Genomic DNA, 71,269 nt, shown 5'->3' on the forward strand with positions numbered 1-71,269 from the left:
CTCACTTAAAGATACATTGAAAATAAAAAGAACACATTACATGACCCCAATCATATATCTTAATTTTTTCCCTGGAAATCTGTAATTTTCTTTTCTTTACAACCATAGCCAAATGTCTATTCTCTTTATATGTATGGAATTTTGTTTTAATGTGTCCCCTTCCAGATCTCAACAGGATTTTCACATTCTTGTTCTCACTGTTAGATTTTCATGCCCTTCCTCTTGTTCTCTTTTTTGACAATGTTCTCATCTCTTTCATCGAAAGTTTTTGAAAGTCCCTTTTTGTCAGTTCTGTCTTTAAGTGGTCAAGTCTCTTTGGCTCCTTTTGACTTGTTCTCTTTTTTACCATTTTTCTCAATTTTTTAGGAAAATGTTTTTGAGAAACTCTTTTTGTCAGATCTGTCTTTAAGTAATGAGATCTGTTTGGCTCCCTTTGGCTACTCATTTGCTTGTTAACATTTTCCACACTTGTTGTAAATAAAGGTTGTATGTCAAAAAGCACCTTCTCTTGATCATGGTCCCGGTCTTCTACAACATTCTGTCCAGGGCTCTTTTTGTAGAAAAAGCCCAGCAGGAACTCATTAGCATAATAGGCCACACCCAACACCAGAAACTCATTAGCATATTGGGCCACACCCCTGACAGCACAGCTCATTAGCACATTAGGCCACACCCCCATGTCACCAGAAGTGTGGTTATCCAGCCACACCCACCTTTTGCTTGTTATTCTGTTTACCTTGTTTTTTGTCAAAACCCAGGACTTTTTTTGTAGCAGGAACTCCTTTGCATGTTAGGCCACACACCCCTAATGTAGCCAATCCTAATGAGTTTCTGCTGTTGGGGGTGGCCTATTATGCTAATGAGTTCCTGCTGGGTGTGGCCAACTTGGGAGCCAGCCGGAACTCCATTCCTGCCCCAAAATAGCCCTGATTCTGTCTGATCTACAGCAACTTTTCCCCATTTTCCAAATTTAACTGCTTTTTTTCAGAAAAGTTCCCAAAAGCTTCTACAATACCTTTTTGTATATCTTCCCTCAGTAATCTCCGAAATTGTTCTATAGACAGTTCTCCAATATCTGCATTTTCATTAATCTCCTCCTCCTCCTCGGTTTCCTCCCGGAGCGTCATTTCTATTTTACTTTATCTTTCCACCTCATTTATTCAAATTAAAGTGTCCATTTCACACACATGTCTTGCTCCATTCTATCAGTCACAAATCTTTACCAACAGTGTAGTTTTACCCCAAGAAAAAAGGAACACTCAGTCAGTTACTTCTCCCCTTCTTTTTCTGACTGCTCTTCATCTCCATTTTGGATATATACAGCCTGGGGTATTTTTTACAGAGAGTTTTTTCATTTTTTTCCCCCAAGCTGCAAATAAAGATACACGTACTCACATTCTCTTCTTCTCCTTCTTTGTGCTACTGCATAGTAAATTATAAATCCAAAAGTGGTTAAAACAGATGGTCACGGCTAAATAAAGCATGGTGTCCATGCCTTACTCCACCAGTTGCTCCTGCTTCAGGACACTGACAAACACATGCCCACATTTGCCATATGTGGGAGTGGTTAAAACAAAGCCCCCTGCTACCAGCCCTCTCTCCGGGAGGACAAACGGAGCCCACCCAGTCGTCCGGGAGGCTCCAAAAAGAACAAAAAGGGATCGGGCGATTCGGGAGTGTCCCGAAAAACGCCCGCTCGCCGCGTCATACCGGAACTGGATGTTCTATCCAGGTAAGTATTGACTACTCAGGCTGGCAGTGTCTCTCCAGGGACTCAGACTGAGGTCTTCCACATCACTAACTGCCCAGTCTTTTTAACTAGAGATGCCGGGGATTGAACCTGGAACCTTCCTGCATGCCAAGCAGATGCTCTACCACTGCACCACAGTCCTGCCCCTCTGTACAGTTGGGGGAGGGACAGTGTATAGTTGGACTTTTGTTTAATTTTTACACTGAAAGTCCTCCTCAGGAGGGGAGAAGAAGGAAGTGTTCTCCTGTGTCAAAAGACAGTCTGAATGGTAACACAGAGGAGAAGCATGCTGTTCTTAAGAACGGAAGGAGCATTTGACTGGTAGTCCATGGGAATGTGGTGGCATACATGTTCCACTGGATTCCTTAGCAGCATGGCAGAGTTCTCTGTGTGGAAGTTCCTCAGTCTCAACAAGCTGGTGACGCGATTCCCTACTGGAAGAATATCTGGATATATGATAGCCCATTGCACTGTATGTAAGTGTGAAACGCTGTCATGAAAGAGCCTTAAATTTGTCTCCTTCTGTTTATTAGGCCTTGATTCCGGATCATCTCGCATCTGATTTTGGCAATGGTTTTTCATCAATGTGACCTCAGTGCCACTAGCGAAAGTAGGTGTAACAAGCCAATATTTCAGTTCGTTGTGTGAAGCATTAACATCTAGATTAGACTGCTGATATGTGCTGTATGTGGGAGCTGCCCTTGAACAGTGTTCAGAAGGGACAATCGGTATAGAAATGCAGCAGTCAGAACTCTGGCTGGTGACCAGATCACTCCAGTACCGTTGCACCTCTACTGGCTTCCAGTTTGGTTTCAGGCCCAATTCATGTAGCTCGTATTGACCTTTTAAGTTTTTACATGGCTTTGGGGTGACATACCTTAAGGACTGCCTGTTCCCATATGAACCTACCCAATCACTAGGGTCATCCCTGGGAGCCCTGCTAGGTTTACCAGCTCTGGGCTAGAAAATTACTGGAGATTTGGGGGTGGAGCCTGGGGAGGGCAACGTTTGGGGAGCTTAACAGGTATGTGATGCCATAGAGTCCACTCTCTGAAGCTGCCATTTTCTTCAGGGGAAGTGATCTCTGTCACCTGGAGATCAGTTGTAATGCTCGGGGGCAGGGCCAGTTAAAGTAGCATCACGCCTTTGCTTGCAACATCACTTCCTGGGAGAACAGGAAGTGATGTCACCATGTCAGTTCATCTCTCTAGAATTCTCCCCAAACTCTATGGATCTGTGATGCTGCAGTGTCAGTGCAACACTGGTTCCCTCTCCCCTGCCAATTTCCCATGGGAGCAGCAGAGCTTGAGGTGGAAGGTCTTGCTGTAGTGATGCCAGCACGTCACTTCTGGTGAGAACCCAAAAGTGGTGTCATCAAGTCATGGGCAAGTCTCTAGGATGCACCCGAGACTATCTATGGTTTTAACATAGAGTTCTGGGTAAATGCTAGAGTGTCACCTTGATGTGGTGATGTCATTTCCGCATTCTCACTGGAAGTGGCATCATGGCATCAGTGTGACACCGGTTTCCTCCCAATTTTGTTTCCTCTGCACATCTGGTCTCCTTCTCCTAGCCATGCTAACGGCAGCATTTAGGAAACTAGTTACCAGCCACTGCCAAGGAGAATTTTAATTTTTATTTCTTTATTTTTTTAGTCACCACTTACCCAAAGGGTCTCGTGGTGACTTACAACATTAAAACCAATAAGGTAAAAATAACATAGAACAGATAACAAATGTAAAATATTAGCATTAAAATATTATAACTCTAAAAACATTAAAACTTTGAAATAAAATATTAAAATAAAGAAATTAATGTCTCAGTGACTAAAAATGTCTAGTTTGGCTCTAAGAAGTAGATATGTTTATTTTATTTATTTAATCTGAGTTGGAAGTAACTTCCAGTGCAGGGACCATAATATCCATTTATTTAAAGCATTTGTATGCCATCTTTCCACACAGTCAGGGTCCACAAGGCAACCAACATAAAACATTTAAACAATTAATAATACAGTTAAAATTATAAAATTCAGTTAGAAACCCATAAACAACAACACGAGAAGGAATGCTGGTAATGGTCATTGGGGTATGCTAGATGAAACCAAAAAGTCTTCACCTGCTGGGGAAAGACACCAATAGAGGAGTCCCAGAGTTAATATCCCTGTCAAGTAGGTATCCAAGCAATACTTAAAGACCTCCAGTGGCGAAGCATCCACCACCTCACGAGGGAGACCATTTCAACTCAGCTCATCATCACAAAATTCTTCCTCAAATTTAGACAAAACCTCCTTTGTTGCAGTTTATATTCTTTCATCCGAGTCCTGTCACCCAACACGGACTGGAGTTAGTTGAGGCTGTAAACTGTGGGTGTTTTTGTGTGGGGTGTCATGAGGAATATGGCAATGGGGAAATGGTGGACCTGGCGTGTACAGCCCAGCAGGGGTCATTTCATAGAAAAAGAGGTGCAGGAGCTCATTAGCATAACTTATTTGCATATGCCACACCCCCTGACATTACCAGAAGTGTGTCAGAAGGCAACACCCACTGCTCAGGCTCCACCCCCCAAATCTCCAGCGTTTATAGAGCTGATAGGCCACTTTCTACAACAGAAGGAAATCTTGGGGGAGTGGGAGAAATGAGGGAGTGCGCACCTGCTTCTTCCATTCCCTCCATTCTCGGCAAGTTCTTCGTGCTCGCATGGTAGCCATCGAGGAATGCTACACGTGCTGCTTCGCGCTCCTGCTGGGAACTGGGGGTGGGGCTTGCCACCGCCTGTGCTTCTAACTGCCGGAGCTCCGCTCCTGCGCGCTCCTGCTCGGAATGACCCCTGCAGCCCAGGCCTGATGCTGATGTGTCTCATTGCAGATGACAATCACAAATCTGGCTATTGCATCGCAATCTGGCAAGTGGGCGCCGCAGCAGCGTTGGGTTTCGTACTGCTGGTGACAATACTTATACTCAGCATCTGTCTTTGCCGGGTCTGCAAAAGAGGTGAGTAGTATCATATCATGGATGGCCCAGGCTAGCCTGGTCTCATGAGTGCTCTGAAGCGAAGCAGGGAATATTGTGTGTGCTGTTCTGGAAGGCCTCACTTCAAAAAGGATGTGGACAGAATGCAGTGGGTGCAGAGGAGAACGATGAGGATGATCAGGGGCCTGGAGTCCAAGCCCTATGAGGAAAGGCTGAGGGACTTGGAGAATGTTTAGTCTGGAGAAGAGGAGGTTGAGGGGGATTGTTCTTTTTAAGTATTTGAAGGACTGTCATTTAGAGGGGGGCAGGAAGCTGTTCCTCTTGGCAGCAGAGGATAATAGGACTCGAATTTATGGGTTTAAATTAAGGGCAGGAAGGTACTGGCTGGATATTAGGAAACTTTGTTACAGTCAGAGTTGTGCAGCAGTGGAATCCGCTGCCTGGGGAGGTGGTGAGCTCCCCTTCACTGGCAGTCTTTAAGCAACGGCTGGACAAACACTTGTCAGGGATGCGCTAGGCTGATCCTGCAGTGAGCAGAGGGTTGGACTACGTGGCCTGTAGGGCCCCTTCCAACTCTGTGATTCTATGATCAGCCTTGGCTAGTATTTGGGTGGGAGACCTCCAAGGAATACCACATGATGCGGAGGCAGGCCATGGCCAACCACCTCAGAACCTCTCTTGCCTTGAAAACCCTACAGGGTCACCATACGTCAGCTGTGACTTGATGGAACTTGCCACTGCCAGGACCATACTGTAGATCAAGAGTGGATGGGGTGCGTGTGTGTGTATTATAACAAAAGGCAGAATGTGAACCCCTTTCAGCAAGGGACAATTGGTGGGGCGAAACATCTTGAAATTAGGGACTTGCACCTTTCTGTATTGAAAAAGGAATTAATTTTGAATGGAAAGTTATGAATTGCTGTTGGAAGAACTACACGGTCTTGAACAAGAGAAAATTCAAATATGAGAAATGTTAAGAAGTCAGTCATATTCCGAAAAATTGTGTCATCCATCCACCAGGGGTCATTTTGTAGAAAAAGAGGTGCAGGAGCTCATTAGCATAACCTATTTGCATATGCCACACCCCCTTACATTTCTGGAAGTGTGTCAGAAGGCAACACCCACCGCTCAGGCTCCACTGGACTGTTTTGGATTGCTAGCTATTGGGCGGGGGGGGGGATGTACAGATCTGTCCTCACAGAGGAGGGAGAGCTTGTACCTGAATAAAACTTGGTCTTAAAGATGCCACTGGAGAGTTTTGGACCGGGGGGCCGGGGGGGGGCTCTGCAACTTACCTGGCTGCTTCTTGCTCTGAGGGCTGCTGGGAGCAGGGGGTGGGGCTTGTTGCATATGCCCACCCCCTGGGTTCTTTACTGCCGGAGCTCTGCTCCTGTGCACTCCTGCGGGAAATGACCCCTGTATCTAATCTTATCTATCTATCTATCTATCTATCTATCTATCTATCTATCTATCTATCTATCCATCCATCCATCCATCCTATCATCATTGTTGTCATTGTTGTCATCAATGTTCCCTCTCAGCTGTGGAGTCTTGTGAGCAAAAATTCAACTTTGTGAGCTACTGGCATTAAGGATGTGAGTGAGCGATTTGGCTACTGCATAAATTAGTTTGCTCTGGAGCCATCCTTCCTGAGCTGAGACAAAAATGGGTGAGCCGGAGGCTAAAAAACTGTGAGCTGGCTCACATTAACCCAGCTTAGAGGGAACACTGGTTGTCGTCGTCGTCGTCGTCGTCGTCATCATCATCATCATCATCATCATCACTGTCATCTAATTAGATCTTTATCCTGCTCCTCCCCCAGAATGGGGCTCGGGGTGGCTAACAGCATAACCATACAAATATCTAAGTTTGCCAAACTCCAGGTGGGGCCTGGCATTCTGCTAGAATGATAGTGGATCTCCAGATAACAAAAATAAGTTCCCCCTGGGAGAAAGTGGTGGCTTTGGAGGGTGGCCTTTATAGCATCCTATCCCCTCTGGGCTCCCTCCCCTCCCCAGGCCCCACCCCCCAAAATCCCCTGGTGTTTCCCAACCCAGAGCTGGCAACCTTAGACTGTCTCCCTCCCAACTTCCCAGAGCTTCATTTGTTAAGATGAAACAAATGAAGGGGGAGATGGGGGGGGGGAGAGAATAGGCAGGTGATTCGGTACTTGTCACATGATCCAGCTCTCCTCTACAAATCTCCTCCCTAATCTCCCCACCACCACCACCACCACAGTGGATCTTACTTCCAATCTCTGGGCCAACTGGGGAAAGATGAGGCCATGGGACCTTCATAGAAGAAGGACCTCAGCAGGATATAGTGCTATAGCATCCATCCTCCAAAGCAGCCATTTTCTCCAGGGGAACTGATCTTGGCTGTCTGGGGATTGATAGTGATAGTGGGAGATCTCCAGGGGCTACCTGGAAGTTGGCAAGCCTTCATGTTAGCATTTTGCATAATTTCTTCCATCCAGGTGAACGGATAGCACAGCACCCTGTGCCTGCCCCAGTAGGGAGGTTCCCGCACATTGCTCTTGTGCCAGGTTTATTAACCATAATCCCCTCCCTAACCGGAGCAGCCACTGCCCGGAGAGATATCTGCTTACCCACCCATGCAGTGACTCTTGCCCACCACCACAGTGTTCCTTCTAAGCTGAGTTTCTCCTAAGATCCAGCCGGTACCTTCCTGCCCTTAATGTAAACCCATTGTTGCGAGTCCTGTCCTCTGCTGCCAACAGGAACAGCTCCCTGCCCTCCAAGTGACAGCCCTTCAGATACTTCAAGACAGCAATCGTGTCCCCCCTCAATCTCCTCTTCTCCAGACTGTTCAAGTCAGTAGAGGTCCATCAGTGGCTATTAGCCACAAGGTATAGATAGGAGCTGTGGTGGCTCGAGTGGTTAAGACGCTGAACTGCAGGCTGTGGAAGGTCGGTAGTTCAGCAGTTCAAGACCCGGGTGCCGCATGACGGAGTGAGCTCCCGTCTCTAGTTCCAGCTCCTGCCAACCTAGCAGTTCGAAAGCAAGAAATTGCAAGTAGATAAATAGGTACCACTTCGGTGGGAAGGTAACAGTGTTCCGTGCGCCTTGGTGTTTAGTCATGCCGGCCACATGACCACGGAAACGTCTTTGGACAGCGCTGGCTCTTCGCCTTTGAAACGGAGATGAGCACCGCAACCCTAGAGTCGGACTCGACTGGATTTTGAGCAAGGGAACCTTTACCTTTTTGTAGATAGGAAGTCTCAGTGTGGGGCAAGTGATGCTCTGTATTCTTGGTGGTTGGGGGCACAACAGTGGGAGGGCTTCTAATGTCCTGGCCCCACTGCTTGACCTCCTGATGGCACCTGGTATTTTTGGCCACTGTGTGACAGAGTGCTGGACTGGATGGGCCATCGGCTTGATCCAACATTGGCTTATCTTATGTTCTTATTAGTGCCATAGGAAACATGCTTTGATATCTGGCACATCTTTAGAGATACCTAGCGAGACCTGTTGGAGAAAACCAGTTAACCGATTTTGAGTTCTGTATACACCACCGCTCTGTACCTACCAGTGACTTGAAATCACCTGTCATGTCGCCAGGATTCATGAGGCCAGTCCTTATGAAGGCAGTGCCTGGAGAATGCATCACGACAGTGTACTTTGGCTTTTAGGGAATGTGATTTTCCTGTACCCCAGTGCAGCCTAAGCAGAAGAAGTGCTGATGCACACAAAAGCTCATACGCAGAATAAAACTTTGTTGGTCTTAGAGGTGCCACTGGACTCAGACTCTGTTCATATGGAAAGATGGTATGCTTATGAAAGGAAAACAAAGGCATGTTTAATTCACCAACAAGAAACCATCGTAGAAAGAGCACCTGGGTTCTAAGCTAAATTGTACATTCCCCCATGGCCTTTACTCCTGTAATACGATTCCTTTTGTTTCCCTTACAGTAAAGAAGCGGAAACTGTCAGCGGTAAGTAGGACATGATTTTAAGGATATAGATCAAACTGGCAGAAGCTGGGGTGGGGGAAGGACTCAGTATCTGCAGCCCACCCTGGCTACCAGGTTGTTTCCAAATTCATAAGTGTTGAAAATATGCCATTAAACCGTGTGTGTGGGTTGAGTGCTGGTTATCTGTAGAATGCCTGGATTCTATTAGAACTTCACAAATAGGGTTGCCAATGCGATTTGGGGGGTGGAGCCTGGAGAAAGGCCTCAGTGGGCTAGAATGCCATGAGTCCCCCATCCAAAGCAGCCATTTTCTCCATGGGGCCTGATCTCTGTAACCTGTGGACAAGCTGTAATTCTGGGAGATCTCCAAACACTAGCTGGAGACTTGGAACCCTATTCAAAGAACAGAAAAATTTAGTCTGGATCCAACCCATTGTGGTGGTAGGACCTAAAAATAAACTGGTTGCCAGGTTGTGCCTGGCGACCGGTGGGAGCTTGGGGGCAGGGATATGAGGGTGGCGCGTCATCATGTGTGCCATGATTTCACTTCTGGGGAAAACTGGAAGTGATGTCATGATGCTCTAGGAATTGCTGGAAAGTGTATGGTAAAACCATAGAGTTTCCAGCTATTCTTAGAACTGCGTGACATCACTTCTGGGTTTTCCCTGGAAGTGATGTCATGGCGCACACAGTGCCAGTGTTTAATTTTTTCCCCTTTGCTGACATTTTGGGACAACAAAGGGTACTGGCAGGAGGCCTCCCACCATAGCAGGAGCCCTGGCAACCCTAATACTAGTCAGAGGGTGGGGCACGGGGAGGATTACAAATCGAGTGCATAACAGCACAACCCTGGACTCAAGCCATTTTGACGTGCTTGCATTATTGACCTAAATAATTTTAATTAACATTAACCTTAATAATGTTTAAATAGCAAGCACCAGGGAGAAAAATAAATACCCAGATGACCACAGGAAGTTGCTCAGGAAAATAGACGTCTGTTCTCAAGCTAGCTTTAAAGACCTGGAAAATAAAGTATGATAGAGCCACTATGCTAGAGCATCTCAGAAACATGGCTTGAAAGCTGGCCTCAGATGTGGATTCACTGGGCGGTTTTAGGAAAGTTCTTGTGGATAAAATTGAAATATGTAGGTTTCTGTGAGAGTAACACCCACCCAAAATGTGAAGCCACTTTGCACATAAATAATTAACATAATACTGTATTATGCTTGTTGCGGTGAATGCCTCTGACTATGATTGGCTGAGCTAGCATTGTGTCATGGAACGTTCAGTTGCTTAGGGAGCTCAGCAGTCCAGCTTCCAGGAGGGATGGGAAAGTCATCAGTTCTGCTGGGATTTAAGCCATAAAAGGTCCAGGTGAGGAATGTGAAGAGGTCCATGGAGGTAGAGAAGCTAATGGACAGGGAGTTAAGAGTCAAGGCTAAAGGAAGAGTGCAGGATGGGCATATGACTGAGAAAGAGCACCTGGGATGACGCTTCAGAAAAAGGACAAAGTAGACAGGAAACTGAGGCAAAAGGGAGGGGGCCGGATGTAGTTTATTGAGCTGAACTAACCATCCATTTCTTGGGCTTCAGCCTTCTAGTACTTAATAACCTATTGCTCAATCCTTTCCCATTACCAGGTTATCGCTGATAATCCCGAGGAAGCTGAATTGCATTATGCTGAACTTCAGAACCTCCCAGATTCCAGTAGGGGGCAGTGTGATGGAGGGGTCTGCCCAGCAGTTCCCGCAATCCAGAGCAGTGATTACGCGACTGTGGCTGAGTTAAAGGGAAGCAACAGGGAAGAAGGTTTCAACGAGGAGGAAAAAGAGGACAGTGGACTGGATGAGGAGCAAAGGGAGACCGAGTCACTTCGGGAACAGGAGTGATCTTCTATTGGATTGGGGGTGGGGGAATCAGCCAGTGGGAAGGCTTCAATACGTGGGGATTCTGTGGTAAGATTCTGTAAATAGGGAAGCAAAATTCTGCAACCGGACAACTATGTTCCAACTGAGTATCTCTCTCTATATATATATCTTAATTTTTTTGCAGGCCTGTAGCCGCAGTGGGGCATTTTGGGGCCTTGTCCCCCTTAATTAAAAGCCCTACCCCGCAAACAGCCATGCAAGAAACCTTCTTTTTGAGGAGAGACCCCCTAGAAACTGCCCTGTCGCTCGAAAGGAAGGGCTAGAAACAGGCTTGGAGCCTCCCATTTGAAGACAGGCATTAATTTAATTAACTTAAATTTAACTGCCCCCTTAAAAATGTGAATGGCCCCCGAACAAAAAAATCCTGGCTACGGGTCTGTTTTTTGTGCAATTTATTCTGTGTCCCGTCCTTTACGTTTTTGCACAAGGTGTATTTCTTTTCGAAAGGGAAGACAGTGCAGCACAGAGAGAGCAGAGAGCTGCTCTTCCCAGGCAGTGAATGGTGCGGTGAGCTTCTCTCTGCTGGACATGGAGAGCCGGGTTCAAATCCCCACTCAGTTTATGGGCAAGCTTCTGTTGAATGTACCTCACAGGGCTGTTGTGAGGGTAAAAGGAGACAACTCCGCCTATGCCATCCTGTCTCCTCAGAGGGAGTCTGAGAAATGAAGGTCATAGAATGTGGATATGGATCATGAGGACTACATGATTGTTCTTTGGGGGGGAAATTAAATTCTTTGTTAGAATGTAGAATCTGTATATATGCTGAAAATGCATCGTGTCTGCCATCATTTTCGAAATGTTCTTGTGTGTTAGTGACTGTCTACTCATACATATGTACACTGGCTGAGCGCACCCTTTCCCCAGGAAGCCGAAAGCCTTTCTTCATCTGCACATGCTGTATTTTCGACTGCAATACTCTGCCTTGCACTAGCTTCACAACCCAAGTGAAACTGACTGTTAACATTTTTCTTAAAAAAAATAAAAATGTTTGACCTCACAAAGGACCTGGTTGTATTTTTTGTTGTGGAAACCCAGCAACCCACATTTCTTCAGCAATATCCTGAATGATGCTCAGTGGGGGTGGAATGTATGTGTGTAGGAGCAAGCATGTCCCTATAAGTCAAGGTGTATCTGGCCCCTTACCTTGGAGATTTTTCTAGAGACCCCATGCAAGGAGCAGAAGCGCTAGTAGCATGTCCAAGATCATTGCCAGTGGTGAGAACTGGAGCAGCAGCCAGATGCCAGAAAATAGTGAATGATCCAGTCAGGGGCGAAGCCAGAAAAAGTTTGGTTGGTGGACCATGGGGAAATCTGGGGGGTGCCCCGCCCATGCCTGCTGCTCCTGTTGCAGCAGCAGAAGCAGCAGCTCCGGCTCCGCTGCGACCTCTAGTCCTCCTCTAGTCCTCTCGATTGGAGAGACTCGATTCCAGACTGCTTTTCTGTGTAAGTCAGGGAGGGTGTGTGTGTCTCGGACACTTTTTTTTTTTTTTTTTGCATTTTGCAATTTTAGTTTTTGCGCTCTGCAATTTTAAAAACTTCATTTTTTCAACCTGGAAAAAAGAAAATGAGACTGAAACTCCCCTGACTGTGCCTGGGGTCATTTTGGAACCCCCACACACACCTCACATTTTAAAAATTTTTTTGAATTCTTTTGAATTTTTAAAATCTTTTTGGATTTTTGTCCAAGGGGGCGGCACTCATCGGTGGGAGGGCTTTGCCCCCAAATGCCCCCCATGGCTACAAGCCTGGATCAGCTGATGTTTAGCGTGGGGTTCCATCCCAGGTTCAGAACTTCCTGTGGGACTGGGCACTAATACTGATCTTTTGTCTGTTCTTCTGCTCCCCTCTCCCGCCATTTAGCCATATTGCCACACCCTTGCCACTGACTCCTGGATTTAAGGTTGGGTTGGGAAATTCCTGGAGATTTTGGGGTTCAGAGCATGGAGAGGCTGGGGTAGGGGAGAGTCTCAGCAGTGTATAATGCCACAGAGTCCACCCACCAGAGCAGCCTTTGTCTCCAGGGGAACTGATCTCTGTAGTCTGGAGATCAGTTGTAATTCTAAGAGATCTCCAGGCCCCACCTGGGGGCTGGCAACCCTACAAAGTCCCTGCATCGACTTCCTCTTGACAAAAGAGTGCAGTTCCCCTGCAGGAAATGGCTGCTTTGGAGGGCAGGCTCTATGACATCATACCCCACAGAAATCCAGTCCTTTCAGCATTTAAGCTTGCCAAGTCCTCCCGGGGGGCAGGGAAACCCCCGCCCCAGAGGCCCATTCCCCGCCGCTGGTGGATTGGGCCCCGGGGGGAACCCCACCCCGGCGTGCGCGTCACCAGGAAGTGATGTTATGATGCCAGGCACGCTGGGGGCGGGGCCAGGGTCATCCGAGGGAAAACGCTATGGTTTTCCCTCGGATGGTCGTGGCCCCACCCCCAGCGTGCCCGGCATCATAATGTCACTTCCTGGTGACGTGCATGCGGTGCGCTCCAGCCACGGACCAGGAATCCCCCGGTAAGAAAGTTTTTCCACTTGGCAACCCTATCAGCATTTGCCTGCCACTCCGGATTTTCTCAGTGTGAGTAGAGGCAATTTAAGCCCAGGGCAAAGCAGCATCCAAATAACCTAGGGCAACAGCAGGCTGGAACTGGGCTGACCACTGAAGTAATGTAATGCAAAATGGGGGGAAACCCCAGAATCAAAAGAAGGCTGAACAAGATTTTAGTGCAGAATGGGGGAAAAAACCCTGGATTAGAAAGAAGGTTAAATTCAATTTTAGTGCAAAATTGCTTGGAGGACACCGGAGTGAATATGGATTAAATTAAGAGTGCAGAAAGGGTCTCCCAAACTAACACTCCCAAACCCTGCTCTTCCAAGGCTCCACCCTCAAATCTGCAGGAATTTCCCAACCTCAATTGGCAACCCTACCAGTAAATTGTGATTCAGATCAATTATCTGCCTTGGGCCTACATCCAGTGTTCCCTCTAAGGTGAGTTAGTGTGAGCTAGCTCACAGTTTTTTAGCCTCCGGCTCACAAATTTTTGTCTTAGCTCAGGAAGGACGGCTCCAGAGCAAACTAATTTATGCAGTAGCCAAATCGTTCACTCTTCACTCACAACTTTAATGCCAGTCGCTCACAAAGTTGAATTTTTGCGCAACAGACTCTGCAGCTTAGAGGGAGCATTGCCTACATCTCTATGGGTTCCTGCATGTTGGACAGGCTCCTGATGCAAACATACTGTGCGTAACTTCTAACTACCATCCTTACCTACACTTTCTTAAAACCGTTCAAAGGCTCAAATTAGATCTTCTACTAGTTTCTAAAATGTTGTGACTTTAAGAGGTCAAGATTTGGGGAAGGAAGATGGGCGGTTGGCTCTTCTCAGGCACTGTGTGGCTTAAATCAGGAACTAATTTCCTTATTTAGGGTAGTATTTCTCAGCTGTGTTGCCACCTCCTGTGGTCAGCCCACAAGGAACTTCGGAGTCTAAGGCTGACACAAAACTGAAGAGACTAACTGGGGAGCCAAGACCTTTTTTGTTTTGTTTTTTGGCGAATGGTGTCTGGCTCCCCCTGAATCACCTTCTGTTCCCTGTAGTCACGCAGCGGCTGCAGGAAATATCCTTTTAAAAATCAGAGGGAGCTTTCCTTGTCTTGGAAGTGGGGTGTGGGTGGGAGGGAGGTGCTCCTCCCCCCCATTCTAAGAATCTGAAATGGGCCCTGCCCTAGCAGGGAATCATTTACATAACTCTGGAGTAGCCCAGGGGGCACTGTATGTGATGCTACAAATTTATGTAAATGACTCCCAGTGAGGGGGGGGGGCACATTTCATCTTCTGGAAAATGGTGGAGGAGGAGGCAAGAGGTCCTCTGCTCCCCAGCCCCCAGTTCCAAGGCAAAAAGCCCCCCAAAACTTCTATTTTGGCCCTGGGACTAGTGTTCCCTCTAAGTTGAGTTAGTGTGAGCTAGCTCACAGGTTTTTTAGCCTCCAGCTCACAGATTTTTGTCGGGGCTCAGGAAGGAGGGCTCCAGGGCAAACCAATTTATGCAGTAGCCAAATCACTCGCTCACAACTTTAATGTCATAGCTCACAAAGCAGAATTTTTGCTCACAGGACTCCGCAGCTTAGAGGGAGCATTGCCTGTGACGGGGTGAGCATTGGGGCCTTGGAACCTTCTTCAAGTGTCGAGAACACAAGTGTGAAGCAACAGGTCCTGTGATTGGCAGAGAGTGTGAAGCCTCTGGATTGGCCCAGTCTGGTATACTAGGCTGCTAGCAAGTCTGCCTGTGTTGAACTCATTTTTACCACTGTTCTACAGCGAGGGAAGAAATGCAAGATGAAAACAGAGACACTGTAGTGGGACTGGCTTCACTTTCAACTCCAGGAATTCCACATTTCGGAGGGAGGACGCTTTAAATTAAGACCAGAGGCCAGATAATGACAAAGCAGGCGAGAGAGCAGAATTATGTCAGGGTGTTAACATGACACGAGGGTGTCAGCCATGTTTTTTAAACCACACGTGGGCCATTCACATTATCACGTGTTGTGTGTGGGGTCTGTTTTGCCACCACCAAAAGAGTATCTAGGTGAAGGGAAATGGCTCTGCCGTCTCCTACCCCTCTCCTCGTCCTCTGCAACCACTTCACTTCCCGGATTGGAGCCAGGTTGGGAGAAAAAGAGGTGGGTGATAGAGGAAGTTCGGTGCTGGAGAGTTGAGCTCCCCTCGTCCACACACCTTTTGAAGTTTAAATGAGAACACACAGCCCTTTCTGTTTCATACATGGACAAGACACAAAAGAACAAACAAGGACCTGGCATGGTGAAACAAAATGGCTGACGTCGTCACATCTAGTTTGGCACTTAGGTCACACCTGGACGGTTTGTGCTGTGATAACAATGGAAGCCCCACACATTGCTGCAAATCAGCCAGTCCTTTGGCAGTGTTTGGAAGGAACTAGCAGGCGGTCAATCTTCTTTGAATGGGTCTGATTCAGCTGCAGTGTGTGTGCGTGCCACATAGCAGAAAATGGGGAGGGGCTGTGGCTCAGTGGAAGAGCCTCTGCTTTGCATGCAGACGGGTCCCAGGTTCAATTCTGAGCATCTCCAGTTAAAAGGAACAGGTGGGAAGGTGACGTGAAAGACCTTTCTCTGCCTGAGACCCTGGAGAGCCGCTGTCGGTCTGAGTAGACGGTACTGACTGACGGTCTGATTCGGTATGAGGCAGCTTCATGTCTGTGAAGACTTGAGTTCAGTGGTTTGAAAAATACAACGGACTGGATTCTTAAGAACAAATGAGCATATAAATGGAGTCGATTCAGGAGGGGAGAAAAGGCTGCTGTGGAAATGCTCAAGATAATCTATTACAGAGAAGGAACTTCTGTCATTTTCTTGGTTTCTTGTCACCTCACCCATGCGAAGAAAGAGTCTTCACTTTTAAAAGGAAACGTCTGCATTTCCCTTCTCTTCCTCAATTGAAGCAATTTTTAAAAAGAAGGAACCTTTCTGTATCTCATTGTTCACTCTTCCCCCATGCATTGTTCACTCTTCCCCCATGTCCGCAAAAAGAACACTTGATGAATCAATTGTTGATGGTGTAGTGATGATACAACTGTTGATTCCTCTCCTCTATTCATCAGTAGCTAGTAGCCCCGATGGCTGAATGGAACCTCAATGTTCAGAGGCAGCAGATCTCTGAACACCAGTTGCTGGGGGGGCAGCAAGAGGGAGAGGCTTTGTGGCCTGCTGATAGGTCCTTCCTCAGGCATCTAGTGAGTAAATGTGGGAAATACAGTGCAGGACTACATGGACCATTGGTCTGATCAGTCAAAGCACTTCCCATGTTCTTAACCACACAATGGAGCAAATAGGGCCATGAGAGGGAGGGCAGGAAGGGTTGCATCAGTGCTTGGTTCTTGTGGCCCTTTCTTACATTCCCAGGGAAATGCTGATCAGCACGTTGAATCATAGACTCATAGAGTTGGAAGGGACCTCCAGGGTCATCTAGTCCAACCCCCTGCACAATGCAAGAAATTCACAAATACCTCCCCCTCCACACCCCCAGTTGACTGGTATTCCACACCCAGAAGATGACAAAAAAGCCTCCAGGATCCCCAGCCAAACTAGCCTGGAGAACAATTGCTTCCTGACCCCAAAGTGGCGATCATCAGCATTTCCCTGGGCGTGTAAGAAAGGGCCACAAGAACTAAGCACTAAGGCAACCCTTCCTGCCCTCCCTCTCATGAGCTGCCTAAGTTCACAGAATCCGCATTGCTGTCAGATGGCCATCTAGCCTCTGTTTGAAAACCTCCAAAGGAGAGCCCACCACCTCCTGAGGAAGCGTGTTCTACTGAGGAACTGCTCTGTCAGGAAGTTCTTCCTAACGTTTAGCCGAAAACTCTTCTGATTTAATTTCAACCCGTTGGTTCTGGTCTGACCTTCCGGGGCAACAGAAAACAACTCCGCACCATCCTCTGTATGATAGCCCTTCAAGTACTTGAAGATGGTTATTGTATCATCTCTCAGTAGTCTCCTCTCCAGGCTAAACATACCCAGCTCCTTCAATCTTTCCTCATAGGACTTGGTCTCCAGACCCCTCACCATCTTCGGTGCCCTCCTCTGGATGAGTTCCAGCTTGTCTACCGTGTTTCCCCGAAAATAAGACACTGTCTTATATTTATTTTTTCTCAAGAAGACACATTAGGGCTTATACCACAAATGCATAGAAATCCTGCTAGGGCTTATTTTTGGGGTAGGTCTTATTTTCGGGGAAACAGGGTATATCCTTCTTAAATTGTGGTGCCCAAAACTGAACACAATACACTAGGTGAGGTCTAACCAGAGCAGAGTAAAGCGATACCATCACTTCACGTGATCTGGACACTATACTTCTTCTGATACAGCCCAAAATCGCATTTGCCTTTTTAGCTACCACATCAAACTGCTGACTCATGTTCAGTATATGGTCTACTAAGACCCCGAGATCCTTTTCACACATACTACTGTCAAGACAAGTCTCCCCCATCCTATAATGATGCATTTGATTTCTCCTACCTAAATGCAGAACTTTACATTTATCTTCATTGAAATTCATTTTGTTTTAACCCAATTTTCCAGCCTGTCAAGATCATCCTGTATCCTGACTCTGTCTTCTACCGTATTTGCTACCCCTCCTAATTTAGTATCATCTGCAAATTTAATAAACATTCCCTTAATTCCTTCATCCAAATCATTTATAAAGATGTTGAACAAAACAGGTCCCAGGACAGCTCCGTGAGGCACCCCACTTGTCACTCCTCTTCAAGAGGATGAGGAACCATTCACAAACACTCTTTGGGGTCAGGAAGCAATTTTTCTTCAGGCCAGTTTGGCTGGAGATTCTGGAGGGTTTTTTTTGCCATCTTCTGGGCGTGTGTAGGGGGAAGTATTTGTGAATTTCCTGTATTGTGCAGGAGGTTGGACTAGATGACCCTGGAGGTCCCTTCCAACTCTATGAGTCTATGATTCTAGGGTGGTGCCAACCTCAATCCCACCCCAAGGAATCTCGTGGTTACCAAAATCTCTGAGTTTTCTTGAAATCCCCTTGAATCATCATCACCCTCCAAGTTTCCCTGCCCTGCTTTGTGGGGAGGCACAGAATGCAAAGATACATCATGGGTTATGTTTCTCCTCACGCAACTGGGAAGAGAGGAGCAGAAGAAGACATGGTCTGTCTGTTTTCAATACCGGCCCATTGTCAGTTGTCTTAAACTAGCAGATTCCATGTCAAGCAATCAACTGCTGGATTCTTTTATTCCCAGTTGGAGGAGGAAGAGGAGACAATGGCAACAAGGGAGCAGATGAGTGAGTGGGAAAAAACACCCATCTTGAGCAACTCGCTGGGCACATCTTTTTCTTAACAGAAGTGGGAAGTAACAGTGGCTGTTGCACATACCAGCATTCATTCTCCTGATACACTGTAATGTACTTTAAAAAGAGAAGTTAAAGCACAGCTGCAGTTCTGTGAGTGTCCTTGCAATGTGACTTAGTGGCAACCGCCAACGGTGGTGACCCACCGACTGTTCACAATTTCTTGTTTCGCAGCAGACTTACACCTTGGGTGGCAGGTGATATGCCAGGAAGACTCTTAAGCCTCACTAATGTACATGGTTTTAACCCTTGAGACTGTAGCCAAAAATGAAATACAAGATAGCCTTCAAGGACCACTGCAGGATTTAATGAACTCTAGGTAGCCAATGCTGGAGTAATGTCTGTATGGCCCGGTTGCTGTCCTTGGTCCTGAAGAACCTGCAGTTGTTGTCTCTTTGCTCTAGTACCAAGATGCCTTGGAATTACCGTGCAGCAATATCAGGGTTAATTCCTTTTCACTCAAACGAAGAAACTCTGCAGGCCTAACCTCTGAGCAAGATGTTGGGAGTTTTGACAACTTATGCAAATGTGGTAAAGCTAGGTTTAGCGTTTTTAAATTTAATTGGGGTATTTTTAAGGGTTCTGACACTACTGAACATTTAAGAAACACTGACATGTATGGGCACAGATTTCAGAATGACTAGGTTTGAGCAGAAAATCCTGGTGCTGTCCCTTATCCACAACCAGAGAGGGGTATTTCCCAAGCTACAGCAAAACAGAAGCAGCATTAACATTTTCTGGAATTTTTCAAGGGGAGTGCCTCTGAACATGTTCAGAGTGCATCTCCCTTCTCAATTCAGACAAAATTGAGGGACAATAATACAGGTAGCCATGGAGGGAGGAGGCAGCCTGTTCTGGATGGGGGCCCAACGGCAGCCTGAGAAAGGATGAGCTTATAGATCTCTGTCTGCAGGCGGCTGCTCAAGCACGAAGCACCTTTAACCAACTGCAGTGGGTTTGAAAAACTATGATCTGTTCACTAATAATTATCCATGCTGTGATCACATGCAGATTAGATTACTACAATGTACTCTTTGTGGGGCTGCCTTTGAAGACTGTTCGGCAGCTTCAGTGGGTTCGAAATTCAAAACCAAGGTCCAGATTATAGGGAACATATCTTATCAGCGATGCAAGGATGACACTGGCTGCTAATTCATTCCCAGGCACAATTCCAAGTGTTGGTTCGTACCTTTAAAGCAGTCTGGGAACTGGGAACCTTGAGCACAGCCTGCTCCCTTAGGAATAACTGCCATACAGATTCTACTCCATGAGCCTCCACTTTGAGAGGAAGGCATGTGTGCATGTATGTGGGTTTACCAGAGACAGAGCCTTTTTAGTGGTGGCCCTTTGGCTCTGGAACTCCCTTCCTGCAGCAGTTTGCTTGGTGCCATACTGAAGTGCCAGGTCAAAGCATCTTTCCTTTTGCCAATCTTTTAGGTTGCCTGCCCTGGCTGTTTTTATGCTTGCTCTGCTTTGATATTGATTTCAAATGATCCACCCTGGATTGCTTTCCAAGTACAAGGTTATGGTTTTGATTCCTTCTGTTTTTGCTACAGTATTTTTAGTGTCGCTCTTGATTTTGTGACCCTGCCTTCCATTGCTCTTATTGTTTGCACCATCCTTCATTCTTTTGAAATGACGTAAGCAGCTCTCCAAGGTTTACAGGGTACAGATGTTCCAAATTAATAAATAAACACATGAGCAATTAAGGGATTCTTTGTATACACATGAATGTCATCCACAGGAAACATCAGTACATGCTCCAGTGCCCATGCAGAATTCATGTTTGCTGTGCACCTTGTGTAGTTGTCCACAGAGATAGACAAGGAGAGACAGACAGCAAGAGAGAGATAGACCTCTTGGTGACTGCTATTGCTTTCAAAGCCCAGGATGAGCTTAAGCAGTAGGCACACAGCGCCTCCTGGTGGCTTACTGAATAATGTTTCCAAACTAGCACATGCTATAAACATTTCCGGAGAGGGAAGATCACCAGGGGAGATTATTCTATGAGCTACTACATTTTGCAAAAATAATCCCTAGCAGAATTTAATCATTAGCCGGGTTCATCTTAGGGCAAAGCTGAATCTTTGGGTAGCTATGCCCAAACGTAAAGCTGTTGTGGGTGCATTTGTCCAGTTCAGGGCGAGTTGCTGCAACCTGGAGGGCTTGGAGCCCGACGTGCAGCAAGCTGAAGGCATTGCTTTGTTGACCAGAAGAAGGCAGAAGACCCGGCTCCTGGCATTCACACCAGGCCCGGTCAATCCAGAACCTTCATGCTGCCTGCCAATCGGGAGGTCTGATGTTACAGGTGCCCTTTCACCCCTCAAGAGGGTGCCACGGCCTGAGCACAAACACTCCCAGGTGGTTCCTTAAGGTGAGTTCCACGCCATTTACGGTTCCAGCTGCACAGTCCCCGATACTGCAGTGCCAAGGGCTCAGGGAGGACGAGGGGCTGAGCTCCTTCCCTGTTGGGAGACTCGACAAGATTTCACTTCTTTTCTTCTGCAGCGCCTTTCTTCTCTCAGCAGGGAAGCATCCCGGAATGCTAAACTATGTGCATGACACTGTATTCCATGTTTGTAATGTGTGATCACGGATGCCCCAAATGTCCACTGCACTCTCTGTGATTCTATCATTCTGGTTTTTTAACATCAATGCACAAGACTTGTCTGCCCCCTCCAAACTTTCCTCATGCGACATTCACTTTTGAGATATTTCGGTCGCTCATCGGCCCAGTGTTGGGCATGAGCCTCAGAGAACCGGGTCACAGTCTGTCTCTCTTGCACATAATCCAAAGGGCCCAACGGCAGCCTGAGAAAGGGACCCTTCGCAGCTGTCTTCTTTCCAAGGCTGGTGGGGTTTTTACATGGCTCCGTTTGGCTGAACTAGCGCTTGATAAAGTGGGGAACGGAGGAATCTGGGGTACGAGTCCTTCTCCATCAGGCCAAAGATACGCCTCTGCGCCTGTTCAAAGCAACTGCGGGTGGGGAGCAAAATGTTCCGGTTGGTGACATCTCTGGTCTGGGAATCCAGGTTGATCTGCAAGAAGGAAGGTAGGGGATCAGATCCACAGGCAGGAGATTGGTCACTGCAGGGAATTTCGGTACTGCACCTAGCGTGGGGGCCAGCGACCTTGTCTAATGAAAGAGCCAAACTACATCAGAAGTCAGAACAGGAAATCAACAAAGAGCTGGCCTAAGTCAGGTCATTTGCACAACTGAAAATACACGGCATAACATTACGTATAATGTTTCTGTAACCCAAACACTGGTTTTTGCAAGTCCCTTATTAGGAAATGGTATGCATCAGGTCCCATAGCTAGTCATAGGGTTTTTCCACATTCCCATTTTCTTTGCTTTTGTGTTCCTGTTGCTTCGGGTGTGTGTGTGTGTGTTCCTGTTCCACATGTGTTTTGCTCCCTCTAGTAGTCAATTCAATATTACATCGCTTTATGCCTGGCATAAAATGCTGGACATAACATGGTGTAATATTGAATTGACCACTAGAGGGAGCAAACAAAATGTGGAACGGGGGGGGGAACTCTGAAACAACAGGAACACACAAGTGAGGAAAATGAAAATGTGGAATATCCCATCATTACACACAGGACTACCTGGCACAATTGTTTTCGTCCACTGGCATAAATCCGGTCATGGTTCAAACCTGGAGTCTGATTATTCCCCCCCCCAAAAAACCCCCCCCAAAAAACTGGAAGTAAGAGCCAGTTCTGTGTAGCAGACAGAGCACTGCAAAAGGACCCGCCTGGGTTCAAACCCCTGCCCATTTATAAAGCTTGCTTGGGCCAGTTGGCATCGCTCAGCCTACCTCACCAGATTGCTGGGAGGGTAAAACAGAGTTCCCAGGAGGGAGAGCGGGATAAAAAACATGATGGAATGAAACAGATGTTGTGTGCGGTTGTATATGCTCCGTGTTCTAATCTCTCCACTTAAACAGGTTAAGCAAGTTTTCTAGTACTTCAGAAACTTCCAATGCCTGCTTGACTACAGACATCAGTGGGATCAAAAGAGTGGACACATAGAATGCAAGAAACAACACTTCTGTCCTGCTGCCTTCAACTCTCTCAAAGTGACTTTCTCTTTCCAGCCACAGCTGCTTCAAGAAGGGAAGGGAACCCACGAGTTTCCTGCAATCCCTTCCCCAAGAGAGACAGCAACCTGGTCCGGGGCCTCCGTTCTCAAGTCAGGCAGAGAGCAAGAGAAGCCCTGTGCCTCTTCACTCTTTTTCTGCGTATTGTGGATGGCCCCTCCGTAAGTCCAGCACGCGGCTGAGGCCAAAAGGTTTCCCTACCTCTTTGGGGGCCTGGATGGTGACGTATTGGTCGTAGATTTTCCTGGCGTTGTCCTGAAGCTTGTCGCAGCTTCGGAGCTTCCGGTAGTCTTCGCACGCCATCCAGAAGTCCAGGTTCTCTTCACTGAATTCTGATTCCAGGAAAGCACGAAAAGCACGCTGACCATCTGAAGATGAGGTGGGTTATGCAAAAAAATTAAATCAGACCGATGACAAATGCTTGCGGCATCACAGATCGGGGTGTGTGTGTGTGTGTGATGCATATATGTGTGTGGCACTTCCGGGCTCCTTTCCTTTGCCCATATACAAATCCAAATTATTTTTATGGAATAAATTATATACAGTAACACACACAGGGCTGCACCTTTCCCCTTACAGCTTTGCAACAAAAAGGGCCAGTAACAGACTTTTAAAAAATGAAAGCTAAGAATTAGTACATTGTTGCAATAGATCCTGATAATGCTGCACTACAGCAATATCAATTACTGTGTTTTTTTTAAAAAAGCCCCCCAAATAAGCCCTCTAGTGGTAGGGGAGTGGCAGCCGTGGAGGGCAGAGGCAATGGAAGCGCTGGGTAAACTGCTGTGCAGGATCTGCTGTTGCCACTGCATTTGCAACAGCAAGAAGAAGAAGGAGGAGGAGGAGGAGATTGGATTTATACGCCACCTTTGCTACCCTTGGGAGTCTCTGAGTGGCTTAAAAACTCCTTTCCCTTCCCCTCCCCACAACAGAGGTAGGTGGGGCTGAGAGAGCTCTGACAAAGACTGCTCTTTTTCAAGAACAGCTGTGCCAGAACTATGGCTTGCCCAAGGTCATCCTGCAGGTGCAAGTGGAGGAGTGGGGAATCAAACCCGGTTCTCCCAGATTAGAGTCTGTGCATTTAACCACTACACCAAACTGGCTCTACAGGGAGAGTCATCTCCACATTTATGCAGCCCATCTAAGGATCCCAACATGATCATCTAATCTGATTGTTATTTTGACTGCAGGTGAAACACAGACAGTGGCTCAGTTCTGGCACAATGTCTCCACACTGCCATGAGGTGTGACCTTAGGCTGCCCCTTCGCTCTCTACCACTCCCTGAAAAATGGCCGTGAAGACTAAACGAAGAAGGGAAGGCAATGCAATCGGAGTGCCTTGGAGAAAGGTAGAAATGAACGAAGGCGGATCACACTGGCTCTCTGTACACAGAAGAGCCCCTTTTGACCACCGACCGGCCGGCACACTTACACGGATGGAGCAACAGTTTTTCCAGAGATTCAGCCCATTCCTGGGCCTCCCCCGGAGTTGGCCTGAAAGAGGAAAAACAGAAATAGCTGAGGGATCTCCACACAGCGGGAGAGCAGGGCCTGACCCTGGGACCGGGGCTCTGTTTCCTTCGAGAGAAGTGCCTGGGAAACATGGGGGCAGTGGCCTTTTCTTTTTTCCTTAAAGGGGGGGGGGTTAGTAAACAGTGCTGATTTGCCATGCCATTAGCAAGGGCGCCTGGCTCTCTTCCAAAGTCACCGCAGCCTCTATGGGTCACGGCCAGGGCTGTGTTTGTAAAAAAAAAGTGTAGGGCTACCCATTCCCGGCTTCTCCCTGAGCAACGACAAGCTCCCGGAGTAGTGCGAATGGGTTCTGTTTCCTTCAGGCGACTCTCGCAGAGCTCTTTTTGTAGCAGGAGCTCCTTTGCATATTAAGCGACACACCCCCTAATGTAGCCAGTCCTCCGAGAGCTTGCAGAGCTCTTCCTTACAGGGGCTACTGTAAGCTCTCGGAGGATTGGCTACATTAGGGGGGGTGTCGCCTAATATGCAAAGGAGCTCCTGCTACAAAAAGAGCCCTGCGGGGTGGCGGGGAGGCGAGAGTGTCGGGAGGGCAGCCGTGTCGGTTTGCAGTAGAAGAGCTACGTTGGAGGCCAGTAGCACGAGACTTCCAGGGTATGTGGCTTTCGAGAGTCAACGCTGACAAAAGGAACCTGGGCTCTTGAAAGCTCATACTCGGGAAATCTTGTTGGTCTCCGAGGTGCTACTGGAGTTGAATGTAGCTCTTCGGATGGGGGAGACGCGCACTGTTCTTTGCGACTCTGGCTTTGTTTAAAAAGATGTAAGTCGGGGTCCCCAGCCTTTTTGAGCCTGTGGGCACCTTTGGAAGTCTGACACAGTGTGGTGGATGCAGCCACAAAATGGCTGCCGTAAAATGGCTGCCACAAGAGGGGGAATTGGCAAAAAAAAAAAAAAAGGCTGCTGTAGGTTACTTTCACGCACGCAGTGAAGGTCCTTGGTCTGCGGTGGCAGCTGCTGCCAAAGCGACATTTTAAAAAATCCGCATCCGATGAAAGTGATGGGCAGTAGGCTCCAGATGGGCAGAAGGATATACTACTTTACATAGGGAGTAATTAAAATGTGGAACTCGCTGCCAAGAAGACGTAGTGATGGCCACAGGAATAAACAGCTTTAAAAGGGGGTTGCAGAGACTCACGGAAGATAAGCCTATCAATGGCTAGGAGCCATGGTGACTGAGGGGAACCTCAACAGTTAAAGGCACTAAGCCTCTGAACCCCAGAGCCAGGAGGCGACATCAGGGGAAGGTCTTGGTCTCCATGCCCTGCTGTTAGACCTCCAGAGGAACTGGTTGGCCACTGCATGAGACAGGAGGCTGGACTAGATGGACCACAGGTCTGATCCAGCAGGGCTCTTCTGATGTTCAATCAGATCTCCAATGGCCAATCAGAAGCCATTGTGGGCAAAAGCCCCACCTGGCCACACCCATTTTCTAAACGCACCTGGCAGGCATCAGGAAAAGGGCTGGTGGGTGCTCAGGTGCCCATGGGCCCCATGTTGGGGACCCCCCTGATTTAAGTGCAGCCCCAGAGGTGCTGCTTCGCCTCCAGCCGGCTTGCAACTGTGCCTTGCTCTCTGCCCATTCCCAGTTGCCAGCGGCCCCACTCTCTGCCAAACACTCAGAACCCAAGCCCCTGCAGGCGGACGACCCATGCCAGAGATCATCCACGGACGATACATTAACATTCTTCTCTCGGCTCTTGGATTCTAACCAGGAGACACTTTCAGGCTCCTCTCCCAGCTCTGCAGTGACCACTCTGCAAAATCGCAACACCTCCGCCCCTCTCCAAGAAGGTCTGGCCCCAGACCAGCTCTAAATGGCCTGCGTCTCTTCCAGGAAAAAAGAAACTCTACGGACAGCTTAATGAGAACGATGAAAGATTTAAAAAGCACGTAAGGTGGTTGAGTCGCTAGCTGTTCGCATATTAGAGAGGTATTCCCCTTCACCGACACATGTTTTTGTTTCCCTCTTAAGACTAAAAAAAGGGGGGGGGAGCACGTCCACAATTCCCATCCGGACCATCTCCATTAGCATCCTGAAAAGATGACGCTTATGTCTTTACTTAGAGTCATTAGTCCTCTGCAGATGTTCTCAGTCAGGGAACAATCAGCGCAAAGGTCCACTCAGTGAGTAAACATGAGGAGCGGAGCCGGAGCACCGAGACCAGAATCTGTGCCGGCGCCTTTGTCAGCAGCCTTGGACCCACCGTCTCCTAGAGTGTTCAGATATACATGCAACATAAATTAAAATAACAAACAAGGGCCCATTCAAACCTCATACACAAATACAAAAACATAAACATACAAGGGCTAATAAGACAGACCTTCCTCAGGGGTCTAATACAGACAGAACATATTGGCTGATATGCGAAAATACATACAATCCTACATATACAAGATATGGAATAAAGACCAGAAACCAATTGCTCTGGTCAACTGTATATTCTTCTGAGATTGTACAGCCAAATGTTCCCAATCAAATGTTCCTTAGGTTAAAAGCAGTGTTGATCAAAAAGCTGTTGGGCCTATATAGCAGATTCAGGATTATACAATCCTTAAAGGCCGAAACGCCTTAGCCCTTGTATGTTTATGTTTTTGTATTTGTATATGAGGTTTGAATGGGCCCTTGTTTGTTATTTTAATTTATGGTGAATAAATACATATATATTTTTGTATGTTTTATAATTAGAGTTTTAGAGTTGGCCCTTTTCTACTCTTGACGAACAGATATACATGCATACACTATTGACACAAGGCCCTATCAATGTGTACCCGTTGAGGGGCCCAATCCACAGGTATGAATTATGGTGCTGGGACAGACCCTTAACCACGGCCGCCAAGTAGGCTTGCCAACCTCCAGGGGGCACCTGGAGACCTCCTGCTATTACGACCGACCACCAGGTGACAGAGATCAGTCCCCCTGGAGAAAAGGGCTGATCTGGAGGGTGGGCTCTATGGCCTTGTCCCACGCTGAGGTCCCTCCTCTACACACACCCGGCCTCCCCACGCTCCACCTCCCAAATCCCCAGTTGTTTCCCAAGCCAGAGCTGGCAACCACACTGCCAAGGGAGGGGGAAAGGTTCTGGGGATACTAGGGTTGCCAACTCTAGGTGGAGGAATTCCTGGAGGTGTGAGGTAGAGCCTGGGGAGGGCGGGGTTTGGGAAGGGAGGGACCTCAGCAGGGTGACATCTACCCTTCAGAGCAGCCATTCTCTCCCGGGGGGACTGGTTTTGGTTGTCTGGAGATCCATTGTAATTCTGGGCATCTCCAGGCCTCACCTGGATGCTAGCAACCCTAGGAGACACAGGTCACTGGCGGGGGGCTGTGGACCCAGGCAAATCATGGTTTAAATCTAAAGTAAAGGTTTCCCTTGGAGCTGCGGTGGCTCAAGTGGTTAAGACGCTGAACTGCAGGCTGTGGAAGGTCAGTAGTTCAGCAGTTCGAGACCCGGGTGCCGCATGATGGAATGAGCTCCCGTCTCTAGTTCCAGCTCCTGCCAGCCTAGCAGTTCGAAAGCAAGAAATTGCAAGTAGATAAATAGGGACCATTTCGGTGGGAAGGTAACAGCGTTCCGTGCGCCTTGGTGTTTAGTAATGCCGGCCACATGACCACGGAAACGTCTTCGGACAGCGCTGACTCTTCGGCTTTGAAACAGAGATGAGCACCGCAACCCTAGAGTCGGATTCGACTGGCTTTTGAGCAAGGGAACCTTTACCTTTAAAGGTTTCCCTTGCTTGAAAGCCAGTCGAATCCGACTCTAGGGGGCAGTGCTCATCTCCGCTTCCAAGCCAAAGTGGCCGGCATGACTAGACGCCGAGGCGCACGGAACGCTGTTACCTTCCCACCGAAGCGGTACCCATTTATCTACTTGCAGTTTCTTGCTTTCAAACTGCTAGGTCGGCAGGAGCTGGGCCACTAGGGTCTTGAACTGCTGAGCTGCCGACCCTCGGCGTCTTAACCTCTGAGCCACCGCGGCCCTTGGGTTGGATCGAGCCAACATCAATTTAACCTTAACCCAGTTCTCCCCACCTTATTACAGCCCACATCACACATGGCTGTGGACCACGGAGGTCCTACGATCCCCATCACAAGCTTTTCCAAGGTCAAAGGGGACCCCCCCCCCATCCCACTGGAGAATTCAGTTGGATCCAGTTCTACATGAATGGTATCCATGCGATTTGGGTCAGGTCTGCATAGTGTGAGGGGAGGGGAGGAAGAGGGAATCTTACAGAGTGATTAAAATATGGAATTTGGTGCCAGAGGATGTAGTGATGGCCACAGGAATAAACAGCTTCAAAAGGGGATGCATGGAGGATAGGTCTAGCAGTGACTACTAGCCATGGTGACTGAGGGGAACCTCCACATTCCAAGGCACTAATCCTGTTGCCAGGAGGCAACATCAGGGAAAGCCCTCAGCCTCTAGGCCCCATTGTTGGTCATCCAGAGGAACCGGTCGGCCACTGTGTGGGACAGGATGCTGAACTAGATGGACCATTGGTCTGATCCAGCAGGGCTCTTCTTATGTTCTTAATCTTTCTACAGGGAACTCTATTGGCTCCCAACAGCTTTATTCTCAGCCTTCTTTGCCTCCTCCCAGCTGCTTAGAAACACGAGTGAGACTGTCCATAAATCCCTCCACTCTTCATAAATTCCTCTCCTGCTTCTACGCAGGCACGCGCCCAGCTCTTGAGCAGCTACAACCCTTTGGCAAAGTCACTTCTTTCTAGTCAACCCACACATCCCCAAGTTTCCCATAGTCGGGGAGTTATCAAAACTATCCTGTAAACAACCACACGCATTCCCCTTCATGAGCCGTGTGCCTCTGAAGTCCCAGAGCTGAGGAGAATTTCATGTTTATAGAAATTTCTGCTGCTTGGCATAAAATCAATCCGGGCACGTTTCCAGGAAGACCGAATGAAAGCTCAAGTCGGAACCATCTTCCAGTGGCAAGCTGTGGGAAGAGTTCCCTTTTGCTGCTCCTGAACTGATTCCCGGGCCAAGGTAACACATTCCTTCATCCCAATTACGGACCTAAGGCCCGCCACAAGATTCTATCTGGGGATCTTCTGCTGGTTCAGCAGCCGACCAACTCAAATGAGTTGCCATTAATTCACCTATTCTGTCCATCATCCCAGTCAGGGGGCAAAGAGGCACAATGATATATTTGTATTCGAATAAACATTAGAATGCCACCATACCTTAGTGATTGGGTTTCTGGACACCCTGAGCTCCACAACCGTAAGAAGTTTCTTTTATTTCGCCTGCTTTGAGGGGAAAAAATTGGCAGTAAGTAGAATGGCCGAGGCCAAACTGAACATACACGCATAAATCACAGACTTGGAACCCTGTAGAGGAATGAAGGGCAATTGGAGCAGGAAAACAGCAGGGATGAGCACCCCTTTGTGCGTTTCTCTGATCTCAGTTGCCCCCCCTCCAAGAGGTTCTTAAGAAAAAGGGTTTTTTTGGGGGGGGGGAGCTAGAGTTACACAGATTTTTGTGTACCAATTAGTTTGACTTCAGGGTTGCCAACTCTGGATTGGGAAATGGCTTGAGTTTTGGGGGTACAGCCTGGGGGGAGGGGGGAGTTTGAGGTAGCGTTGCCAACCTCCAGGTGCCAAGTTATACAAACGATACAAAAGATCAAATCGTGCATAAATGACGAAAAATATTCAACATTCAAATGAGATAACATCACGGTAGTTGGTCTGATGTGCATTAGGAATGTCAAAGATGCTGTGTATGATTCAACAATACAGTAGCTGGGCGGTTTTTGTGTTCCACTTTTGAGGACACAAGACGATACGGCAACTGGAAGCTGGAGGGGCCGTGAAGTGGATACACAAGCAGCGAGATGAAGTTTTTCGAAGAGGAATGATAAACATTGGTATTTGGACTTTTCACTGTTTGAGGAATTTGACCTGAACTACTTCCAAAGGTGGTTTGTGTATTTGGACCATGTATTTTTGAGTTTCTGACTATCATATTGTATTTCTGATAAACTACACTATTTATCTAGGTTCAGATTATCATACTCATTGACCGTTGAATATTTTTCATTATTTATACACAGTTTGATCTTTTGCATAACTTACTCCCTTCCGTGCTTCTCTGCTGTTTGGGAACCTCCAGGTGCTGGCTTTTAGGATTAGGATCCTAAAAGAAATCCTAAACGAAATCAACCCTGACTGTTCCCTGGAAGGCCAGGTACTGAAGCTGAAGCTCAAATACTTTGGCCACCAAATGAGAAGGGAGCACTCACTGGAGAAGACCCTGATGCTGGGAAAGATTGAAGGTCAAAGAAGACGGGGACGGCAAAGGATGAGATGGTTAGACAGTGTCATAGATGCAAGGAACATGAAACTGAGCCAACTTCAGAGCACAACAAAAGACAGGAGGGCCTGGCGGGATGCGGTCCATGGGGTCGCGAAGAGTTGGACTCGACTGTGCGACTGAACAACAACAACAACAACAAAGGTGCTGGCTGGAAATATCCTGCTATGACAACCAGCCTGGAGCTGGCAATGCTAGTTTGAGGAGAGGAGGGCCCTCCACAAGGTATAATGTAGAGTTGCCAATTTACAAGTGGCTGCTGGAGACCTCCTGGGATTACAACTGGTCTCCGGGGGACAGAGATCAGTTCACCTAGCAAAAATGGCCACGTTGGAAGGTGGACTCCATGGCATCATACCCCACTGAAGCCCCTCCCCTCCCCAAATCCGGCCCTCCTCAGACCCCACCCCCAAAATCTCCAGGTATTTCCCAACCCAGAGCTGGCAACTCTAATGCCATAGCGTCCACCCTCCAAAGGAGCCATTTTCTCTGGGGGCACCAATTTCAGTAGTCTGGAGATCACTTGTAATTCCAGGAGGTTGGCAAAGAAGAAGAAGAGAAGGAAGAGGAGGAGATTGGATTTATACCCCGCCCTTCCCTCGGAGTCTCAGAGCAGCTTACAAACTCCTTTCCCTTCCTCCCCCCACAACAGACACCCTGTGAGGTAGGTGGGGCTGAGAGAGCTCTAAGAGGACTGCCCTTGAGAGAACAGCTCTGACAGAACTATGGCTTGCCCAAGGTCATTCAGCCAGGTGCGAGCGGAGGAGAGGGGGATCAAACCCGGTTCTCCCAGATTAGAGTCTGCGCACTTAACCACTACACCAAACTGGAGCCTGGCAAATCTATGCGGCAAGTAGAGAATTATGAGGCCTAATGGAAATGGGGTGCATCTCCCCATCTTCTACCATCAATGCTGCTATTCTTTATACGTTCCTCCAGCTCCACCACCTTCAGCCATCTGAAGAACTCTAGCTCCCTCAAGCCTTTCTCGCTTAACTGCCCCTTATGCCTGGATAGGATTGCCAGGTCTTAGAAGAAGAAAAGGAAGAGGATGAGATTGGATTTATACTCCGCCCTTCACTTGGAGTCTCAGAGCGGTTTACAAACTCCTTTCCCTTCCCCTCCCCACAACAGACACCCTGTGAGGTAGGTGGGGCTGAGAGAGCTCTGAGAGAAACTGCTCTTTCAGGAACAGCTGTGCCAGAGCTTGTGACTGACCCAAGGTCACATCAGCAGGTGCGAGTGGAGGAGTGGGGAATCAAACCTGGTTCTCCCAGATTAGAGTCTGCGCACTTAACCACTACACCAAACTGTCTTACCTCCTCACTGGGGGTGAGGGTGGGAGGGAGCTTTCCGGGAGTGTGGTGGTGGGGTGATGTTGCCGTGTGCGACGTCACCGTGATGATGTCACGTGGAAGTGATATCATCATGCCAGGGACATTGCACGGCAACACTCTGGTATTTTGGGCAAAAACTCTATGAGCCTGTGAAATCGGGGGATCCCCCACTCCCACCTGGGGGCTGGCGACCCTGTGCCTGGAACTGCCTCCCCGAATCCCTGTGGGACACCACCCTTCTCCCTTCCTTCAAATCCCCCCTCAAAACCCGCCTCTCCCTGGAAGCCCCTGACACACTTCTATACCTCACTCCCCTACAGACACTAACAGAGCAATCCTAAGGACACTTTCCTGGGAGTACACCCCATTCAGTAGACTTCAGTAGGTTCTTGAGTAGACCTGCTTAGGATTGTGCTGTAAGGACCTAAGTATACATTAGGTTTTCCTACAGGGGCACCCCCTGGTGGGGTGGAGGTGGATGTTCTGAGTTCTACACTTCCCATGAACATGAGATTGGGTGTGTGTGTGGATTGGACTGACAGGGCTATTTTTGGGCAGGAACGCCCTGGGTTTGGACAACAAACAAGGTAAACAGAATAAGAAGCAAAAGGTGGGTGTGGCTGGATGAGCACACTTCTGGTAACATGGGGTGTGTGGCTTATATGCCAATGAGCTGTGCTGTCAGGGGTGTGGCCTAATATGCCAATGAGTTTCTGCTGTTGGGTGTGGCCTATTATGCTAATGAGTTCTTGCTGGGCTTTTTTGTAAAAAATGTACACTATGGTACTTGGAAACAGGTGCTTAGACCTTCCCTCCCGCACCATTTCCCCTGACCTGAAATGGCTCTGGGGAATATTATTTGCCCTGTTGATGGACTGCACGTGTACTAATGAGCTACATGTTACGTTTCCATGAGGAGCCAATGAGGCCCCCTCCACACCCAGCCCTTTACAGTTGAGCTACCCAGTGAGCCCAAGTTCGTGTTGAGATCTGAACCAGGGATCTGGTGGTTTCTAGCAGCAAACCCTACACAGCATAGTATCAGCCAGTGTTGGCATGTATGACCCAGTGGGACCCAGGTTCAAATCCTCCCTAGGCCACAAAACTCACTAGGTCATCTTGGGTCTCTCTCTCTCTCTCAGTTAAAACTGCCTCACAGGGTTGTTGTAAGGAATGAAAGTGGGAAGGAGAGCACCCCTGAGTGGCCCTGAGCTCCTTAGAGGAAGGGTGGGATAAAAATGGGTTAGGCTGTTCACGGGCGGGGGGGAGTTTCCATTCTGCAGTGTTGCTGCAAATGCAAAGGCCTGTGTGCTGGCCCTGGAGCCAATCCACATGGGAATGTTCTGCATACTTTCCTCTGTCAGTCGCCGTTTCCCCTGCATTTTGTTCCTTGCTACATTACTGGGAGACTTTTTGAGGACTTTTTTTTTTTTTAAAAAAATCAGTAATAACTAGAGGTGGGTTTTTTTAAGCCTTCGAAAAACTCTCTGGTGGCGATGCAAGGAAAAAGGTACCCATCAAGGCCCACAGGACCTTCGAAAACACTAGGGTTGCCAAACTCCAGGTGGGGCCTGGGGATTTTCTGAAATTACAGCTGATCCCCAGACAAGAGAGATCAGTTTCCCCGGACAAAATGGCTGCCTTGGAGGGTGGACTGTGTGGTATTAAAGCCCACTGAAGTCCCTCCCCTCCCCAAACACCACCCTCTCCAGGCTCGATCCCCCAAATCGCCAGGTATTCTCCAACTCAGGGTTGGCAACTCTTAAAAACATTCACTGTTCCCAGGGCTCTTTTTGTAGAAAAAGCCCAGCAGGAACTCATTAGCATAATAGGCCACACCCAACAGCATGAACTCATTAGCATATTAGGCCACACCCTGACAGCACCACTCATTAGCACATTAGGCCACACCCCCATGTTACCAGAAGTGTGGTCATCCAGCCACACCCACCTTTCCCTTCTTATTCTGTTTACCTTGTTTGTTGTCAAAACCCAGAGCCTTTTTTTGTAGCAGGAACTCCTTTGCATGTTAGGCCACACACCCCTAATGTAGCCAATCCTAATGAATTTCTGCTATTGGGTGTGGCCTATTATGCTAATGAGTTCCTGCTGGGCATGGCCAACTCAGGAGCCAGCCGGAACTCCGTTCCTGTGTGTTCCTGCCCAAAAATAGCCCTGACTGTTCCCTTCCAGATAGTGTGCCAACGTGCTCAGACTGTATTCTTTTGGAAAGGAGTGTTGTAAGCCAGGTCTGAGAGAGGGTGTGCTGAGGATGGGGGAGACCTGGAAAGAGGTCATGCGGATGCCGCTCAAAACGGCGGTCTGGTTTGGATGCTCTTAAGAACAAATTCTACCCACCCACTCACCGGTAGTGTTTTTGCGTTGACCGTGCGTGGTGGCTGCTGTCGCAATCCGATCCCAAGCTAGATTCCACACTGGATCCCAGAGACTGAAAGAGAGAAACAAGCGTCCACGCTGGATGAGACTACCGGCCCCCAAGGAATCTGACAACCCACTTTGGTTGCTCTCAGAAGTCCTTCTAGGAGCCCTGGCACTCCTTGCGCCCCACTAGAAACAATGCTGGAGTTACCAACAGGCAGAGTAAGGGCATGCCCAGGGCCTCAAATCTTTGAAGGGGAAAAAAGGGGGGAACTCAGAAGAGGCAATCGCCATGAGAACCATGAGAACCAGATTCAAATTCTGGTGGTCCCTCGGGCAAGGTGCCCTCAGTGGGGAGCCTTCACAGAGTAGGCCTGCATATTCCTCCGTGCTGACGTAACTGGACATCTACTTCTGGGCCCAGTACAAAGCTCTGCTGAAGGAAGGTGAGCAAAGGCCCTTCTCCTTCGTTCTTGCCACTTCTTTCTTCCTCCGTGGCCTGCTGAGCAGGAAGGGGAGCAACAGCCAAGCCAGGAGGCTCCGTGGGTGGGCGACAGCAGTGCCTCCTTTTGGGAAACAGGTCTCAGCAGATGCATAGTGATAATGACCCCTGTTGCCAGTAAAAACAACAACAACAACAACAATAATAATAATGCAGAAGAGAATCTCTTGGCAGTGGATGAGGGGTTTTTCCCATTCATGCTGCACCTCAGTGTCCAAGCAAGATATGGTAACTGAAGGCCTCCCTTTGAAAATGTCATTGTTCCTCCACACATTTAATAATAATAATAATAATAATAATAATAATAATATACTTTATTGTCATTGTACATAGTACAACGAAATTAAGGTGCAATCATTCGGTGATCTACAAGCATACTCATATACACTCACACAACCATTAGGGTTCACATTGCAACTTAACCACCAATGTCAACAAAACCACCAAATTCCAATTCATACAGCATTTAAAGCAATAATAGCTCTCGAATAAAAACTGTTTTTTAATCTGTTTGTCCTTGTTTTGATTGTCCTATATCTTCTACCCGAAGGCAGCAGTTCAAACAGGGAGTGTTCAGGGTGTGACAAATCCTGCAAAATGTTCTTTGCTTTTTTCAAGCATCGAGAACTATACAATTCCTCCATGAGTGGGAGAGGACAGCCAATAATCTTCTGGGCTGTGATGATAACTCTCTGGAGTGCTTTCCTCTCCACAGCCGTACAACTGGCAAACCAGACACAGACACAGTATGTTAAAATGCTCTCTATTGAGCAGCGATAGAAAGACATCAGTATTTTCTCACTCAAGTTATTTTTCTTTAAAAGTCTGAGGAAAAAAAGCCTCTGCTGGGCCTTCTTCACCAGAGCAGTGGTGTTAGTGCTCCAAGTCAAGTTCTGCTCAATAATCACTCCCAAAAACTTAAAAGTAGCCACCCTCTCCACACGTTCTCCACCAATAAACAGTGGCTGAATGTCCGTTTTGTTCCTCCTATAGTCCACTACCAATTCCTTAGTTTTGGTGGTGTTGAGGATCAAATTATTTTCCCTGCACCAAACACAAAGCCGTTCCACCTCATCCCGATAAGCAGACTCATCATTCCCAGAGATGAGCCCCACCACAGTGGTGTCATCAGCAAACTTAGAAGAAGACATGACTGAGATTTGGGGTTCTTCACATCTTTGTATTCAAGGCTTCCAGCAGACAGCATTCCTGAGTCCAGAAAACCTGGACTACATTTGAAAGTGCCGTCTCAGGCAAATTATGGTGACCCCAGCAAGGGGCTTTCAAGGTACATGAGAAGCAAAGGTGGTTTGCCACCACTGCCTTCCTCTGCAGCGTATTCCTTGGTGGAAATTCAGAAGTACAGGTTCTCCAATCCCTCTTCTAAGGAACCCATGAATCTGAACTTTGACTAGACCCCACTCCATTCCCAAAGAACTCTTCAAGCTAGGGTTTCAATCTTTCTCTTCCAAGGAAGAACCCAAGTGTCCAAGCTTATGACAGACTCAAGTGAGCCCCACATCCAGGGCTGTAGCCAGCGGTGGGGCACGTGGGGCAATGCCCCCTATCAAATTTGATGCGCCCCACCTGCACGCCCCCTTTAACTTTGAATTTCAGCTTTATCCAGCTGTGCCACCGCCACGCCGGCCTGAAGCTCCTGCGACTAACAGCCATGACTAACAGCCGCCCCAACAGGAACTGGTAGCCTGGGAAGGAAGGTCAAGGACTGCCCCGTGGCGAGGCGAGCCCTCCTCAATTAAGCAACAATCCATCCCATGCCCTGGAAAGCCAAGCTGCACCTCCCGCTCCAGTGCTCCACCCACCGTTGAGGAAAAGAAACTGAAACTCGAACCCTCCTGTTTTGTTCTGGTTGACACTCTTGAAAGCGGTGAAAGGACATTGTTCCATCTGGCGCTAAGTCAAGAGTCAACAGTGCCTTCTGGATGTGATTCAACGCACGGCCAGAGTAAAGTAGAATTACAATCGAGGCTGAATAACTGGTGAAGTTCACATCCTTGTAATCTAATTCAGTTCACTGGCTCATGGTGAAAAAGATTGCATGCTCCCACAAAGAAACGGGAAGAAAGCTGTAAACTCAAATCCTTGCGCCTCTGGGTGCAGGAAATGACTGTTAATCAGCCAGTCACAGGGATGCTTTGGGATGTCTAACTAAAGACTTCAATTCCCAGGGGCAACTGCTCTTAAAGATATATGGCAGTTCTACTTAACTGCAGTTAAACGCTGGCTGGGGGCAGCACAGACATGCAATGGGGCTGGGAGTACCTCGGTTAGTTGGTTAGCGGAATGTTTGTAGGAGATGGCAGTTAAGGTTGCTGCAGCAGCCCAATGACAAAGGGTCCCTTCCTACCAAGAAGGAGGGTGGGGGGAGGAGGAGGTCTCTTGGAGACAGGCTCACAGAGATGGATGGGAGGAAGGAGAAGGAAATGGGGGGTGGGGTGGCGAGAGGAGGCAGCTGCTAGGGTTTCACAGCATTCAAAGAGAACTGTGAATGGATTCGCCCTTTGCTCCTTTAGGATGGCTTTTAAAACTTTGATTTAATTTAATTGGAACCCCCCTTGGTGCCCCAGCATCCCCCCCAAAAAAATCCTGGCTACGGGGCTGCTTGTGTCTGACGCCCAAACAATGCAGTCCTAAGCAGAAGTGTGCCCTTCTCCATCCACTGAAGTCAATGGGGCTTAGAAGGGTGTAACTTTGCAGGATTGCACCGGAAGCCACCTTCCTGCTGTCACTTCTCAAAACAACACAGAGGTGGTAAAAGATTCCAAAGACTACCCAACCTTTAGGCAAGCGAGGCAGGTTGCCTCAAGCAGCACATTTCGGGACAGCAACTTATGAGCAACGGCCATCAATTATATTTTCACAGCCAGAAGAGGTGCATGGCGTACACCCTTGCTGGTTTCAGGCACCAAGAGAGGGGGCAGCCACAAATCAATGCGGGCGTTGACTTGTCCCCACACCATCATGCATCAACAGGACTCAAGACGCTGTACGCTGGTTTACTAACTGAACAGAATATGAGGTCACCATGGCAGCCAAACAGAGCAAAGCACCATAGAGTAATGGGCTAGAGTGGCTCCCCCAACCAGACTGTACTCCAGCTCTTCAAATGGGCACTTTCCATTGGGAACCACAATTCCAGGGCTGTGCCTCACTCTAGTTTTTCCTTTGTTCTGTCCCAAAGAGACTCAGTTGCCCCAGACAATGTCGGGGATCGAATCCTCAACATATACTTGCGCCTTAAAATCTATAGCAGGAGACCCTATCTGAATCAGGGGATTCTGGGGAAGAGGCTGGTTTTTTTTTATTTTTAACTCTCCCTCTGCACAGTTTTCTCTCGTCAAAACCACCCCAATCCCTTCAACTACTTTGGTCAGGGGAGAAAAAGACAGACCATCCCCCTCCCCCCACTATCAGGGCTAATAACAGCCAAGGGAGAACAGTTTTTATTAGGGACCTGGTGCAGGGAAGTGGAGAACAATGTTTTTAAAAAAGCTCTTCGCTACTTCCATGGCCTCGATCCAAACTATGGGGTTTACAGCTGTTGTTTAAGACTAAACTATGCACTGATTTCAGGGGAGGGGGATTAAACCGTAGTCCTAAGTAGCTGCCGCTTTCTAAGTCCATTGACTTCAACTGACTTGCAGCTCTGTTTAGGATTGCTCTGCTGGACTTACATTACAGCCGGTCCGGCCCTAAACCGAATGGGCTGCTTCCCTGTCCTTCCTCCGCAGTCTGAGCCAGGGATAGCGAGCCACGTACACTGCCCTGCCATTGCTCTAGAACTTGGCCTACCAGCTTCCTCCCGGTACCGTCTATTCGGCTCCGCTTTTGCCCCAAGGAACCCAGGTGTCCGGGATCCCAGGCCCTCTGCCGTCACCACTTCCGTGACAATTAATTATTGGTTTTCCATTTAGCCTCAAGATACATTTTTTGCTGCAGGAAATTCCAGAGATTAAAGCCATCGGGAACAAAGACACTAAAATATTTATACAAGCACGAGTTAAAAACAGAACAAAATTCTGGGCTTGTGTTTCTCATGGAAAGGAAGAGAGAGAGAGAAAGAAAGAAAGAAAGAAAAGTAATCAGACAATTGGTAGCAAAGGATGCAATGCAGGAAGTAGGCTAGGAGAAGGCGACACATTCACTGACTTTGTTTGAGCGTCCGAAAAGGTCCAGCAGGTGCTCCTTCGCTGCCGCGACTCTCCCCCTCGGGTGTCGTTCCTTCCTCAGGGATTTGGGAGAGGGCAAACTCCACCCACTTCCCGATTTGTCCCCCAATTCCGTTTCCCCTGGAGCGGGTGGCTCGTTCTGGTCCAGACGTCCCTCGCTGCGGCTCCGCCACACCCCTCCGGGGTCCTGAAGCGGGATCTGGATGCAGTTGTCCGAGTCTGGAGCCTCTAAGCGGATGCTTGGGGGGCACGGTTTCTCCTCGCTCCGGTCCTCATGCTCCTCCCCTGGCTCGGGCTCCTCACAACTCGAGCGCCGCTTGCGGAGGGCACTCCGGTGCCAGGGAAGAAAGTCACAGTCTAAGAGGCAGCCTTCAGAACCACATTTCTGGAGAGGGCTCAGCATCTGTGTGAGGGGGCAAAGGGTAATTTTGATCAAACACGTTTGTGTTGAACAGAGGGCAGCGACACAAGGTTCTGGAAAGCAGTCGGGGGATAATTGAGGTTACAGAGGAACCCTGGCATATCTGGACCTTCAAAGCCCTTCACGACCTAGAACCCACATATCTGAAGGACCATCACCTTCTATATGTCCCTGTGTGCCAAATATAGTTGTCAAACGGAAGAAGAAGAAGAGATTGGATTTATACCCTGCCCTTCACGTGGCATCTCAGAGAAGCTTACAAACTCCTTTCCCTTTCCTTCCCCACAACAGACACCCTGTGAGGTAGGTGTGGCTGAGAGAGCTCTTTCAAGAACTGTTAGGGCTGCCAAGTGGGGCGGGGGGCGGGGAAACCCCCGCTTTGGAGGCCCGATTTCCGCCGTGGCGGAATCAGGCCCCGGGGGGAACTCCGCCCCCCGAAGCTGCGTCACCATATGGGTTCCCCCCCCGACGATCTGGGCCATGCCCCCAACGTGCTGTATGTCGTGCATCACTTCCTGTGATTTTCTGGCGGCGCGCACGCGCGCGACCAGACCGAGGCAACGCTCCCCCACCGGTGAGTAAAAAGGACTTGGCAACCCTAAGAACTGTCCTTGAGAGAACAGCTCTGACAGAACTATGGCTTGCCCAAGGTCATCCAGCAGCTGTAAGTGGAGGAGTGGGGAATCAAACCCGGTTCTCCCAGATTAGAGTCCATGCACTTAACCACTACAACAAACAGGCAGCCGCCTGTTGGCAACCCCACCACTTAAGGGTGGCCTGTCTGACACTGATCAGAGCTCGGGCCTTTTCCACTGTGGCGCTTGCTCTCTTGGAGTGGGCTCCTGGAAGAGGTGGGGGGGGACCCTCCTTGGAGACCTTCAGGTGGTGCTTGTTTGCCAGGGCTTTCAAAGGGTTTGGATGGCAAACATCTTTTAAGGAGAGACGGAGATTTGCGGGTTGCTATTTCGCTTTTGATTTTGAACTATTATCGCAAGCCACCTTGAACGACGAGGAATGACAGGCTATAAATGTTTAAATAAATAAATTAATATCCTGTGGGGTAGGAGGAAGAGCTCTGCCACTGACATTCTCAGTACACCAAGACTGTTTTGTGGTGTTTTGTGGTGCTGAAGCCTCTGATTGGCTGAGGTTCCCTCATGTCACAGAGAGACAGAAGCAGACACAGAAGTTGCCATCCAATGAGGTGCTGGGGGGGGGGCAACCGTGGGAGGGCTTCTGGAGTTCTGGCCCCGCTGGTGGATCTCCTGATGTCACCTGGGCTTTGGCCACTGTGTGACACAGAGCACTGGATTGGATGGACTATTCGCCTGATCCAACATGGTCTCTCTTATGTTCTTATGATCCTGAACTATCTCTGGCTGCTACCTAGGCTTACCAGGCTCCCACTGGGGGAGGGGGTTCACCCGCTACCAGCGGGGGCTCATCCACAACTGCTCAGCCACTCAATAGGGGGAGAAATGGTGGGAAACTGGGGGGGAACGGGACATTGGGAGTGGCCTAACATATTCAGTCCCTGTGCGCCCAAAGTGTTATCAGGGGATGCCACGGATTCTGTGGCATGTGGGCAAAACTCTAAGGTAAAACTGTAGGGCCTCTGCCACTGGTAAGTCCCCCTGCCAGTTGGCAGGCCCTACAGGGCCACCCAGTATTACCTGAAGGCCCAGCAACATGATAGATTGGCATCTTGCACATGGAGATCCCATCATTTTTGGGGGGCACACAGGGGCCCAGTTCAGGTTGGGACTGTAGCATGACAGAAGGAGGGGTGATTCCCCCCCACTGGGCTGTTTTCCTGGTAGGGTTACACCAACCTCCAGGTGAGGCTGGGTGTTCGCCCAGAACTACAACTAACCTACAGAGATCAGTTCTCCTAGAGAAAATGGCTGCTTTGGAGGGTGGACCCTATGGCATTATGCCCCGCTGAGGTCCCTCCCTTCACTGGTGGCTTTCAAGAAGAGGCTGGACGAATATCTGCCAGAGATCTGCTGGTCCTGCGTTGGGCAGGGGGTTGGACTAGAAGGTCCATATGGCCTCTTCCAACTCTATGATTCCCCAAACTCTGACCTCCCCTGGCGCCAGCCCCAAATCTCCAGGAATTTCCTAATCCAGAGTTGGCAACTTTACAACAGCAGGGCCCTTGATTTGTTTGATTTGTTAATTGGTTTGTTAACGTCACTTATAGTCTGCTTTTCATACTGAGATGGGCAGCAGATTCATTTCTACCTGATTCTCCAGTGCAGGTTCTAAACCACGGACAGAACGAGGGAGGCGTCGAATAGATTGCACCGTGTCAGGCATTAGTGGAAGAATACCATTTTTGATCGCTTCCCCACTTTTAGAACGCTACACAAACAGAAAATCAGCACGTTGGAGTCCATATGGCTCATTCAGTCCGTTGCATGCTTTGTGCCTTTGTATTTGTAGGGAATTTTTTTCATGTTGGGGCACATTAAAAAAAAATGTGATTCCCCCCCCGCCCCCGCAGTCCAAAGTGGTTCGGTCTGTCCCACCATCTTACAGAGCCGCGTGCCGCCTGAGCTTCCGAGGGGAAAGAATAGAGGCTGAAATGGTAGACAAGGCTCAAGGTCACATATTGATTCTGTATGCCTGGCTGCAGTTCTGTGGCCTCTAATCTTCCTACCCTCACAGAATCTTCTTCCACCTCAGGATTTTCTTCCAGGAAATCCCACTCAGGGCTCCCAACCTCTAGGCGGGCCCTGGAGATCTCCCAGAAGTGCAACAGATCTTGAGGCTACAGAGATCAGTTCCCTTGGAGAAAACAGATGCTTTGGAGGGTGGACCCTGGGGTTGCCAGCTCTGGGTTGGGAAATACCTGGAGACTTGAGGGAGAAGCCTGAGGAGGGCAGGTTTGGGGAGAGGAGGGACTTCAGTACAGCCATTTTCTCCAGGTAAACTGATATCTGTCGCCTGGAGAACAGTTCTAATCCCAGGAGATCTCCAGCCACCACCTAGAGGTTGACATCCCTAGTAGACCCTATGGCATTGTGCCTCACTGAGGTCCCTGTCCTCCCCAGGCTCCATTCCCCAAACCTCCAGGAATTTCCCAACCTGGATCTGGCCGGGGGTGGGGGGACCAGGCAACCCTAGAGAGGTCCCTCCCCTCCCCAGGCTGTACCCCCAAATCTCCAGCAACTTTCCAACCCCGATATGGGAACCCTACCCTTCATGGTTGCCACGGTACCAGTGTCTTCTTAGAGCAAACTGCTATCCCTGTAGAGCTCTAACCAGGCCATTTGGGTCACACTCCCTTCTCTTTGAGATCTGACAAGTCCTTACAAGCTGTGGAAGAGAAGGGGAAAGGGGAAGTAAAGGCTGAAGGACTCTGAATTGTGCCTTTGAGACTTTTGTTATGGGAAGATTGGGGGTACTGTTTCTAGACAGTTAAATCTAAGTTTTAAAGAAAAGGTGTTATAAATGTTTGACTCAGTTTATAAAGGGATCAACGATGGGAAGACTTGATGTACCTAAGCTAGTTGGAGGATCTCCTCTCTTGGGCTTTTAGTTAGTAGTGGGTTCTTTGCTTTATCCCGTATATGTAGTTTCCCCTCCCTTTTCTTCTGTTGTAGTTTTTGTAGTGAAAAAATAATAAAAAATCCCCTCCGGGGGCTTAAAAAAAAAAAAGAGAGAGAGAGAGATATCTGACGGAGCCCCCCAGGACTGTGTGTTTTAAGGGGAGGAGCGGTCGCCATCTTCTAGGGAAACAAAAGTCTGCTCTTCAGAACCTCTGAGGGGCCTTCTGAACTTGAGCAACCTTTGAGATGTTTCAGGGGAGGTTGCGTTGCGCTCTGCCAAGGCCTCTGCTGTAGGGCAGAGTTCTTTCTAGGGCACATTTTTGTGTGTGGGGGATAAAAATAAATGTTGCAGCAACATGTAGCATTTAACGAGGCGCTGGGCTGCTACTTAAATAGACAAGGCAAAGGAAGATAAACAGAAAACCAAGACGGGTCTGGGTCCTCCTCTGTCAGTTTTCTGTCTTTCCCCCCTTTCTTCTTTCCTCCACCAGTTTGAGATATTTTGCCATTCCAAAGACCCTTCTGCTCGTGCTGCCCTCGTTCCCTGGCCAAGTGCCAGGCAGCCCGTCTTAACCCCAGGCGGCAGCAACATGAGACTGGGAGGTGGCGACAGAAGAAGAGTTGGTTTTTATACCCTGCCGTTCACTACCCGAAGGAGTCTCAGAGCGGCTTACAGTCTCCTTTCCATTCCCCTCCCCACAACAGACACCCTGTGAGGTAGGTGGGGCCGAGAGAGCTCTTTTAAGAACTGCCCTTGAGAGAACAGCTCTGAGATAACCTGTGACTGACCCAAGGTCAGACCAGCAGCTGCATGTGGAGGAGTGGGGAATCAAACCCGGTTCTCCCACATTAGAGTCCGCACTCTCCCGCATTGCCCCTCCCACACTGCTGTCACCCACCAATGTGGTCCCCATAAGGCCACAAGGGTTGCTTGGGCAGTGAACCAGCTCAGCTTCCTTCCTTCTTTCAGCTTTGAAAAAAAAAGTTCAAGCGTCTGCAGGCCAGAACACCATTCTCTAAAAAAATCTGTTAAAAATTTGCATGTGTCCGCCATTGAATGAACCCTTCAAGCGATGTTCAGTTTTGCTTAACCAAAACTGGGCTTCCATGCTATTAGCATTTTAAGAAGAAGAAGAAGAGGAGATTGGATTTATACCCCACCTTTCACTTGGAGTCTCAGAGCGGCTTACAAACTCCTTCCCCTCCCCACAACAGACACCCTGTGAGGTGGGTGGGGCTGAGAGAACTCTGACAGAAACTGCTCTTTCAGGAACAGCTGTGCCAGAGCTTGTGACTGACCCAAGGTCACATCAGCAGGTGCAAGTGGAGGAGTGGGGAATCAAACCCGGTTCTCCCAGATTAGAGTCTGCACACTTAACCACTACACCAAACTGGCTCTTTTAAAAGGGAGGGGAAAAGACAGGTTTTTAAAGGACACATCTTTTCCCCACTTAGAAAAGTGCAGAGGACCCAGCTTTGACTGCAAAACCGAACAAGACTCAAAAGGTTAAATCTCTCTGCCTTTTCCACACAGTCCCAATCCAAATCACGGCTATCAATGCACGTCAGTTACTTTTTACAGCCTTAAGAGAGATCTGTGAGGAATTTCTAAAATGAGGGATGTCACAGAGAGAGAGAGAGAGAGAGAGAGAGAGAGAGAGAGAGAGAGAGAGAGAGAGGACTTAAATGCACTCTTTACATGTTCAGAAGCCTTTGTGCCTTTTGCTGCCAGCGCCAGACTCCAGGATAAGGCCTGGATCCAATTAAGATGGAACTACCGGAGCCATGCAAGCTTCCCAGGCTCTGGATCCCTGCCTTCCATTGACTCAGACAACGGCCCTTGGCCCTGGCCTGCAAACCGATCCATTTATGTTCCTGCTGGGAATCCATCCAACTTAGAAAATATTTGAGTGAAACTCATTAAAAAATTATTTGGTCAATTCCTGGCACGGAAGACAGAAAAGAATGCAGAGAGGAATCGTCTTCATGTGTCCATCCATTCACCCCCTCATCCATTACTGCGATTGCCTGCGGGGCTGTGAGGACTTTATTCTTATTTCTGTAGGCAACCACCAATCCACGGTATCAGTGAGATACTGGCTGAGGACAGACTGGCAGTATGAAGCGTGAGGGAGGCAGGGCAAAAAGACCCGGACCAAGTTGTGCTGGGGATTCCCAGTCACACTGCACCCACTGATGCGGGAGCATACCAGGGAGGAGGCGCAAGGGAGCGTTTGCACTGCTGGCCCGCCCCTGGCAGAGGCTCGGCTGTAAGCGGCTTTCCCCCCACTCCGGCTACATGCACCTATGCGCATAGGCATAGTTTCGCAGCTTGTTTGCGGCTTTTAGTGTGCACACTTCCGGGAAGCGGGATCAACGCGCCCTCCAGGATTTGCTACGGCTTTCACCTGGTACTTTTTTGATGCGGTAGGGAACCGTCATAGGACGGGTTGAGTACGGCTGGGGAACGCCTGACAGCTGTGGCTGTGTGAACTGGCTCCTGTAATCCGTTTGTGAAACGTGCCTGTATCAGGCCAAACTGCCAGTCTGAACTCAGCCACTGTGTACCACCAGTGGGACGCAGGGTTTTCATAACACTGACTAAGAACTCACGCTCCCTCGATCCCCAGGCCCACCTCGGAAGTGTGATCTGCCAGCTCCTGCTGACCCTCCTTGCTACAGATCATCCACTTGATGTTTCTCCTAATCCCCCAATCCCCCTGCCCACCAGCAAGTGTCTGATGTACCACCTGCCAGCCAGGGATTGTCCACTTCTGCAGTTTCCCATGTCTTCAAAACATACTGTAAATGATAAATCAAACTATGGAATGCCTGCGAACGTGTAGATAAGGTTGCCAGTTCCGTCTGGGAAATATCTGGAGATTTTTTGGGGGGGTGGAGCCTGAGGAGGCCGGGATTTGGGGAGGGGAGGGACTTCAGTGGGGCATCATGCCATAGAGTCCACCTTCCAAGGCGGTCATTTTCTCCAGGTGAACTGATCTCTGTCAGCCTGGAGACCAGTTGTGATCCCTGGAGATCTACAGCCACCCCCTGGAGGTTGTATAAATATAAAGACACTCCGTGAATGAATTACGAACAAAAGCAGAAAAATTTTATTGCATGAAACAATTCAAACAATCTGAAATCTTTGTTAAAGAACCCTTATATATATATATTTAAAGAGCTAGGATCAAAAAGTACTTGATATAAAGTAGGAATACAATTAAAGTCCACTGTGACGACCCCTTAACTGGGGAGGTCTGGTTTTACTTTAAAATGTTCTTTATGTTTGGTTCTACTGGGTATATCTGGCTGCCACCAGGAAATTTAAGGCTTTCCAAACCTTTATACTATAATATTTCTATCACTGGGTAGGTAGGTCGAGGTTTTAGGCTTTCATGAGGGTCTATGTGTTTCCTGAGAAATTATTTCTTTCAGAGCTGGCAGACTTAAATAAAAGAAGATTTATTGATATAATTCGTAAATAACAGGATAGAACTCTGTATCTAGGAATGGGTAAATACTGAACAATTCCAACTGGGTTTTCACACACTTTTCTCTCTCACTGTCAGGGATTTTGGCATGTAACTTTGTAACACTTTTTCCTTCAGGCCATATATGGTCCCGTTCACACGAGGCGATTTGGCCCGAGAGCGGGACAGTTCGGGGGCGGATCAAACTGGCGCGATCATACCAGAACATCTGGGAAGCGTCGTGATACCGTCCCCGAACTGGCCCTTTCCCGGCAAAATGCGCCTCAACTTGCAACCACCTACCTCGGTGGTTCAAGTGGAAGCGGCGCGTCAAGCCGGGCGTTTGATCGCCGGCGCGTCTTTGTGCTGGCACAACCCCGGGCCGGAGCCGAACTGCGCATGCTCCGACATGCGCAGTTCGACCGGCTAGGCGTCCGGCCTGTGTTTTCTCCCTGGCGTTTGATCGCGCCGGGGAGAAAAGGCTCCGCGGCCAGGGGATCCGTGGGATCCCGCCGCGGCGTCTCAACGTTGGCGCGGCTTTTAAAAGCCACACCTTAAGAGGCTTTCCCCCTGCCGTGTGGCAGGGGCCAAAGTTTACTTTACTTTTTCCTAGACGCTCAGCTTCAGCTTATAACTGTTTCAACACCAAACTGCTTGTCTCTCCTCTCATACACAGAACTGAACTCTCTTATATCACACACAAGTCTGCTTCTCTCTCAGACCTCAGAACGAACTAACTGCCTGTTTAACTGTCCTCATCAACTGTCACCCTACAGCTGTCAAAACCTCAAACTGTCACTTCTGATAGACATACTTTTTCATCCACACAGCATCACTTCCAAAACCCTTCCCCCTCTCTGTCACTCACCAATCACACCACACTTTCCTCTTCAAGCACTCTAGACTATCACATCCAACCAAACTTTTAAAGAGACACACACCCATAAACAAGGAATCGTTACATCCACAATTCCTTTGTATAAAAACTTCAGGAGTACAATAGTTCCACGTCTTTTGTGAGTACAGCTATATAATTTATATTTATACAATCTCCTCCCGTGAGCTCTCATTTTTGATATACCACCTGGAGGTTGGCAACCCTACATGTAAATGTCCTTCTAGGAAGGAAGGAAGTGTGTGTTTTGTTTCTATCGGGGGGGGGGGCCGCAGGTAAGATACAAAAGGTTGAGAACCACTAGATTTGGCCAGTGAATCTTAATAGAAGCATTTTGCTCCCCGCACCCCACCTCCATGGAGGTGGCTTACAAATGGAGGGGGAGCTTGCAGAACTCTTGGGAGACAAACTGGAATTGGGGTTTTAGGCCTGCCCTTCTCCTAGGGTTGCCAGCCTCCAGGTGGGGCCTGGAGATCTCCCACTTTCACAACTGATCTCCAGGTTACAGAGATCAGCTCCCCTGGAGAAAATGGCTGCTTTGGAGAGTGGACTGCAGGGCGCTGCACCATGCGGAGGAACATAAGAACATGAGAGACGCCAATGTTGGATCAGGCCAAAGGCCCATCCAGTCCAACACTCTGTGTCACACAGTGGCCAGAAATACCAGGTGCCATCAGGAGGTCCACCAGTGGGGTCAGGACATTAGAAGCCCTCCCACTGTTGACCCCCCCAAGCACCAAGATGACAGAGCATCACTTGCCCCAGAGTCCCTATCTATACCTTGTGGCTAATAGCCAATGATGGACCTCTGCTCCATATGCTTATCTAATTCCCTTTTGAAGCCATCCATGCTTGTAGCCGCCACCACTTCCTGTGGCAGTGTAGCCGCCACTTCCTCCCCTCCCCAAACCCCACCCTCTCCAGGCTCCACCCCCCAAAATCTCCAGGTATTTGCCCACACAGGTCTGGCAACCCTATCTTCTCCCCACTTTGCATGGCGTCTGAGAGCCAGGTGAGCGGCATAGTTTTAGACTACTTTAGACCCACCCGGCGCATACCACCTCTGATGTTGTTTCTCTCCTCCCAGCACTTAGAAACGTGGGACGCAGCAAACAGGAATCAAACCTAATATTAAAGCGTTGGCTGGCAGCCATCGGGCACAAGCGTCTGATTGAAGGCATGCCAGAGATCAGTAGGCTTCTATTACAAACATACCTATATAAATAAAGTCACCTTATCTGGAGTGCTGTTTGGAATCTCCTGATTTTTTTAGTTGTGGCTCGGCCAGCGTTTGATGATAACGTTGTGTACTTAGAGGGCGGCTGTGGATTTAAAAGCCAAGAGCCACTGGGTTAGACTAAGAGATTATGATTGGACCTGGAATCCCCCAGTATCTGAAGTGGGATTTGAACTTGGGACTTTAGGGTCCAAGTCTTTAATAGCTATGCCACACTGACTCTTCACATGCAATAGCCAAACCATTAGGGAGGTTAGACGAAGAGAGAGAGAGAAGTGACCACTCTCCAAAGCTGCCATTTCTTCCAGGGGAACTGATCTCTGCAGTCTGGAGATGGGTTAGTGAACTCTAGGCCCTGCCTGGAGGTTGGCGACCTGATTTTAAAACTTCTACCTGACCAGTTTGGTGTAGCGGTTAAGTGCGTGGACTCTAATCTGGGAGAACCGGGTTTGATTCCCCACTCCTCCACTTGCACCTGCTGGATGACCTTGGGCAAGCCATAGTTCTGAGAAGAGCTGTCCTTGAAAAAGAGCAGTTTCTCTCAGAGCTCTCTCAGCCTAAACCACCTCACAGGGTGTCTATTGTGGGGAGGGGAAGGGAAAGGTGTTTGTAAGCTGCTCTGAGACTCCTTTGGGTAGTGAAGGGCGGGGTATAAATCCAATCTCTTCTTCTTCTTAAAGTGAATTAGCTACCCCATTATACCTTTTCAATGGCTCTAGAAAAGTGGCTCTAGAATCGTGTCCTTTTAGGACATTGGCACCTGCATAAGAGCGGACAATGTCATCTCAGTATAGCGGCTTACCACTTGATGCTGCAGAACAAAAAGAACTAAAGTTCAGAGAAAGAGACATTTTACTCTCACAGTGTCTACTTTAGAATGGGCTATAGCAGAACTACGGGTGAATGCTGGTGGGGGACACTTTTCCCCTTGTTTTTTTCCTAGGTCTTTTTTTCAGTTTTTCCAACAGTAAAATAAGAAATTTGGGGGAATAGTGGGGGGGGGGGGACTCCCATTAAGCATTTTCTGTTTTAGAATGAGTTAAATACTTTTAAAGTCATAAAGCTGTAGCCATACACTCCTCTTAAATCCAAGATGCGTCTCTGCACCTAGAAGGATATCTGATCTTCATGAGGGGGAGCATGCAGGGCTCTGGCTGCTTCTCAGCTGTTGCATGCCTGATTTGTGGTTGACCTGTTCACTTCTCCCTCAAACCACTGTGACACACATACCTACAGATTGGGGGAGGGGGGGAGTAGCTTATTTCCCTACCTTGCTAGAGGTGGGGGGAGATCAGAAAGATCTGTGGCAGAAATTGCACCAAATCCTCAGAGGAAAACTCTCAAAGTTGCATTGAGACCTGAGCTCCCTCTAACCAGTAGCCACAGAAGGAAGATGACAGCATCGAGTGGAAAAAATAAGGTGCATGTGCTAAGGTAGCATAGGGTGTATCAGCTTCCAGTTTTCTCTCAAGTACTGGGTATATTTATTTGCAATTTGGCTTATAGAAAACTAAGGCATTAGAATGTTTAAATTCCATAGATATGTCAAATACTGCAATTTTATATGCTAAGCGAGTTATAAAGGATTCATTTTATGTTATTAAAGCAGTAGGTTGCCGGGTCAGTTAAGCATTTCATATATCTCAATTTTTCCTAAAATTTCCTTTAAAAAAATTCAGTGGGTTTTTTTTTTTTTTGCCATGGCGTCAAAGTTTCCGAAAACTTCACATCTCTAAGCAGAACAGGGTGCTGAAATACCGTAGGTGGTAGAATGAACTGCAGGATTTTATATGCTAAATACTGTAATTTTATATGCTAAGCGAGTTAAAGGATTCATTTTATGTTGATAAAGCAGTAGGTTGCCAGGTCAGTTAAGTATTTCAAGTTCATATATTTCAATTTTTCCTAAAACTTCCTTTAAAAAAATTCAGGTTTTGGTGTTTTTTTGCCATGGCTTCAAAGTTTCCGGAAACATCTCTAAGCAGAACAGGGTGCTGGAATACGGCGTAGGCGGTAGAATGAACTGCAGCAATCCTGCATACAGGAGAAGCATGCCCTTTAGAACGCTCTCCTACCCTGACATTTTTTAAAAAAATCACTGCAGACAGAAAACGAGCAGATCAAGTAGACTGTTTCTAGCCAATTCTCTCCCTGCAGTACTGGTTTTCTAGTGGCGGGGAGCATTTAGGGTGTGGGAGCATTCCAAAATGGGATTCCTCGTAGGTAGCCTGATGTGGGTTGCCAACCTCCAGGTGGCACCTGGAGACCTCCCAGAATTACAAATGATCTCCAGACGACCGAGATGAGTTCCCCTGGAGAAAATGGCTGCTTTGGAGGGTGAACTCTATGACATTGTACCCTGCTGAGGTCCCTCCCCTCCCCTTCCCAGGCTCCACCCCCAAAATCTCCAGATATTTCCCAACCCAGACCTGGCAACCATAAGGACTAGGATCTGGGAAACCCAGGTTTGAATTTCTACTCTGCAGTGGAAGCTCACTAGGTGACCTTGGGCCACTCACACACTTGGAGCCAAACCTACCTCACAGGGTTGTTGTGAGGATAAAATGGAAGGGAGGAGAAGGATGTCAGCCGTTTTGTGTCTCCATTGCAGAGAAAAATGGGGTATAAATAAAGTAAGTAAATTACGTAGGATTCAGACCTCATGGAAAGTTCTTACCCTTCTAAGCTTTCCACGTGCACTTAGTCATGTTTAAATGTGCTCACGAAGTGTGCTGGCCCATTCAGATGTAACACAGATGCAGTGCATACAGCAAGCCATTGATAGGAGGCGTGCTACATAAAGTAAACTAATGGGCCAGTGAACAGGATAAGTGCACTTAAACATGACCAGGCATAAGTGGAAAGCTTACATTGGGTTTTTTAATGTAGCCCATATAAATCAAGTCTAAAGCCTGGTTTTACCCTCATCAAAGAATGAGCTGGCAGTGGTGGAATATTGAGGAGGTAGAATGGAATGTACCACTTCAGACTGCAGGGGACTGATTGCATCTTTCAATATTCCTTCTTATGTAAAATTCCCCACAAAAAAGAAAAGGAGCACAGCAGGAAGAAAAGTTTTAATTCCCTGCTGCCCCCCCCCCCCCTTGGCCGTGCTATTTTTCTGTTTCCATGAGTTTTTAATATTTAACATAGAGGCGCTTTCCAGAAATCCAAACCACCAGGATCCTTTGCCTGCATTCTGGAGTGGTACAGTCCTTTCGGCCACCCTCAGTGTCTTACCTAGGGTTGCCAGCCTCCAGGTGGGGCCCAAAGAACTTGTGGAATTACAACAGGGATCAGTTTCCCTGGAGAAAACAGCTTTTTGGAAGGTGGACTCTACGGCATTTATACCCTGCTGACATCCCTCCCCCTCTCCAAACCCTGCCCTACCCAACATTCAGCCCCAAACAACTCCAGAAATTTCCCAACCTGGAACCAGCAGCCCTAGTTTTCCTATGTTATTCCCTCTTCATTCTTGTGCGCGGGCCAATCAGGCAGGCCTTAGCTAGCAGGGACGACGGGCCTTCTGCCTGAGACCCCTGAATCAGCGCAGCCTGTCAGAATTCAATCAGGCAACACTGACCTAGATGGGCCAAAGTTTGTTGTGGGGCAGCTTCCGTTGTTCATCTTCTGGCCCAGCACCGCTACTCACTACACAGCTCGCAGAGAGACCCACACTGAATTACTGCTTACTTCTGCCCCTGGCTTGAGGCCTGCACCTGAGGAAGGCTCCCAGCTTGTAGCGAGCGGCAGTTTTGTGGTGGGAACCAACTGCCAACCACAAGTCCCACTGGGCAAGGGCCTTGCCCACTTCCCTGAAACATGGGGCAGGTGCCCCAGGAGGCATGTCAAAGAGCCACATGTGGCTCCGGAGCCAACGGAGTGAGTGTCACTGTTCTAGCCCTTCCAGCGTGGCTCGCTGCTGTCAGGAATGTTTACATCACTCTCTCCAGTCACGTTATTTCTGTCCTTTCTCCGAGTCACCACACTGCCTGACTAGGGAGAGAATACTCCATGCCAGGAAGTGGGGCACCCTCCTACTGCCTGCCTCCATTTCCTTTGGAAGGGTCACTGAGTGAGAAGTTGGTTTCCACTGGGGGCTGTCTGGCGGTTATGCTGGGGGCAGGGGAGGGAGCAGGCCCGTAGCCACAGTGGGGCATTTGGGGGCACAGCCCCTCCACTGATGAACCCTGCCCCACCCTGGGAGGATGCCAGACCCCCCCACCCCAGTGGGGAGTGAAACAGACCAGAAGCAGCAGTGGGCTTCCCTTGCCTTCTCCAGCCTCTCTGCCACTGTGGGGGGCTGAGGAAGGAAAGAGACAGAGAGCTAAGGTGTGCCTTCTCTCTCTTTCCTTTGCTACCCCCACTTAATCTAATTAAGTTCCCGACTCCCCAGAGGCCCGTAACCAGGATTTTTTTGTGGGGGGGGGGCATTTAAAATTTTAAGGGGGCAGTTAAATTGTAGTTAATTAAATTAATCTGTGTTAGATCGCCGCTAACAAAGATCCAGAGAGGGATTTCAACAAAAGTGATCAGCTTTATTGTAGGTACGAACAAGCGCTTGAAAGAAGTCATAACCAGAACAGATTAACATTGAGAGCTAGGCTCCTATTAAACATTCCCGGGCTAATGTACCCACGCCTATTTACACAAAGTAACCAATGAGGTTGCTCAGATAACATCCAATGAGGGTTCTTCCCTCTCAGGGAATTGGTGCAGTTCTGATTGGTCGCTGTTGTGGAGCGACCAATAGTACGTTCGGAGGAGCCTTCGTCTGGCTCGAAGCTTTAACATGTAGAGTTAATGTTAATTTTTGAATACACTACAATCTGAATGCCTGTCTTTAAAGGGGGAGGCTCCAACCCAGTTTCTAGCCCTTGCTTTCAAGGGACAGAGCGGCAAGCGAGTCGGTTCCTAGGAAAAAAACAGCCCAGAGGACATTTAATTGCCTTCAGAAGGCATTTAAATGCCTTTGAGTTCCCTTCCACAGGGCAAGAAAGCTTACAACAGCACTCAAGAGTGGCACCTTCAATACATCTCCAGCAATCCCCTTTTCTGCTAGCCCAGTCCCGCTGTACACCACCTAGGTCATGGCGAGGCTTTCAAAAGCATTCCCATGACCCTCTGGGAAACATGCAATTAAATCCCCTCTGTGCTGTCTTCTCCTGAGTTCCATGCTGCGCCCCCCCATCCCCAAATTCCCCAATGGGAGGGAGAGGGACGCCTGAGGGCAAGTGGTGGGGGGTCTCTCCTCAAAAACAAGGTTTGGGGCATGGCGATTTGTGGGGCGGGGCTTTTGATTAAGGGGGCGGGGGCCCCAAACGGCCCACTGTAGCTACGGGCTTGGCTCCCCTGCCCCAGAGCCCCTGGCTCTGCCTCACCAGCCAAATAATTTCTGGGTATGGGGCTGGGAGGGAGAGTTCCTGCCTCAGTTGGCTGGACTGATGAACCCAGCGTCTGATTCAGCGCAAGATGGCTTCGTCTCTGTCTCTTCTGACCCCAACGAGCTGTGTGAATTTCCTCCCGGAGTCTTCCCTTTTTGCGGCAGAAGGCCATTGCTCTGCAGCAAAGCACGGGCCTTGCCTGTAGAAAGATCTGCCACTCTGACTGGAGTGCCAGTCTGATGTTAGGCTCAGAGGACTGGGCACCTGGAGACCCAGGGACAGCCCCGGTGGGTACTTGGATGGGAGATCACCAAGGAAGTCCAGGGTTGGGACGCAGAAGAAGGGACAGCCCTGGTTAGTACTTGGATGGAAGTTCACCAAGGAAGTCTAGGGCTGTGAAGCAGAGGCAGGGAGAGCCCTGGTTAGTACTTGGATTTATTTTATTTTATTTATTTGTTCAAATTTATAGCACGCCCTCCCCGCAACGGGCTCAGGGCGGCTCACAAATAGGGCAACATGTGCCAATAGTTAAAACACAAATAGGGCAAAAAAAAGCCAATAGTTAATCAATAAAACAAGATAAAACCAACACTCAAAACAGCATAAAGTGCTCCAGATGTTTTTAAAGATCTTCAATCGCAAGGTGGTATCCTAGGGATGGTAGTCCCAATTCCATCCTGGGAATGTTAGACTCAATTCAATGGTATGGTTCCACGTGATATTATACTATCTTGTCACAGGGCCATCACAATCCCAATGTTATCTAATCAATTGGTGGTGGTAAAGCAACAACGATGATGCGACGATGGTAATACAGTAGTGATGGTACGGTGGTGGGGTAGTGTGGTGGTGGCGGCGGCTCCTACTCAAAAGCCTGGCGGAAGAGCCCCGTCTTACAGGCCCTGTGGAACTGCGCGAGGTCGCGCGGGGCCCGGATCTCCTCCGGGAGCTAATTCCACCAGAAAGGAGCCGCCACCGAGAAGGCCCTGGCCCTGGTTACAGCATACCTGGCCTCTTTGGGGCCTGGCATCACTAAGAGGTGTTGAGACCCTGACCGAAGTGCCCTTGGGGGAACATATGGCTACCAAGATCACCAAGGAAGTCCAGGGCTGTGATGCAGAGGAAGGGTCAGCCACGGTTAGTACTTGGATGGGAGATCACCAAGGAAGTCCAGAGTTGTGATGCAGAGGAAGGGATAGCCCTGGTTAGTACTTGGATGGGAGACCACCGAGGAAGCCCAGGGTTGTGACGGAGAGGCAGGGGCAGCCCTGGTTAGTACTTGGATGGGAGACCACCGAGGAAGCCCAGGGTTGTGACGGAGAGGCAGGGGCAGCCCTGGTTAGTACTTGGATGGGAGACCACCGAGGAAGCCCAGGGTTGTGACGGAGAGGCAGGGGCAGCCCTGGTTAGTACTTGGATGGGAGACCACCAAAGAAACCCAGGGTTGTTATGCAGAGGCAGGGGCAGCCACAGTTAGTACTTGGGTGGGAGATCACCAAGGAAGCCCAGGGTTTTGACGCAGAGGCAGGGGCAGCCCTGGTTAGTACTTGGACGGGAGACCACCAAGGAAGCCCAGGGCTGTGACGCAGAGGCAGGGTCAGACCCGGTTAGTACTTGAAAGGGACACCACCAAGGAAATCTAGGGTTGCTATGCAGAGGCAGGCAGTGGCAAACTGCCTCAGTTTGTTTCTTGCCTTGAAAACTGTGGGTTGGTTGGGGCTCGCAGGCACACTTTACCTGACTGCTTGTGGTCTGTGCATTCATTTCCCATTTGGGAAGTTTCCAAACTGGGCCTTGTGAGCCCTTACCCCTCAGAACAGACTGGTTGCCTTTGAGGCGGCAGCTACAGGGGAAAGAAGAGTTAAACCCTCTCCAAATCGTTCCTGCACCCCAAGGGAGAGCAAAAGGTCAGGGACGAAGTTTCTGGCTTATGTCTCCCGGGAGATGTAAATCATACGCCTGTAGAAAGGGGAAAGGGGTGGGAAGGAAAGGCTGACGCCCCACAAGCCTGTCCCTCCCCTCCTGCGCCCACAACACAACTGCACCCACCACCACCACCAATCTGGGTGGGCCCGTCTCTGCCACTCTGGGTGGGCACGACTCGAGTCGGGCCCAGCCTTTCTGGATCGAACCCTCTGGTCCTTCTGTCCAGCCGCCCTCGAGGCTCAAGAATGCCCGGAGCATAAACACATCCCGAAAAGGGGCCTTTCGGAGGGACCGGATTAGCCGAGCATCGGCTGGCTGGCTGGGGAGAGACGGGCCGATCTGCAGGCTGCGAGAGGGGTAGAAGGTCGCCCGCGGGAAGGGCCCGGGGAACGCAGAGCCCCTGCCCGGGGGAGGCAAAGGGAAGGCGGACTTGGGGCCCGCCGGGACTCCCGTGGCCACACAGAGAGCAGGAGAAGCAAGGCGGGCGCATTGGCCGTCGAATCTCTCTGCTGCGCGGTTCAATTTCTGATCAGGCGAGGAACGACAGACTAGCAGACCAAGCAGAGGCAGAACCGGGGATCTGTCCCCGGCCCCACCTGAAAGACTGCTCCGTTGAGGCAGCATTCCCCCCCCGGCCCCCCCCTTCCCGTGGACCAGGAGAGCCCACTTCATCAGGCGCAGAGAAGTGGGTTCCTTCCAGACGGTCCGCCCCGCCATCGACCCGCCGGTCTCCGTGATGCCGCAGCCGCGGGACTCCTTTTCTGATCATTTGGTTCCCCTCGCTCTGTAAGGCGGGCTGGGATTGCTCTCAGGAAAGCAGGTCGCGAATATGAAACTGGGATCTCGACGGGCAAAGAGACAGGAAGGGAGGACTGAACGAGGGGTAAGCATATCAGAGAGAGAGAGAGAGAGAGAGAGTTCAGTGAAGTACTCGGGAAGCGCAGAGAGGGAGAAAGAATTAGGCAGAGCAACGAGACGAACGTTCGTGGCCAGAGAAACTACGGAGTTGAGCTTTTCTACCTTGCCGCCGCCGCCGCCGGTCTCTCTCTCGCCTCGCCGGGACTTGCTGGGCGTCTCGCTCCGCGCTCCCCTCCCTTCTCACCCCTGCTGCTGCAGGAGCGGTCGGTCTCCTCTCCCTCGCTCCGCGCACACTTCGCCAGTCCCAGGCTTAGCCCGCCCTTCTCCTCCGAGGGAGTGGCAGAGAGCGCGCTCGGCGGGGTGGTTGTGTGAGGCTGCGTGTGCCTCCGCGGGAGCGAGGGGAAGGGGAGCGGGCGTGGCATGGCGTCACCCGCGGAGGGGAGGGGAGGGCGCACGGTGGGGTGTGTCGGCGCTCAGCGGAAGCCTTGCCCAGTGGGTCGTCACCCTGCCGCTCTCTGCCCCGCGGCTCTGACTGGAACTCCTCCTCGGGTTACTTCGCCGGCGCGCCCAGAAGGCGGAGCACCTGTTGGATGCCCTCCTGGCAGACGCTGTGGGACTTCGTGGGGGGATGCAGACGAGGAAGGTCAGGTGGCAACTTGGCTTGGCGACTGCCAAAAAGCCGCAGCGGGAGCCGCGAACACCCGACCTTAGGGGTGCCAGCCTCCAGGCGGGACCTGGGAATCCCCCGGAATCGCAGCTCACCTCAGGCCCTTAGCCAGGATTTTTTTTTAAAGTCAGAGGGCATTTAAATTTCTTAGGGGGCACTGGCTAATTGAATTAAAGAATACCTTCCCTGCATCTGCCATTCCTCAGGGGCCCTGGGCTCGATGGGAAGTCGTGGGCAATGTTCCCTCTAAGGTGTGAGCAAAAATCCTACTTTGTGAGCTACTGGCATTAAAGTTGTGAGCGAGCGATTTGGCAACTGCATAAATCAGTTTGCTTTGGAGCTGTCCTTCCTGAGCTAAGACAAAAATGTGTGAGCTAGAGGCTGAAAAACTGTGAGCTAGCTCACACTAACTCAGCTTAGAGGGAACCCTGGTCGTGGGGCCTTGCCCCAGATGCCCCACTGTCGCTACAGGCCTGGTTCATCTCCAGGCTACAGAGATCGGTTCCCCTGGAGAAAATGGATGCTCTGGAGGGTGGAGTCTCTGGCACTGGACCCCACTGAGGTCCCTGTCCTCCCCCACCTCCACCCCCAAATCTCCAGGAGTTTCCCAACCTGGATCTGGCAACCCTACCCCCCCTCCATTCCCCAGCCAGTAGCCAGGGGGACCTGGCAACCCTAATTTTGGAAGGTTCGTAGTGGCAAGAACAGGGTGACTGCCCTGTCCCTTTAACAAGGGCGCCATGTCACAAAGCCAGGGTGGGGGGGGGAAGGGAAGGGCATTGTCTTTGGTACGTTTATTATTTTATTATCATCTAGTTGATTTATTTAGGTCGCTTCTTGAAAAGCCAGTGTGGTGTAGAGGTTCAGAATGTGGGACTAGTCTCTTTAAGACTCAGGTTTGAATCCCCATGGAAGCTCACTGAGTGACCCTGAGCCGATCACATTCTCCCAGACTAACCTACCTCACAGGTGTCTTGTGAGGCTAGAACAGAGGAGAGGGGAACATCGTAAAGTAGCCTTGGGATCCCCATTGTGGAGGAACGTGGGATAGAAATGAATAAGTAAAAATGAAACCTTTGAACCCCACCTTTCCCATGCTTAACGTGGCTTCCATCATCATAAAAACTGCAGGAAAAGGGCTCTCTTTAAGGCCCTGAGAAAAAGAGGTGAGGGGCCCCTCTCCACTTCCAACACCCACACCGGAGGAAGCCAACCTTCTGGGGTTTTTTTTACTTATACCCACTTTTCCTCCCCAGTGGGAACCCCTCCCCACAACAGACACCCTGTGAGAGCTCTTTCAAGGACTGCTTCTGAGAGAACAGCTCTGAGAGAACTTGGGACTCACCCAAGGCCATGCCAGCAGCTGCATGTGAAGGAGTGGGGAATCAAACCCGGTTCTCCCAGGTTACAGTCTGCGCTCCTACCCACTACACCAAAGTGGCTCTACACCAAAGAGGCCTGCAGGATTGTTCTTCCCTCCTCCATTTTATCCTCGCAACAACCACCCTGTGGGGTAGGCTGGGCTGAGAGAGGGTGAATGGCCCGAGGTTACTCAGTGAGTTTCCGAGCCAGTGTGGGGATTGAAACCCCAGTCTCCCCAGAGACTCGTCTGACATGCCAACCCTGACAACCTTTCTATGCAACTCAAGCCTGCCAGCCGGTTCACACCCTCTGCCTAGGAGTCCTGACAAGCCCATTGCTGTGGGGTGTGGTTCTGGGTACCCACTTGTGAGGGGAAAGTTCTCTGCATACACTCAAAGATGCTCTTCTTGATGGTTACTTCACCTGTCCCATGGCAGGTTAAGAACAGGTCCCAGTCTTAGATTAAGTTTCACTGGTGCTCCAGTCTGAGCACAGGGATGGGAACGGACTTAAAAATTAACTGCAGTGCTGGATCAGTCCAAAGGCCCGTCTAGTCCGACTTTCTCATTGCACCCAGTTAGATGACTGTGGAAATTCAGAAAGAGAACACAACAGGCCTTTCCCCTGTTGTTCGTGTTCAAAGATATACTGCCTCTGTACAAGGAAGCTCTGTTGAGCTGCCATGCTTAATAGCCATCGATTGCTCTGTCTTCCGAAAATGGCTCCATTGCTGGTTAGCAAAATACATATCAATAATTTGACAGGAGAATCGGGTTTCTGGCAATGCTTGTTAAACATCTAGCACATGCATTTTTAGCCCTCCTTCCTTCCAAGGACCTCAGCACACCCTACATAGTTCTCCCTTCCTCATTTTATTCTCACAACAGCCCTGTGAGGTAGTTCAAGCTGAGGGAGTATGACGGGCCCAAGGTCACCCAGCAAGCATCCATGAGCAGAGTTTCCCAGAGCCTAGTCTAACCAATACACAACACTGGCTGCAGGACAGGCCGAAGTCCAACAGGTAAGCCCTTCCTCCACAAATCACTGGATTTCTGTGCCAGGGAAAAAATTTCTCTGCTGGGAAAAGGCACCAGAGTAGCTTGTTGCGAATGGGAAAAGAAACAACACACAAAACCCCAAACTGTATTGGGTAACGCATGACTCAGGGTGTGATGTGAAATGTGAATGGGGTGGGGGCAGGGCAGGCCACGCCATGCAAGATCAATGTCTCTCCCAGTCTTCTGAATGATTCAGAAAAAGACTCATGCGCTTGTCGTGTTGCGGCCCGTCTTTAAAAGCTACCTTGGCAGGCCGGAGGGGAGGGGCGGGGAAGGGAGGGGAGAATCCCACGCTCCGTGCCCGAGTGGGTGCTATGAAGGCAGAAGATCTCCGGTTCGGTCCCTGGTCTCTCCAGTTAAAAGGACCTCAGCTTACAGGGCCAAAAGAGACCCTGCCCGGCTGGAGCAGACGGTCGCAAGCCTAGCCAAGCTCCAGTTCTGTAACCGTTGGTCCCTTGCAGATCTCAGGATCAGTTTGAGATACCTTCTGGCGAAAGGGGTAAAGTACATGCTTCGCACACAGGAGGTCCCTGGTTCCGTTTGTTTATGCAAAGGTAGATAAAGCTGCAAGATGCCCTTTGTCCCCAGAAGTCATGATAGAAATTGCTACTGGATAATAACCGTGCTGTCTAGGACTGTATACAGAAGATAGTTTCTCCTTTCCGCATTTGTCTGCCACTCCGGATTTTCTCAGTGTTCAAGTCAAGGCAATTTAAGTCCACGGCGAAACAGCATCCAAATAGCCCAAGGCAACAGCAGGCTGCAACCGGGCTGACCACTGCAGAATGGGGGGAAAACCCCAGAATAAAATGTAGGTTGAACTCGATTTTCGTGCAGAATGGGGGGGAAACCTGGATTAAAAAGAAGGTTGAATTCAATTTTAGAATTGCTTGGAGGACAGCACTGTGAACTTGGATTAAAAGGACAGTACAGAAAGGGCCGGAGAACGGAGATGAAGCCGAGCAGCGAATCATTGAGATCCCGTGGGAGTCAGAAGGAACTGCAGGAGAATACGTGATCAGTAAACTCCCTCCGGGTTGTTGGCAACACTACCCACAAAATGGTATACAAAAGTTCTCCCATTCAGAGTGACGGAAGTGGTGACCCCTGCTCGGGGTTGTCTTTATGTTACCCTTATATAACTATATTGATGGCTATGTGGCACCGCGATGTCATCCTGTGGGTTATGTGATACCTGATTGGCTGAATTACATAGCAAGCATCAAGAAGAACAGTCTGTCTCTCTCTTTCTCTTTAAAGAATGGTGCTAAACCAGTTGCCAAGGCGGGTAGCAAATGGGAGTGAAACAGAGCAAAACTGTTCTTTAATAGACAAAGGTTTGGTTATTTCCGGTGGCTGGAAATCTCCCCCTCCCCGAAACGTTTCTCCATGGCAAATCAGTTCAGCCCAAATGTTTTGTGTTGATCTGCTGTCTTATGCTGGTTATGGTACGTTGCTTTTAAATAAGTCTTATTAAAATAACAGTAAACAAAGCATAGTATGCAAGAATATTTTCTGGACGTTTGGCTCTCACTTTTGTTTGTTGATTGATTCAGCCCTCTTTCGGCACTGGCAAGTATTGTAAAACTGTCATGACCTGTGGTACACTTGGTATCTTCCTCTGCAGTGAAGTGATCTCTCTGGTTTAACTAGTTTTGAAGACTTTTGTAATATTTCAGGGAGCACTTTGGCATACACAGTCCGGGCCCCAGAAGCATGATTGCTGTTGATGATGTGGGACTGATGAAAGCTCCTATTGGTTCATATCTATGTTGTGCAGCACATCTTCATTAGGCGTCATTTTGGTACTCTTTTAAAGCTTTATTTTCATTTTTTAAAAAATAGGGATGCTTATTCACGTGAACCCTCCTGTCGTTCCAAGTGCCACTTTGGAAGGTGGACTTTGTAGCATTACCCCCCAATGAAGTCCCTCCCCTCCCCAAACCCCACCCTCCTCAGGCTCCACCCCAAAAATCTGCCCGATGCTGGGGATTAACAGAAAAGAAGGGCCACTGGCCACCATGCCTTGGCTGTTGTGAGGTCCCCCAAAACATCTGGCAGATCTCTCTTGGCAGCAGAATGCCGGACTGGCAAGGGTGGCCAGCTGCCCAGAAAAAAAGTTCCCCCAAGTGGCTGCTGTGCTTTTAAGAGCAATATGCATGGGAGAAATCGGCAGGAGATGCAACTCGCGGCATGAATAGCAGTGTTGTGTTACTAACTACTGATCTGCAGATCAAGCGGCTGCTAAAGGCACAGTATGGCGTAGTGGTTAGAGCGTTGCTCTAGGATCTGGGAAACTCACGTTCGACTCCCCAGTCTGCCATGGAAACTCGCTGGGTGAACGTGGGCCAGTGAGGTGTTGCCGACCTCCAGGTGGGTGCAAACCAAAGAGAGAGATCACAGGGTGGAAGTGGAAAGGAAGCAAACAACTGTGATGTACAGTGCCCCCCCCCCAAAAAAAAGGATTCTTCACCAACTTGTAAATTCTTTTTTCAGTATTCAGTTTACTGGAAGCAATTCAAACGCCATCAACACCAACGAACCATGCATATTACATCTTGTTTTGTGTATACCTTCATCAGAGTGGGTAACATTGAAACCCCTACATCTAGTTAAAAAAATAAAATTCTGTTATTAATATTAACTCTAGAGTATTTGCCCAATGGATTAACATTGTAAGTATATTATACAATAGCCAGTTGTATGTACAGCCTTGTGTTACTCTTTTGCTAATATTAATAACAGAATCTTATTTTTGTAACTAGATGTAGGGGTGCGGTCACACGGTCCTTTTGATCGGGTTTTGCCACTGTTCCCTCCCGCATTTAAATTTGCTGATCAGATAGGCTGATCCGCCTCCCGTGGCGAAGCGGGCTCACTTGTGCAATCCTCGTGGTTCTCTCCCGCATTTTCCTTTACCAGGAAAATCAAGTATTTTCCCGGTATTTGCGCATTGAATCTGTGATTTTGGTGATTTGGACAGCCATTTCTCACAATTATTGCGCTTAGGCTTGTCTGACCATTCTTGGCGCGTGATGAGGGTATTTTTTTCCTCCAGCTTCCACCTTTGAGCGCATGAGCACTCCCCTGCTGAAATTCTACATTCGTTCAAGTGCACATCTAGCGCAGAGCTTCCTAGAACTTGGAGTGCTGCCAAGAGGGGGTAAAGGGCCACGTGGTCCCAGGCGCGCTGAGGCGGAGGGCTGGCTGGCTGAGGCGCCAGCAGAAAGAAAGCGCCGTGGCCTCAAGTTTGCGCACTGGGGGTGGGAGGATTGTGTGCCTCCCCCCAGTGCGCAAACCTGAGGCCACGGCGCTTTCTTTCTGCTGGCGCCTCAGCGGCGGGAGGAGGTAGGTGGGCGAGGGGGTAAAAGGCCGTGCGGTCCCAGGGCGGAGGGCTGGCTGGCTGAGGCGCCGGCAGCAGGGCGCGCTTACCTCCTGCCTTCCGGCGCCTGCAGCAGCTCCCTCGTCAGGCAGTGGCAAGCGTGGCCCCGGCGTGGGCTCCCCTCTTTATGCGCCCGCTCTGCTGGCGCCTTTCTCCGCTGGCCATGGGTTGCTGGAGAGGGTCTGGGCAGGTGGGAAGGACATGGAGGGATGCGGCAGAGGGGAGCCTCGGGGATCGGCGCTGGCTTTTGGTGGGGGGGGGACGCGAACTTCGGTGCCCCCATCCAGGGCCCGCCGCCCCATCCAGGGCCTCCCGCTCTAGGCGAGTGCCTAGTTGGCCTAGCGGGAGAGCCGGCCCTGGTCACCCAGCCAGGCTCCATGGCAGAGTGGGGATTTGAATCCTGGTCCTCGGATCCTAGTCCAGCCTTCTAACCACCACGCCACAATATCTCTCCAAGCTGAGCCTCTGTTTCCCCCTTTCTGTTACAGATATTTAAGCCTGGGTGCAGCCAAAAACACAAGCCTTTTGACATGACCCAAAGGGCTAAAGTCAAAGGATTCTTCGCCCCCAGCTTACCGTTTGTGGCCTATTTAATGAGCTGGCCAGGGGATCCAACACCAGCACATGATGTAGCTTATTGTACGTTTAGCTTTCTTTTCCTTGTATATTTAAATGGTACATTTGTAAGCTGCTTTGGGTTAGGGTTGGAGAGAAAAGTCAGGTCAGATAGCTAAACAAAGAAATCACGTACGCACTGCAGTGCCCTGGCCCCTTGCAGGATCTTACAGCGAGGAACCTCATGTGACAGCATAAATGTCCATCAATTTGCATTCATGACACACAACCGTCTCAGCATTGACATGGACACTCTATCAAAGATTCAGGCACGCCATCTCCACCGTGAGGTCTCAGTGTGCATGAGAGTGTGCACACGTGCACTAGGAAGAAAAATTCATTTCCCCCACTGTAGATTTGCATCCTTGCAACTGGCCAACAAGGTTACAATTCTGGTACGGCCAGTAGTCAAGTAGTAACTTGACAGCAGCCTTAAAGCTTCAAGAGCAGTTGTGCTCAAATGATGGCTAACTGAGATAGAGCACTTGGTAAGGAACTCAGTTCCTCCAAATCTCCGTCTTGGTTCCTTCCTTTCCCTGCCTCTAAAAAGCTTGTAAACAATGCTCCCTCTAAGCCGTGGAGTCTTGTGGGCAAAAATTCTACTTTGGGAGCTACTGGCATTAAAATTGTGAGCAGGTGATTTGGCATCAGTTAGTTTGCTCTGGAGCCATCCTGCCTGAGCTATGTCAAAAATGTGTGAGCTGGAGGCTAAAAAACTGTGAGCTAGCTCAGAAAAAGAAGAGTAGGAGTAGGAGTTTGGATTTATACCCCGCCCTTCACTCGGAGTCTCAGAGTGGTTTACGAACTTCTTTCCCTTCTCCTCCCCACAACAGACACCCAGTGAGGTAGGCGGGGCTGAGAGAGCTCTGGGAGAACTGCTCTTTCAAGGACAGCTCTGACAGAACTATGGCTTGCCCAAGGTCATCCAGCAGCTGTGAGTGGAGGAGTGGGGAATCAAACCTAGTTCTCCCAGATTAGAGTCCACGCACTTAACCACTAACTCAGCTTAGAGGAAACACTGCTTGTAAAAGTCTTCCTCTGTTCAGGAAAACATTGGTTTTCCAAGGATATGTTTATGCTGCATCACTTTTTAATACGGTTTTCTTTCTCCTCTGCTTTTCCTAGGAGCAAATGTGGCATAGTATTTAGCTGGGTCGCCAACCTCCAGGTGGAGGCTGGAGATCTCCCACTGTTACAACTGATCTCCAGGGGACAGAGATCGGTTCACCAGGAGAAAACGGCCACTTTAGAAGGTGACCTCTATGGCGTCATACCCCACCGAAGTCCCTCCCCTCCCCTCCCCAAACCTCACCCTCCTCAGCTCCGCCCCCCTTCCCCAACTTCAGGTACTTCCAAACCCAGAGCTGGCAACCTATATTTTTGCGCATGAGATTAGGAAGAGCTGTGTTGAAATCCCAACTCTGCCATGGAAGCTGTCTGGGTGACCTTGGGCAATGTCTCAATCTGTCATCTTAATCTACCCCACAGAGTTGTTGTGAAGATTTTAAAACAGCATAAATACAATTCCCTGCTTTTCTTTGGAAGTCACTTCATCACCTGAAACAGCAGAACAGCACCACCAAAAAAAAAGACTCTTTATCATCTTCATAATATAAATACTGATAGTATGAGGGTGAAAGAGGAGAGTGCAAAAGTTGGCTTGAAACGCAACATCAAAAAAAAAAACAAAGATCATGGCATCCGGCCCCATCACTCCTTGGCAAATAGAAGGGGAAGTCATGGAAGCAGTGACTGAACTCATGTTCCTGGGATCCAAGATCACTGCAGACGGTGACTGCAGCCACGGAATTAACAGACACCTGCTCCTTGGGAGGAAAGCGATGGCAAACCTAAACAGCATGATAGAGTCATCACCCTGCCAACAAAATTCATATGGTCAAAGTGATGGTATTCCCAGTAGTCATGTATGGCTGCAAGAGTTGGGCCATAAAGAAGGCCAAGCGTTGAAGAATAGATGCTTTCGTGATGTGGTCCATGGGGTCACGAAGAGTCGGACTCAACTGTGCGACTGAACAACAACGGAAAAGTATAATTATTCTTTATATCCTCTGGCTGTGCTGCTTTGGTTGCACACAAGCATTTATTTATTTAGATTTTTAGGCCACCGTGCCCTGAAAGACAGGGCTCAGGGTGGCATACGACACAATAAAATTCCAATACAATTCATGAACCACAGCTAACAATTTCCAGAATTAAAAATAAAAATACCTTTAAAAAAAATCCACACAGTCCAGTCCATCTGATGGCAAAATTTGATGCCTCATAGAAGGGGGGAGGCTGGAGGAGATGGAGGACTTGGTAGCCCTTATGTCTGCCAGCCTAATACATGAGCGCGATGATAGGGTTTACTTCTTCAACAAGCCAGCCACTCTAGGTCTAAAGTTTGTGTACCTATTAGAAATAGGGAAAAAATGACTAAAAACATACCAAGTGAATGAACATTTAATTTACGGTGCTGTAAACTGGCTTGGAAACAGTAGAGTTGAATCTGAGGAAATCCTCTGGCGAGGGACCAGGCCGGGTACCGTAGGAGCTTCGTAGTGTGGGAAGAACGCAATGCGGTTGGTAAACGCTAGCGGGGTGGTCACTTTCAGTCTGTTGCAACAAGACGTCACAAGACTCTTTGCTGCTCTTCAGAGGAGTCAGCTCAAACATTTCTAAGCTCCCAGCCCGCTCTTGGGTTCATGAGGAAGTCAGAGCTTGTGTAACTGGACGAGTTCAGGCTTGCAGGATAAATACTAAACCAGCATCTTTCTTGGCAAAGGGGCCTCTCTCTGCCTAATTCCCCACTGTGGGGGGTTTTACTCTTGGGAGAGTGGGCTAGGTATAAATTCAACTGGTGGAACTTCCACATCACAGCCTGCTAGGGCCTGGCTTTATCTGTTGAATGTCTGCCTTTTACAAACAGAGCAGTCCCCCCAAGGGAAAAAATTGGGGCTATTTGGCTAGGTGTAAATTCAGCAGGTGAAACTTCCACATCACAGCCTGCTAGGGCCTGGCTTTATCTGCTGAATGTCTGCCTTTTACAAACAGAGCAGCCCCTCAAGGGAAACAATTGGGGCTATTTGGCTAGGTGTAAATTCAGCAGGTGAAACTTCCACATCATAGCCTGCTAGGGCCTGGCTTTATCTGTTGAATGTCTGCCTTTTACAAACAGAGCAGCCCCTCAAGGGAAACAATTGGGGCTGTTTGGCTAGGTGTAAATTCAGCAGGTGAAACTTCCACATCACAGCCTGCTAGGGCCTGGCTTTATCTGCTGAATGTCTGCCCAAACTATAAAGGCTGACCAAGACTGGTAGTAAAGGTACACCACCAAGAGCTGGCTGATAAACTGGCAACCCTGAGAGAAAGGGACAAGCATGTTTTGTTTTTTTACTGGCTAGTTGGCAGTCTTTGCCCAGAGCCCTCCCTCCCCACAGGGTTCCCAACAGGCCTGAAGAACATGGTCCTCTCCCTTGAATAGACGCTAAATGTGTGGAAATGGGCAGCTGGAGCTTTTCATGGCATAGAATTAAATCACCTCACCTGGGCCCGTCAGACAGCCTTTGTAATCCATTTTGGTAGCTAGTTGCTAACAGAATTTTTGCGTCATTTCAGACTCGACCGTTTTAACAACCAGCTGCTAACGGGTTTTCTTTACCTTCTGATACAAAGTTGCTTGCATCCGGTCAGCAAAGCCTGGCTGAGCCATTCTTGAGGTAAACAGCTTTCTTCCATTTTCTCCTCTTCTTTGTGCTTCTGAATCGCTGCTGTGTGCTGTTTAAAATGTCTGCAGCACTTCCAATAGTGCTGTACTTTTTCCTGCCCTTTTTTGCCATGCGATTTTCCTTGAACTTTTTTTAAATGTTCTAAGTTGAGCCCCAGAGCGCTAGACCTATATAGGATTTCAGTGCTACAGCGGCACCATTGAGATGCCTTGGCACCATTGAGATACATTGAAGACGAAGAGATTGGATTTATACCTCGCCCTTCACTTGGAGTCTGAGAGTGGCTTACAATCTCCTTCCCGTCCTCTCCCCATAGCAGACACCCTGTGAGTTAGGTGGGGCCGAGAGAGCTCTGAGAGAACTGCTGTTGAGAGGACATCTCTGAGAGAACTGTGACTGGCCCAAGGTCATCCAGCTGGCTGCATGTGGAAGAATAGGGAATCAAACCTGGTTCTCCAGATTATTAGAGCCCACTGCTCTTAACTACTACACCAAACTAGCTCTACACCAAACTGAGAAGTGCTATATTGGTCTAGTGCCACGGGTCATTGTATAGAAATATTGATTTCTAAATGTCTCCTGCATTCTCCTATTCTGTCTTTTGGTAACAGGCTGTGCCTTATTTCCTGTTACAAGCCAAATGGTGGGCCCATAGCCTCAATTGCCATGCCATAAACCCACATTTTTCACACTTCCATGCTAGAAGCTAGGCCTTACATGAGTGTAGGCACGTAGCCCATGAGGTACCTGGAAAGTAGGTCAATTGCTTGCAGGCATGGCCTCCAAACTTATAACCAACCCTACGTTGCAGCTATGGCAGCCAACAATTTGGACACACCTATGTCCACTCGCAGTTGGCTGCGTGGCAACAGCTGATTGTGACTGGAATTGGCCTATAACTGGTCAATCCCCTATGGGAGAGTCGCTCTTGCTCTTATTCTGTTCTGCTCTGCTCCTGTCCTCTCTGTTGTTTTACTACATCTGGAATGCTGTCCTGCCATGCTGTCTGTTGGAGAACAAAGGATTGCTTTGTGACTTAAAGCACATGGAGTGCAAAGATAGGATTGCTATTCAAAATCCCTTGGATTATTTGGATTGATGGATTCCTGAAGTTGGTAAATATGTATATTTTACTGTGTAGTCAAGGCAAACTGCCTTAGGCTTGTTATTTTGAAATCTTTTGTAGTCTATTTGCAAGACTCTGAACTGAATAAAGCCCTGATTATTTCTAACTTGTCTTTGATGTTGTAGCTGGGATTCCAAGTCTATTTCCTGTGCCATTGAGCATTAAGTGTGCATCTCTGGGAATGAGGTGCTAATGTGTTAAGCCCTAGATGCCAGCTGAGATTTTGAACCTCTAATCTCAGGTTGGGAGGGGGATTATTGTAGAGGTTCTGGTGGCATATTGTTCTGAATCCAGAGAGAGTAGCCTACCTCTGTAGGTTGTTGTTTAATGTACTGTAAGAGTGCAGGATTACCTCTCACCCCTGGATGGGCGTGGGTGGGCTATCCTGTACAGTCATTTTGTAGAAAAAGAGGTGCAGGAGCTCATTAGCATAACTCATTAGCATACCTCATTTGTATATACCGCACCCCCTGACATCACCGGAAGTGTGTCAGAAGGCAACACCCACCGCTCAGGCTCCACTGGACTCTTTTGGATTGCTAGCTATTGGGGGGGGGGCGTGCAGATCTGCCCTCACAGAGGAGGGAGAGCTTGTACCTGAATAAAACTTGGTCTTAAAGGTGCCACTGGACTGTTTTGGATTGCTAGCTATTGGGGGGGGAATGTGCAGATGTGTCCTCACAGAGGAGGGAGAGCTTGTACCTGAATAAAACTTAGTTTTAAAGGTGCCACTGGACTGTTTTGGGCCGGGGGGGGGGGCTCTGCAACTTACCTGGCTGCTTCTTGCTCTGACTGAGGGCTGCTGGGAGCAGGGGGTGGGGCTTGTTGCATGTGCCTGCCCTCTGGGCTCTTTACTGCCGGAGCTCCGCTCCTGTGCGCTCCTGGAGGAAATTACCCGTCTAGCTCTATAGCGCTCAACTTAGAACATTTAAAAAAACTAGTTTGAGGAAGATCCTGCAGCAAAAACGGGCAGGAAGAAAGCACAGCACTGTTTGAAATGGCCAGATCACTTCAGACATGGCTCATTAACAGAATGAAATTTGCTGTATGAAATCTCCGTCTCTGTATCGCTTTACTCAGAACCAAGCCAACAATAAATAACATCCAGTTTAGTACCCTAATGTGAAAGGGGCCCTAGTAAATAACAGCCCATTGTGCTTCTATTCAAGGGACAGGACATTTTTTACTCCAGGCTGCTGGCAACCCTAAACATGATGGGAACTTTCTTCATCAAAGGCAACAGCCTAAATTTCAAGGAGGCAAGAGTTAAATTACAGGTTGTGGCCAGCAGACTGGGTCTGAAAGGTGGTGGATTTCATGTGTACACGCTGTTCTTGGTTTCTCACTGAGACAGTACCTTCCACAAAGCCACTCAGCAGGCACGGACTGCAGCAGCCTGCCATCTGACGTGGCTTGGTTTCCAGGAGCGGGGAATGCTTTTCCTTTAATCCACACGGCGGCTCCCCGTTGTGCTACCTTTAGAGCACAATTCAAAAAGGTTAGCTCTGGCTCAGGAAAGGTTCCTAGGAAACTGCTGACACCTCCTCCTCCTCCTCCTGGTTTTGGCAGTTCTTGACAAGTTTCTATCTAGCAGGTCCTCTCCCAGGTGTGAGACTACCAAAGCACATACATATGGATGCTTATAGACAAATGCCATACTATATAAAATAGCATCGGACACCAGAGAATCTTACCCCCAAAAGCTATTTTATATAGTATGGCATTTGTTTATAAGCATCAATATGTATTCACAGCTCCACCACTGAGACAGCGGCCTGAAGAAGTCAGAGGAAACGGACAGCAACCTAGGCGATCCGTAGCCGCTTCTTTTGTGACTATGTTTAGAGACAAAGAGGGGAGGGATTGATACCGTCTGTGTAAAAGGATTGTAATAGAAAATAAGAAGTCATTTTACGGTCACTATTTGTTGTCTAATACTTTTGTGCAGTTTTGTTGGGTGGCTTGCCAACCTCCAAGTGGTGGATGGAGGTCTCCTGGGATTACAACTGATCTCCAGGCAACAGAGATCAATTCTCCTGGAGAAAATGGCTGCTCTGGGAGGTGGACTCTATGACATTATACCCCCACTGAAGTCCCTCCCCTCTCCAAACCCTCCCCTCCTCAGGCTCCACCCCCAAATCTCCAAGTATTTCCCAGCCCGGAGTTGGCAACCCGACCACTGGATGACAGCTGCTGCTTCCGGCAGCCAATGATGCTCGCTCAGGACAGGTGAGCAAACAGCGAAAAGTGGCTTGCATTGGCCCAACTAGTCAAAGAAGAGGATTTGCAGCTGTCGTTATTTACATTGATTCAGATCCTGGGGATGGAATGTGTGAACTTTTGCGTGCGTGACCAAGAAAGAGATTTGCCTGGAACAAAGGGTTTGCCAAGAATCATGGGGTTTTGGTTCAGTGAAGCAGGCCAAGCCTGTTTGCTGTTTTGCTAGCAAAGACAGGGACAGATACATGGATTTTATAAACTATTTGGTTCATTTTTAAACCCAAACCTTCTATATTTCTAAAATTTCTTACCACAAAGGCCAAGGGCAGGAGGTGAAGTGGAGAGGTCCAGGTCTTTGGAGGGGTGGTGCTCCCAGAGGGCCCCGTTGCGACATGCCTCCACACTTGGAGAAAGGGCTGTAGTCAATCCCATGGCACTGACCCAGGGTCTCAGCAGCTGCCCAAGAATGCCAGTCCCTCATGCCGGCCTAGTTACCCTTTCCTAGAGGC

General features: G+C 49.0%; 1 protein-coding gene across 1 annotated transcript; it reads right to left on the reverse strand.

Moving 5' to 3' along the window:
• Window positions 1-19,378: 19,378 nt before the first annotated feature.
• LOC107119821 (regulator of G-protein signaling 5-like) lies at window positions 19,379-38,457 on the reverse strand. The gene is made up of 7 exons (XM_015422418.1): window positions 38,360-38,457; window positions 34,374-34,410; window positions 34,150-34,232; window positions 29,315-29,377; window positions 24,021-24,082; window positions 22,790-22,956; window positions 19,379-21,520 (listed from the first exon to the last, which is right to left on the reverse strand). The coding sequence occupies exons 1-7, from the start codon at window positions 38,455-38,457 to the stop codon at window positions 21,344-21,346; spliced, it is 687 nt and encodes a 228-aa protein (XP_015277904.1). The 3' UTR covers window positions 19,379-21,343.
• Window positions 38,458-71,269: the final 32,812 nt, after the last annotated feature.

The sequence above is a fragment of the Gekko japonicus genome, unplaced genomic scaffold, assembly GCF_001447785.1.
Source record: "Gekko japonicus isolate JY-2015 unplaced genomic scaffold, Gekko_japonicus_V1.1 scaffold1152, whole genome shotgun sequence".
Lineage (NCBI taxonomy): Eukaryota > Metazoa > Chordata > Lepidosauria > Squamata > Gekkonidae > Gekko > Gekko japonicus.

Coding starts and splice junctions, on each gene's coding strand:
- LOC107119821 (XM_015422418.1), bottom strand. CDS start 38,457: ATGGCAGGGCAGTGTACGTGGCTCGCTATCCCTGGCTCAGACTGCGGA. Junction 34,411..38,359: donor AGGGCCGGACCGGCTGTAAT/GTAAGTCCAGCA, acceptor TCCCCTTCAAAG/ATTTGAGGCCCTGGGCATGC. Junction 22,957..24,020: donor AAAACTGTTGCTCCATCCGT/GTAAGTGTGCCG, acceptor CCTCATCTTCAG/ATGGTCAGCGTGCTTTTCGT.